Below are 72089 nucleotides of genomic sequence, written 5' to 3' on the forward strand. Positions count from 1 at the left end.
ATCCCCATTACGATGTGCAACGATCAACATACAGTAACAATTATACATCTCCTCCTTGGTTTCTAGCAATGCAGTAGTGAAGGCTAAGTGTCCCCCCACCCAATCCGGCGTCCCCAACTTGCCGGGTACATATTTCCCACCCATGAACAGTAACAACATTGCAAAAGAAAGGATAGCCATCGCCCAAAGGGGGGGTTCCAGGGGTTCGCCCGTAGGGGGAACAAGCCGCTAGAGGCTCCCGACCTGCCCATACACCTCCCTACTTGCACCCACAGGCACCTGTGCTAGAAGCCAGGTAGCCAACCGTGGGATGGAGGTGGGTGGCCGAGCAACATGTATTTCGCAGACCATAGACTGAACGTCCCCATATATACATCACCAGATGTGGAGTAGTCCTTCACCGCATAAGTGTCCATGGGAGTGTTCTATGCTGCGATCACCTAGTCTGTATGTCAGTCCTGCTGGGACATGGGTGATTGCGATCTGGAGCGGTGTCGGTCAGCCACCTCTCTGGATGTCGCCTTCCTGTGCTGTTTGAGATAGTCTTCGGCTTGCTGTGGGGTAGTAAAGAAGAGTTGTTTCCACTGATGGTTGATTTTTAGCTTGGCCAGATAGAGCATTGCGTAGGGGATTTCCTGGGTCTGAAGTTTCTTTTTAACTCCTGCAAATTTGCATCTTGCCTCCTGCACCGACGGTGTAAAATCCGGAAAGAATGATAGTGTTGTGTTTTCGTATCGGACCTGTCCCTTCTCTCGTGCCAGGCGTAGGACAGCATCACGGTCGCAGTAGTTCAGGAATCGGGCTATGATGGGCCTTGGAGTTGCTCCAGGAGGAGGGCAGGCTGCGAGGGATCTGTGCGCGCGTTCTACAGTGAGGTGAGTCGAGAAGGATTCTCTCCCAAAGAGCTCCGCCACAAGGTTTTCTACAAAGTCTTCCATTCTGCCAGTATTGGTGGATTCCGCCAGGCCCAAAATACGCATGTTATTTCTTCGAGACCTAGCTTCTAAGTCTTCGTTTTTGTCCGCAATGATCTTGAGTAGTTTGTCCATTTGCGTGATGTGTTGCCTACTAGGGGTGGTGCTATCTTCCAGGTCCGAGATTCTGCTCTCCGCTTCCTTAATGCGCGTATCATGCTGTCTGAGTTTTGCGACCATTGTGTCCTTCCTCATATTGAGAGTGTCTATTTTGTAGTCTATAGATGTGAGGCTCTGTTTCATACTTAGAAGAAGCGCTTTCCAGTCCTCCTCCGGGGGGGCGCCTGTCGCGAATCCCCCGTTCTCTGCTGATTGGGATCTGGGGGTCTTTCGAGCTTCAAAGGGGATCTTGGATTGTTTAGCCTCACTTCGGCCCATTGCGAGTTGAGGGAGAAGAGACGCAGTAGGGTATATATTCCGGGGCATGGGAAGAGCGGTCGGTTCTTGGTGGTGTGGCTTGTGTGGGCCTATGTCACTCAACAGCCGGTCTCTTAGCTCATCTCCTCTCGGGGTTGAAATTTGTGTATGGCTGCGTCCCAATGAGTACGGGCGGCCTCCACCCTGGAAGGCAGCGGAGGCGTAGAGGACTTCACAGTCTTCGGCCGGCCACTAGCTGGAAGAATGTCCGCGGATGTGAGGGGGGGCGTGCTGGAGGGCAACTGATGAATGTTCCCCTGGGCTCCTGGTGGCGGGCAGCGAGGGTGTACGAGGGATCTCCTTCAGCAGGCCCCCCCAGGGGATGCGTCTTAGGGGTGCAGTTGATTGCGGCCCTCGGGCTTCAGGTGGAGGACAAAATGGCGGCGCACCAGGGGCGGCGCGGCAACGGGCCGGCGTGTCCGTTTATACGCAGGGACTGTAGCGCTGCCAAAGTCCAGGTGCCCCCTATGTCTTTGTGAGTTCGAGCCCCGAAGAGTGCTTCCTGAGGCACTGTGGCACCACCGGCGTCCCACTAGTGTGTGCAGTCAGGGGCAAGATGGCGATGTTGTCTAGTCCAGTCCCGTGCAGCGGCGGGTCCCACAGCGCCTACAGTGATCATAGGCCACACTCGTCTCAGCGTCTGCCCCTCCTGGGGCAGGATTAAATGCACTCTGCTACCAGTCGCGCCTTGCGTGAAGTGCTGCAGTATGACGCAGTCTCAGTTACCCCCTGGGGGGCTAAACGCTTTGGCCCTTAATAAGCGCTCCGCTGGGGGAGGGGGTCTCTGGGGGGCGAAATGTCCGTCTCGGGTGGCTAGGAGAGGCGCCTACCCCCAGCTCTGTTGGTAAGCGGACTGCGCGCCAAATCTCGGGTGTCGCATGGGGGGGCTCCTCACCTCGGTGGAGTGATAACGTGATGGCGGGCGAGCCGTCAGGGGTAGGCGTGTGGCGCCGTGGTGTCCGGGGGGGCTCTTTGTAGTTCAAGGCCGCGCGCCCTCCATAGGCCGCAGATCCCTGGCCTTTCCCAGCGTGTCTCTACCGGCGGGCAGCCACCTCGGTTCACCGCCGGAGCCCGCGGGCAGGATTCGGCGCCAGTAAAGCGCACTCCTCAATCAGCAGGCAGGCAAGCTTACTATCGCCGAGCTCCTCACAGCATCGCCGTTGCAGTCAGGTTGGTTAAAGGGAGCTCAATCAGGTCAGGATATCATTTGAGGTTATTAAAAGGCTCGGCCAGGCGAGAGCCTCACTAACGTTCGGCCATCTTGGTCTGGCGCCACCTAGCGCCCCCAATGCATCAGAACATTTAAAAAAATCTCATAAATACATGCAATCAAGGGCAGTGTAAATTATCTTCCATAAAGTTCAATAACCGATTCTACGTGGTTGTAATTCCCCCGCGGTGCAGAAGAATTCCACAGCACCTGGCCGTCCTCCACACACGCCCACCGTGACGTCGGACGGCTGGGGGCCATCCGACGCATCGAAGAGAATAAAGGGCATAACGTTTCGGTTCATAAATAAAGAAATGGGACTCTCCACGGACCGATCTTGCTGTCCATAATAGATGCAATACAGCGTCAGAAAAGATCAAAAGCACATATTGGAATGCCATCCTCAGAATTACTTCAACCAATATACTGATGGTGGTACACAACCTCAAATATGTATCCTCTAGGTGTAATAGCCCTAGTATGTATGCTCATAGGTCTAGCCAGATCTAAGTAGACAATGTTAATACACTAGGGCTAGGCATAGACCGTGTGATTCTCAAAGTATATATACATTAAAACCCTGGAGAAACTAATTAATGTAAAAAAATATTTAAAAATGATAGAAAAAACGCCTGTAACCACCTCTTAACCCAAGTGAATAATTGCATGAGAAAAATAACGTACAATCCTGGTCATGTACCCTGGGCATTGTAGAATAACATTAGACACAACGTCCAATGGAGAAGGGGGGATCAAATGCAAATGGACGACAAAGTACAGGTACTACCTGTGCATAGCTGAAAAATTAAAGTCAATGTTGTGACTGACCATTACAAATTAACTCTTCAAGGGATGAAGAAATTTCCAGAGTAATTAAGTATGTCACATAATCAGTGGTGCAAGTAATGAACTTGGTTATGTTCCTATGTTTTGCTGTGGGTAGTATGAAAGCGATTTGGTTACTACCGTTCTTACAGGCTCTGCACAAACCATGCTCGTGGAAGCCAGATGGAGGAGCCAACCAAGACGATTTTTTAGTGGTTAGGCTATGAACCGCCATGTCACCTATCGAATTGGGCTTTCTGTAAGTGATAGCTTGATGATTCTCCAGTTTTTTGCCTATCACTGGATCAGCTTTTAGGATGTTCCAATGTTTCTTCATGAGGTCCTGGATTTTGTATGAATGTTCTTTGCATGTGGTAATAAACCTGGGGTAGATGATCCCTGTGTGCTCCTCATTTTTAATTTTAGTTTTATCTCTAAAATGGGCCTGTTCGTGCATGAAACCCTTGATTTTTATTTAGGCTTGTTTGAGAATTTTGGTAGGATAACCTCTTTGGGTGAACCTTTTAATGATGTTACTTTGTTCCCATTTGAAATCATCATGATCTCTGCAGTAACATCTTGCCCCATAGAGGATGCTCCATTTAAGTGAGTTGGGGTGGTAGCTTTTAGTGTGCAATACGCTATTTCCTGCTGTCTCCTCTCTGTGTAATAAAGTTGCCATTTTTTTTACCTTTCAGCTGAATGAAAGTGTCCAGATATTCACAGCATATCTTACTCATTTTCTAGGTTAATGGCAGATTCGAATGATTCTGTTTGAGTGTCTGGACAAACTTAATGGCCAGCTCAGTATTCCCATCCCAAATTATAAACATATCATCAATGTATCTGATCCAGATATGTATGCGATGAATGTATCCCTCATTTGGTTCTGTCCAGAGCACCTGCCCCTCTCACCAGCCCAGCAATAAATTCGCAGAGGTGGGGGCGAAGCAGGTGCCCAAAGCGTTGATGAAATAGTGTGACCTCAAACAGAAAGATGTTATTTTTCAGGCAGTATGTCCTCATGCATTCTAGCATGAATGTATGTTCATAGTATTAGATGGTGTTCTACGAAAGTAATACATGCATGCTCTCTGTTGAATGCAGGTATACAGTGAACATACGTCCACCGTGATCATGGTGTAAGAATCTTTCCATGTCATGCATTCTCTTCAGGAAAATCAGTGCTGTCTTGGCAGTATGATCTAAGTCAATACACACAACTTAAGTCTGGACTCTATCAAAACAAGTAATTGTGTCAAAAACTATTGTTTAATGTTGTCTGTAAAGGAGAAACAGTCTTAGGATAAGAACCCTCATTCTTAGATGACATGCTTCATTATTGGGGTCCCTTCTCACACAAACACCACAAGGTAGCTTGTGTGGGCTACAACTCTCCAAACCGAACAGGCGCCACAGGGGAAGTGTCTCTTGAAAGAAGGTAAAGACCACAGTGTGCCTTGACAATCTCTCTGGGGCTTGGGTTGAGGTCTAGTATGGACCACTATGTCCCCAATCTTTTTGCTGCGCCTCTCTGAGACCAAACATCTAAGGACCTTTGGTCTCAATTAGACTTAAAACCAGAACTTAAGTTTAACAAAAGTCTAACTTTACTACACATAAATGCCCTTTGTGAATACTGACAGTCGTAAAGTTAGACATTCGTCTCAGCTTACCTTCGTGAATTGTGCCCAATATGTTTGCCCCACAATATATTTTAAACAATATTATGGTGGAATACCGAAGCTTGGTAACTGAAGAAAAAAATATCTTGAATTAATAGCTCACTAGAGGGCACCAAAAAGAGGAGCTTTTTTGCTTCTGATATCTATTGTTTCCCTTGTTACTTAAAATGGCAATCATCAACCTCAATGAGCAAAATCTCTGATTATTTAGATAGATTATAATTTGGTGGTCTGAGAAAGTGGAAGCTAAATACCCACTTCTGACGTTTGGAAATAGGGAGTCATTAGTACTGAGAGAACTTCAGAAAGGCTGTGCTCCGAAGGCATCAGACATAGCAGATGATTGTTACACTGTAAAACCTAAATCTCTCAAGGGATGCTTGTAGAGTTGTGATCCCCAATAAAAAGGTAATTAGATGCTTGTCACTGAGTATTTTACCAGGACTTGCAGGTACTCCGACTCCATCTGTGGAATTTCTTCTTTGGTAGATCCTAGGTGGGACCACTATGGCACATGAATGCCACTATGGCACATGAATGCCAGTTGGCACATTTAGAATAACCTTTGAAGATAAAAAAATAAAGCTGTGACTCACTAGCTGGGGGTGAAAACTGGATCATGACAATGTTTTTTTAACAGAACCAAGGAATATTGAAAATACCAGTTGATGAATAATTTTATTGACATTTCTAACTATTACAATAGATATAACAGACAATAAATCAGTCAGGATTCTTCGTAGGCTATTTTATTATTTTGGAAATCTAATGACAATTGGAGGGACACAGGGTTTAGGGTTTGTTGAGACTGACCAGCATCGTTTTATTTTGACTAGATTTAGTCTAAATTGTATTCCTTTAATGCTGGGACACCCACACAATTTATATTCGATTAATCTTTTACCACCTTGCCCTTGTAATAACAGAGCGACACAATCAACTGCACATGTCTTTTGCCATCTGTACAGCCAAGAAAGGAAGATTTTTATTATTCCCCTTTTAAAGAAATTTTCACATTCGTAACCCAGCTTCAGCTCTCTTTCTATGTTATCAACTAGAAACCCCATTTGTCTGTTATGTACTTGCTTCCTTCTTATTGGCCGCTTAGAGATCTCGTAAGGCATTTAATGATTTATCCATAGTATCTTGTGGAGTAGTGTGGCTCACTGGTTAGAGGCGGCAGGCCTGAGAGCAGAGGTCAGCCCGGGACTAGGGTTCAATTCCCGACGCGGCAGGGTCGTGGACCTTGGTCAGCGGACTCGATAATTCTCGCTTCGGTGCTTACTATAATCAGGGGTTCCACTCGGCAACTCTGGGCATTAGCTTGCCTAATCTCCACAACGGCCCCACCAATTCCGGGGATGCCTGGCTCCACCTTGGGGACTTCCAGCAAGGGACCATCCCACAGGGAAAGCCAGGACGGGTTCCCCAGAGTTATACAGCGCCGGGACGCCCCGTTGCTGGGGCAGCTGTGCGCTTTACAAGTATACTACTACTACTACTACTACTACTATCTTAAGAGTCACTGTTTAATGGTCGGTGCTTATTTTAACTCATGAATGCTGCTACTTGTTAAAGGTTAAGTACCTGTATTGTTTTTACCTTGCGATTATTATTTGCACTGCAACGTTTTTATTGGTTTATTTTTATGATCGTGCCACTCCAGTTATTTGATTGCAATTTGCACTGTTTTTTAACTTATATTTGTCATCTGCTTTGAAATGTTTGATCTGTGTACTTTTATGCACCCGAGTGGTGCGAAATAAAGTTGATGATGATGATGCACGCACATATCATCACACAGTGAAAGCACAGAAGGGGAGGAGATCATGTGCAGTAAGAAAAGAGAATGATGTGTAATTCATATCTGCTGACATATGGTTCTATGAAAATTAAATATTTTTTTGACATTATTTTATTGATTTTCTATGAGGTTGATGCACCATACAAATATGTAATTGAGTGTGCAAAACAACAGCTTCTCAACTGACTGAGCTAGCAATATAACATTGCAAGTTATTGGCAATAAGTATAAGAACCACCTTGCCCCAGTTTCCACCAAAATTTGCCATTAAAAACCCAAAGCTTGGCTCCCTGCGTCCTGTGGCCCCAGTTCAGACCATGTCTTTGTAATACCAAAAGTGATCGTCCAGGGAATAGTGAGGAATTGCAACTCACTGGAGGACGATGCTCCAGTATTGGCACCATGCAACCCATATTTTGTAGTGTTCGAGTGGGCAGCCTCTGGCTTTGTGTATTGGAATTTATAAGCTAATACAATGATCCAGCCTAATTTTCCACTGTTCTATGGACAGACAGTCACTGTCTTTCCAGGACCTGGCGATGTCCCTTTTCGCTATCACCAGACCCAACCACCACAATAGTGTAAAGCGATATCTGTCAGTGTGTATCTCCTCTGTAGTGTACAGGAGGACAAACTCGGGATCTCAGGGAAATGCCCAGCCCAACATTTGTTGCAGGCATGACAATACCCCCCCCCCAGGCATGACATCACCCCCTCCCAGAAAGGGGTCAACCTCTTGCATTTCCAGATCGTATGGAGAAAGTTGCCTCATTCTGATGCGCAATGCAGGCAAACCAGTGTAGTCACACCCCTATTTTCCATAGTCTCTGCCGACTGTCGTAGACCCTGTGTAAGTATTTCCAATATATTACATATTTTCTGTTGGAAACATAGGGATACATCCCAGAAGGATATGTGTCTGTGTTCTCCCAAACTAGGTGTGTCTCCTACCATGGTGGAAAGCACACAGTTCTGTTTAAATACCCCTCACACACCAAAAGGACCCTTGGTGTCATGCTTCATCATGGGGGTCTTCCCGCCCCGCTGCGGAACGGGGCGTGCCTAAACCTACGACTACACGGGAGCATTATTAGTTAGACAAAGCTATGTGTTGTGTAGGTATGCGAGTGGAAGGGTCAGGAGTGAGTGAAAAGTGAGTTTTAAAAAAAAACCACCTGGCTCTATGGAAAAAAACGTTAATGTTCCGTTGAGCTGGTATTGTTAAAAGTGGGGAAGAGAGATGGAGGGACTGGGCTATAATGATGTGTCCCGCTAATGTTAACATGTTTCAAAGCCCTCCCCTGGCTTCTTCGTCAGTACCAGAGGCTCCCTTCTACACTCAAACTTGAAAAACAAGTGAATATTTAAAAAATATATATATTTACATGTAGATGTTACTACGTAGTGAGAGCATGTAATTAATAAACATGCACTGTATACAGTAACTCAATAGGTATGATACATGTTAAAGTATTTTTTCAAAAAAGGAAAGTTGCCTCATGAGCCTGGGAACAGGGTGGAAAGGAGTGTCTGTAGTCAATTAAACTCGGGATCACTGCCTCTCTAGGATACTGCCTCTCCGCGGCTCCGAGGACACATATCCTTCTGGGGTGGATTCATATGTTTCCAAAAGATTGACCAGAGGAGGAAGTATGTTATGTGATTTGGTAAAGCGCACAGCTGCCCCAGCAAAGGGGCGTCCCGGCGCAAATCCTGAGCAGAAAACAGAACTGAGGTCAAAAAGGGGAGACAAATAAAGATATTTCAGGGGAATAAATGAGTTTTGATGGCTTTCCTAAATTGGAACAACTCCTCCATTTCCCGAATATGGACTATCCACCTCTTTTGCCTTCCAGGCATATCCTCTTCACTCCCTATTTTGATTATTTTACTATTAAATATGTTCATCATATGCACACTACCGAAAACTCAAACCTAGGGCAAACTAGAAGAAAGTGTCTGCGATAAGAGGGGGAGTTAAAGGCTAACCAATTTAAGATGGGGAACCCATTTTGTCAATCATATATTTTCAGGGGATGCCTGGATCCTTTACGCACAATATATTTTTCAAGGTTTGAGAGAATGGTATCTTAAAGGGAATACTACCTAGTAATATAACCTGTGAGATGGGAGTGATTAAATGCAAAAGAAGTAATATCCCTCTTTCAGATTACAAGCAATGTTTGTAAGTCAATATTTGAATTTGTTATCTTTCTGTCAGTCTGATATTTTTCGTGAGGTGTTTTTTTGGGAGGAGGGGGTGCTCATGATGGTAGCACGAGTGAGCCATGACACATGTGAGTACCCAGTCCTAAAATTAGCTGTTGCAAGAAAGAATGCACTAATAGCAGCTACAGTTTAGGAAGCAGTGCATGAGCAAAGGTTGCTCCGCATTAATATCAGTTAACAACTAATACAGTAATCAACATATGAAAGGTGACCTCCACTTGAGCTACAAAAGGCCTACCACCATGTGGCAGCATGTATGGTTGTTTGAGCTAGAAACAGTTGTTTATTAAAATCTGCAAATTATGCGGAAGATGATGATTTAGGTCTCATTCATGGGATATTGAGGGTGTGATTCCTGAATGGCGTTGAGAGAAGATTGTCTGAAATATTATTGTGTCCTAAATATTGCATACAAAAATATTGCTTCCTTTGAGTTAACAGAGAATCCAAATGCAGTGGGACCATATTTTCTAAATAATTTTTAGGACCCAATATTCGTGACAAACGATATTTCCGTATAGTATATTCTGATATTAAACTCTTTCAAGGAAGTCATGTCTGTATACCCTAGCCACCAGCTCTCCGGGTGCTCTGAAATCACTTTTGGACTCAAGGGTTTGCAGGAGCTCTGCTGAAGGACAGTCATCTTCTCTGCAGCATCTGGTGTGTTCTCTTCTTTTATGTGTTACTAATACCAACGTTTTTTTGAAACACTAAAAACAGAAAAATATTAAGGAGCAGATTTACAATTACTGGCGCATCCCTACAAATTAGCAGGGATGCACCAGTAATTGTGCGCCCCAGCTCCGCCACCCATGATGCGCCACATTTACAATGCGCTGACCATGGGGCAAAAACGGCACAGATGCGTCACGTATCTGTGCCGTAAAGCTGGCGCATTGCTGGAGTTGAGTCGCAAGGAACGCACCCCCCCCCCCCCTGTGCCGGAACGCCTCCTTATGGCGCAGGGCTTTACAACGTTTCGCATCTCCCAGATGGGTCACGTTGTAAATACCCGACACCATGGCGCATCTTTTGCACCGCCGCTGCGTCACAAAAGTGACGCATCGGCGGTGTATAAGAGGCGCAAGGGGCTTGTAAATCTGCCCCATAATATATACCCTAGCAATAAATTTAATGGAAAAATTAGATACTTGCATTATTACTGTTAGTTGATCAAATATTATGAAATATTTAAAAGACACACAAGCAGTCAGGCCCTGAGATTAGGAACTCGGAAAAGATTTGATGCAATATTAACAAAAACACTGGGACGCTATTATCATTAGCTGACGTATTGCACAAAAGTGACCTGTTGCACGTGGATTTGGCCTAACATCACAGATCAATCATTTATCTCAAACTGTGCTGGTTCAGTTCGGGTTATTGTCAAGGCTGCATTCACCTCTGAATAATGTGGTTGTATAAAAACATGTCAACCTGAGCCGCATTTATTCCCTTTAAGGGCTAGTCCTCAGGGTAGCTAGTTTAGCAGCTCAGTGTGGACAGAACCCTCCTTCAGACTTTGAAGAACATGAAGCACTTTGTCCCTTTTCTATCTCTCACACTGCTCTTGTTAAGCGGTGCCCTCAGCTCTGTGCCCCCCATCCCCCCCATGCCTTTGATACCCGAAGACTGCAACGCTACAGTATTTCAAGCAGGTCTGGCCCTGGAAGAGATCAATAAAGACAGAGATGAAGGCTATGTGTTCACTCTTTACCGGGTAGCTGATGCCCACCGTCAACCTGTGGTAAGAAAATTATTTAATTTGTATTACTTGTTTTCGCCTTCTGGAAGATGAAAAGCCGAGACAATACAGTCTCTGACAGTGCTTAATTTGTAAAATGGTAAGTGCTGGTGTTCAAAGTGCTGCTCAGACGCCCATGGGGGTGCATTAAATAACATGGGGCATAGGGGCACATGCATCAATGGAAATTGCATTCGCAAATGGTGCGAATGCAAAATTCGGCCGTTTACGAATGCAATTCCCATTTTTGGGATGCATTATCATTTTTGTAACTTTCGCAATTTAAGAAATCGTAAAATTGAGATTTCTTAAATTACATTGCATTTAAGGAATCTCAAATTGAGATTCCTTAAATGCAATGCATCAAACTTTAAAAATTTGTGAATTCGCAAATAAGGGGAGCAAATTACCATGAAGTTGCCCTTCATGGTAATTTGCGAAAACTTTGAAAAATGCACTAAAGTGCATTTTTCAAAGTTCCATTTTACACACACACTTGCCCTTGGGGCATGTGTGTGTGCAAAATGTACTTATGGGCAGATTTCAGGGGTGCAACAGGGTGTCCTTTGGACACCCCTGCACCCTTGAAATTGCATTCTCAATTTGCGAATTTCTAATGGTGAATCGCAAATTGAGAATGTCATTCCCATTCATTCCTATGGGCCTCTAGGCCCATAGGAATGAATGGGGTGGTATTCCTTAATTGCGATTCTCAATTAGAGAATCGCAATTAAGGAATTTTAGGGCATCGCTATTTTTTTAGCGATTTTTTGATACATTGCATTTTGCAATTCCTTAATTGCGATTCCTTATTTTTCGCAATTAAGGAATCGCAAAATGCAATATTGATGCATGTGCCCCATAGTCCTGAATTTACCTCAGGCCTCATTAATCCACTACAAGAGACCCCTTCCCCTTTATCTCACTCTTGCAGGCTACTTCTTTCTAAAACCTTTTGTGACGGTTTTTCCATCTTTCTCATCCCCTTTCTGTGTTGTTTCCCTCGCTTGCTCTGGGAAATGCCTGACGAGGAGAAGTAATTGTCTGTCCCCAAGAATGAGTGCCGGTATCCACCGACTCAAATTAAGCAGCTTCTCTACAGCAGGCATGTTCACCAACTAAAAAAACAAAATAAATAATAACTTTTATTACATAGCGTGAATACTGCACATTCTAAGAATACTCGTTTTAGCAACCACAGAAAGAGGATTCGGCCTTGCCAGGATTCAGACTAGCTTTCTACAGAAACAAGCGCTTAACTCACTGAGCCATTTTATTAGCAGTGCAAAGCAAGTTCATAAAGCCACCTTATCAGATAAAGACGTGCATTTCTGTTATCCCTCTTAGGAGGTAGAGATTAAAAATTGGTGTTATTGTGTGCCTAGCTTTAGGCATAGGTTTTTTTTTATAAATTCAGTTTAGAAGATCTTTTTTCGCAATCCCTTTGATTGAGAGCTGGAAACCGAACTGTTTCCAATGCAAAATTCCCTTCAATTCATCTGATTGTTGGGTCAACTAAATGTTTCATTGTTTTCCATCTTCACCAATCTCCATGTTCATTAATACAGGTGATCATTTCAAGAGCAATAAAAGAGGCAGAAAACAGCACCCAACAAGGTACAACTATCCCGGCACAAAAGGCTAGCAATAAAATACCACCAGAACGATAAAAAACGTAGGGGCATATTTACAATTTATTTTTATTTTATTTTAAGAGTTTTATATAGCGCTGGCTAGATCCAGGAGTTATCGGAGCGCTTTACGTGAGAAGCTAATATGAGGCAAACATGGCATACACAAAGATAAAAGATAGTGAAACCACATGTAAAGTATACAAATCAAGAATAAATACATGTGGAAAAGCTATACACAACCAGTAATTTGGAAGATGAAGTTGGAAGAAGGACGAATAGTTACCAAACAAAAATAACATGATGATTTGGAGAGACAGGTGCAGGTCACAGGTTATGACCCTCAATATTAACCCCTTGCATGCGGCCGCGATTCTGCGCCTGTGCGGCAAAATCGCAAGTGGGCGGGTTCATGACAGCCCCCAGCCGTCATCAGCACACGAGCACCGCGGTGCATGACGGACGGGGGCCGTCATCAGCATGCAAGGGGTTAAATTGGCCAAACATGCCATACAAGTAGATAAAAGAATGGTGAAAACAATCTGTGAGATATACAAATAAAATAGATTAATAGGGGCAAGAGCTGTACAAATTAGGTAGTTTGTAGGAGGATGTACAGGAAAAGGATAAATATTAATGACAATAAGTAAAAAGGTGAGATTGGAGATTAAGTGCAGGTCCCAAATTATGATCCCCAGTAATAATTGAGGAGGTGAATTTTTAGGTCGTTTTTGAAGCTGAAATAGGAGGGGTTACAGTGCAGGCTTTTTGGGAGGGCATTCCAGATGATAGGGGCATTACCAGAGAAGGAGCGTGATTGTGGACATTTCTTTTCATGCAGTGGTGGGATTAGAAGGAGGGTGTTGGTGCTTCTCAGAGGTCATGATGTGCCTGCGATGAGGAGTTTCTTGGAGAGGTACTCTGGAGTGTTTTGGTGGAGGGCTTTATGAGTGATGCAAGCAGTTTTGTAGGCTGATATACCTTCTATAGGGAGCTCCACCACTTCTGAAACGCAGAGCTGCACCATATATACAAGAATATGGTGCAGCCCTGCTTTTCCCGCTGGCTGGCGCAAAATTTAGCTGACTAGTGCCAACGCTGGCAACCTTGCACCACAGTGCAAGCGTGCCTATGTTGCAGGGGAAGATTGTTTATGTGCAGGAAAGTGTACATAGTGGCCCTATCGGTAGGGCAAATAATGGCGGCAAGAAGGAGCACCCCATCTTGTCCCCTTCTGCAACATCACTATGTCAAATTAGTCCTAGTTAACTAGTATTCTTGACATAAAGGTTTTAACATTTACCATTATTGAGCTGTTAAACTTAGTGCCAAACCCCAGTCTGTTGAGAACCTGTCCTAGAAAACTCCAGCTAAGGCTATCAAAGCCATTTCAGTGTCTACTGTGAGCAACATCACCAGACTTTTTTTCGTGGTGGCCTTTGATATCAAACGATCAACTCTCCTAATATTGTTGTTTATTGCCGACGCATGCCTAATTCTGACAGATCCAGGACAACAAAACCAGGGAGATATGTGCCCAGCTATTATTTGTGTAGGCTGTTTGTGAAACCCTTTGTGAACATTTTTACATCTAGATTTAATAGTGTATAAGCTCTAATCTCTGATATCTTTGCCAGGTTTTGGAATTAGTCACACCCGCTTCTCCCATAGATAAGGTAACACCGCCTAACCCTCCAAATGAATTGTAGTCCTGTGTCAGTTGCTGGGGGCAATATACCTGTTGCGGGGTGAACAGACTCACGGACACAGGGGGAAGGTAATGCAGGTTTTATTGGTTTTAACAACCGTCACCGTCGTATCACACTCCGGTAATACGGGAGGGGAGGCTCAGCGTCTTTTCCAGAGGGAGAGAGTCTCTCTTTCCTGTGTTCCAGTCCAACTCTTCTCCACACCCGAGGGCTTCTGTGTGATGTAGTTCCTGGCTCGGCCGTCGTTACTGTCACCGTAGTACCAAAAAAGAAAGAAAAGGACAGACTTGTCTCAGTCGTGTGTGTTTTATATACAGTGCTTCGGGAAAAGGGGGTGAGGTTCACACGCGTGCACACGGTTCTCAGAAGACAGTGCTCTACGAAGTGCCGGTGGGGTGAGGACCAGGGTAGTGCACGGGACGTTCGTGTGAAGTTTCAGGGAGGTTTAAATCCCTTGATACCCGCCCAGCCCGCGATTCGGGAATGTACCTGGGAGAGCCACACTTCTCTTGAAGTGTGGCTGGGCAAAGCGATGTGTCGTTGGCCTCCTGGCTTGTCCGCGTCTCAATCCGCCTCCGGTCTCCTGTCTCCTCCACTCTTCTCCAATTCCACGCTGTCTTTGAACCTTCCTACTTCGCTCTCGTCCTCGCCTCTTCTCTCGCCTTCTCTTCCTCCGGGTGATGAACACACCGGTATGTGGTTGCTTCCAGTATTTACTTCCTTGTCTACGTCACTTCTGGGGGCGTGTTCCGGCTCGAGCTCCGCCCAATTAAAGAAACAGTGTTCCTTTTCTGTTCGAGCTCGGGTAAGATTGCATCCGTATCTGTCAGTTTCCAGTTCTCCATTTGCTGCATAGAAAGAGGGAAAAATGTCTTGTTCATATGTCCGTGGGGTGTATCATGACATAAGGGGTCGTCCCGTTCCCCCCGTCACAATACCTCTTATTTTTTTATTAAAAGTAGATGTATAGCCATCCAGCCCAGGTGATTGCCCTCCCTTTTGAGTCTTTATCGCCGTTAGATTTTCTTCATTTTCAATGGATCTGTCAAGGTATTTTCTATGTGCATGTGTGATATGGGGAGACCACATTCCTGAAAAAATTTTCTCTCTTCATTTTTATCTTCCCTGCCTTTAGTGTATAGCTCTTGGTAAAGCATTTGAAAGGCTTCGGTCTTCCCCTTTTCATCCATTAAGTCTTTGATTTCTTTAATATATGCCTTATTATTTTTTGCCATTATGCCTGAGAGCCAACAACCGCTGTGTTTTATTACCTGTAGAGCAGTTTTTGTGCTAGGATCTTAGCAGGAGTTTTTCTGCTTTATTAGTGGAGATAATGGATTATTGTCCCACCTCTCTGTTAATCCTCTAAATCTTCCAGCAGTGGTTTGCTGTTTAAGAAGTCCTTCTTCCTTAATTGTCCTAATATTTTTTCTGTTTCTACTATCCCTTCTCTTGTGTTACATGCATCTAGAGCTATGAGAATGTCTCTCAGAAATGCTTTTAACGCATCCCATTGGGTCAATAGGGTGGTTTGTCATGTGCATAGACTCATATAATTTTGTATGCTATCTCATACTTTCTTTGTGTGTTTGCCTCATAATACCGATCTTCCAACTCCATCAATCAAGTATCTTTATTCGGTTACTTTAGAAAGATAACCATAAAAGCACAATACAATTCATAATAAAAAGATAATTTCTGTCTCTGCCACTTAAATATATAATTGCAGTTCACATAATAATCGATTTCCAAAAGTACTTTTTTTTTTAAAAGCAGTAACGGATGCAGTAACAAATTAATTTTCTAAAAATTACAAAGCTATAAATGCAGTTCGACATTGTTTAAATCCAAAGTTCTTTAAAACTAGGATAATTCATCTCCTTCTTGGTATAACATAGTATTTACAAAAAAACATAATATGGATGGTTGATTGTACATAGATGTCGTCACATGGACATTTACACAGAACTCTTGACCAATCATTTACTTCAGGGAAGCTTAGGGATCTATATAAAATGTTCATTCTAAAACATACTAGCAGGAAACGGTCATAATCATTATCTACTAAAGATATATTTGGCTGTATGGTTGGAGTCAATAAGGTTAGATGGTGAGTTTGAAGTTTGAGGCATAGACTCACATAATTTTGTATGCGATCTCATACTTTCTTTGTGTATTTACCTCATAATACCTATCTTCCAACTCAATACGACCCGGGTGTGATCAGATAGTGTTGGGTCACTTTATTGATCCCCATCATTTTTTATGTACTAACAGATAATCATTTCTAGTATAGGTCATATTTGTGGCTGAAAAGAAAGAGTACTCTCTCTCCTTTCAGTGTGTCAACCTCCATGCATCAACCAACCCTATTTCCTCAATCAATGTTTTAAAATGTTTTGCTGCCTGCCTTGTACATTTGACCTTAGGGGGTTGAGTGTTGATCTAGATTGACAGCCCAAATTAGGTTAAAATGGCCTCCTACTACCATTTCCCCCTTCAAGAGGTGACTCCACTCCTGCATCAGAGACTAAAGATAACAATCTGTATTTGAATGTGGTTTGTACATATTCGGTATAGAGATTATTGTACTACTGCTTTCAGCTGGAGCAGTGCTTATCTACCCACTGTGTCTCTTTTAGTTTCTACCATTCGAGAGCCAACTGTGTGCCTAACTAATATTACTACCCAGGCCAACTTATTGGATAGTGATGGGTGGAGCTGAGTGGGACAGTGTTTAAGGTGCATCCATTTTTTATCTAGCCCCCAAGACATCTGTCGCCAGAAGCATAAATATATTTGGTTTAGACTCGTTAAGGTGTAGCTGCAGTCTCTGCCTTTTAGTAAGGGACTTCAAGCCACTAACCTATTGATATAAGCTGCAATATCCAAATATTTCTTCAAGTGTCTTCTATACTAAAGGCTTCTCTAGCTTTGCTAATTTTTCCACCCATATGTGCATTTCCATTTCCCTTCCCTATTCCCCAAAGTCCCCAAAATTTGATCTACAACATTCAAAACAAGCAACAATTTACCTCTCCTCCCCTCCCCACTAATGCATATTTTCCCTCAAGGTTCCAGTGTTGTAAGGTGTGCTGTTCAAGGTCCTCCTAGCAGCCATTCACTGGCTCTTGGCACCCCCTTCCATTGGGAGCGTTGTTTCATACCTGTCAATTGTATATCTTCCTGCATTGACACCTTCTTACTTTGCTTTGCCCTTGGAGCCCAATCGGTGGCTTGGAATCTACTCCCCATGTTTCAACGCTTCTATGTTTACAATTGATCCAATTTAAATTAGCAATTTGGTCACATAGGGTACTTCCCCTCAATTATTAGTTCCACTAATGCATTTCAACATTTAACATTTAGCTAGATCTAAGATTATGATTTTTAGTCCTTGGTTTGGTAGATTCATACTTTTTGTGATCTCTAAGAGGCTGTCTGTAATCTGATTCCGGTGATGCTTCTCCCTCCTTAGACATAGTTAAGGTCATCAGCACTTCTTTTATTGACTGTTATTGATTTTGCCACTAGCTTCTTGTTGTTCTATTTGAACATTATGCCTTCAGGAAACGTCCATCTATATGTTATGCATTTGACATTAAGCAACTTCAACACTGATTTGTAGGCCCTTCCTTTCACTAGGGTTGTTGGTGCCAGGTCCTGAAATAGCATAACTTTGCTGTCCCCACAGAAAATGCGTTTCTGGCTGTATCCAGCCACTAAAATGAGTTCCTTCATTTTGATATGAGTAAATCTTCACCATAATGTCATGGGGTCTTGCTTTTTCATCCACATTTTTCTTCCCCGCTCTATGCACTTTTTATACTCCCCGAGAAAGTCATCACCTTTACGTGGAATCTTCCTAAAGAGATCCCGGAGGTACCCTTTGATGCCCCCCACTCCGAATTCTCAAATTTTCCCTTTTTTATTTGCTCGGAAGATCCTCACATTGTCCCATAAGATGCTTAACTTGATGTTCTAGGTAGACAACTAAGGTTGTTCCACTTTGATTGCTGTCTGATAGGAGTTGCAAAGACTGCTCCATTGAGACAATTCTGGAGTTTTCATTCTGTAAATCTTTTTTGGTGTCTGATATTTCTACCCGCTTCCGTCAGAACCTAGTTTATTACAGCCTTCAGGTAGTGTTTTATCATAGTCGTTTTTGAGATCTGCAAGGGAGGCTTGTAGATCATCATTTAAAGCGGGTGTGCCATTTTTTATCACCTTCTAGACACGATCTCAGCCTTCAACATCTTGGTTATGACAAATATCTGTGTTTCCTGATCGTATGATAAAGGGGTGAAACTTTGTCTGTTGAGGTGTCTTCCCATGATTTGACATGGAGAGAATACAATCTCATGCTCAACTATTCACAGGGAGTTCATCCTGTTTAACTTATGACTTATCCATCTCAGTCTCCAAAAGAATGTTTTATGATTTGGACAGTTACTCAGAACTTCACCCATGAATGGTTATAGCATCTCTTTGCAGGTTGCACTGCACTATCATGATTCATGTCTTCCTCTTTTACAACTTTGCATTCATGGAGCTGGTTCTTTCCTCTGTGCATCGCCAGTAGATGCAGCTTTTAATTTAAACTTGGCGGGTCTTTGCGTAGCCCGAGCACGTCCTAGCAGGACCCATCCCTCAGGCAGCTGTCCTTTAAGGGGGGCACCTGGTGGCCATGCCATCTACCCTTCTTGCCCAAGTTCTTTTCTCCTTTCCTTTCCCAGCCTCTTTTCAGCAGATAGCAATATAACAGCCTGACCAGACACCCCAGAGAGCTGGCTTGGCAGTGATTTGTTTGTCCTCTTTTTAAAAATTGTTTTTATTGGACCACAAATTCAAGAAAAAGGAAATAAACCAATATAATACATATTCGTTTACCCCTCCCTCCCCCCACCCATGGGGGATCCCCACATCAGAAAAACAAAATTGAAACCAAAAACAAACACTTCATAACAAACTTGGGAGTACTTGCAGTCATATAAGCTGTTAGTCCTTATTCAGCCATTTAGTTAGAGAAGCCAAGATCTTTTCACCATTGGCCCTTGCCCTACTCCCTCTTCTTCTAAACACTGATAACTCTCAATTATATGTAGATAGTAATTTACTGAACCAAACATGAAACGAGGGAGGATTTGGATCGAGCCACACCGTAGCCAAACAGAGCCGAAATACTGCCATTGCTATATACACCATTTTGCGGTCTGCTTCCTCCATTTCTTGATTAGAAATCCTTAATATGATAACCTGGGGGAGTAAATGATACTACATGTCCTAATATAGATTCTAAGCGCTGCTCTATTTTGCCCAATAGTTGAGACAGGCCAGTACAGGTGGCAAATATATGTATACTATCTGCAGCCAACAGCCCACATCGAGGACAACGTATCCCTGAAGTCCCCCCCATCGGTGAATGCGTGCCGGAGTCATATATAAGTTACACCAAGTCTTGAAACATTGTACTTGTAAATTGGTGGAAATACATGTTGTTTGGTTGACCAGCTAGTAATCTCAATTGCCATCTCTCAAAATGCTTAGTCAGGTCATCACCCATCTGCGCATTAATAAGTTTATATAATGAAGATGTTGTGGGTTGGCCACCGTTATTTAGATCTAATAGAGGTATTCGGTCCCGATTAATAAGTCTTTTGGCAACAAAATCCCTTATCCGTAAATATTAAAGAGAGATTTGGGATTGAGAATAAGGATTTTTTTTAAAATGTTTGCCCTCTTTTTAACGAAGTTTTGGTGAAGATCTTTTAAGTCTCAAAAAAGCAAATACAAAAAACATTTCTAATTAATTATTCCATGGTAAATATGCAATGATTAGATTCCGGAAGTCATGGAAAACTTGTGGAATGTATCAGACGTAGCTATGTTAAGCCTTAATTAATCCCCATATTACCCCCTTGGACCTATATCCTGCATAATACCTCGTGGAAAAGTAACTGCCACTGGTGGCAATTAGCACAAGTTTTATTGTACGGAGATGCAGGGGGCTGATATAGGTGGAAAAGCAATTTCAATGTTATCAAGGATAGGAACTGGGAGGTTTATTTGATTAAACTTTTTATGCCCAGTTTATAAATAACCTGTATGTTCCATTATTTAGGGTGCTGGAAATATCAATTATTTCACGATTGATGTGCTTACAACAGAGTGCCATCTTGTAAGTCGGAAGAGCTGGAAAGATTGTAACATCAGACCCTTCCATGAAACGGTAAGTATTGTGATAGCAAGATCTACAGCACAAAGCATGGTTTACCTAGGGTGGATTTGAAATACAAATAGGGTCCACAGTTTGGGATTCCTTAGACATGTCTAAATAATAAACTTCTTTTGCTGAAGACAGATATGAAGTTGCACATACTGTCAGAAATTAAAAAGTTGCATGACGGAAAAGTGACCCAAAGTACATTGTTAAATTCTTTAAAATGCATCAGTTACCTAACATATTACCAAACCTTTTTGTGCATGCCAACACTCAAACTTAAACCTTTATCTAGTGCAAACACCATCTATCACATTTTATATCTTTCTGAGCATGTTCCCACAATGCAAACCCTATAGACATTAACCATAATTCCACCTTGTCTAGTATCTTAAAACACTCTAAATGCCTCCATCCTGCTATATACCTGCCTTCAGTTAATAAATACCATTTGTAACCTAATACAGGCAATACCAATAGGCCTGTGAAATCATTAACCAAATTACACTGTGCAAAATCAGTACCCAGTTAACATGTCATCATACAATCACAGAACATAACTTACACAGATATCAATGCAAACGCCAATATTAACCTAGCGTTACAAGAAAACACTAAACTAATACATTATATGTTATCAGTGATACCTAGTTTAAGAAAGTTCATGCTGGCGTTCATGCAAAATAGTTACTAAGTACAGAACCCAAGTAAAGGAATACATGACACAAGCAAACTTAAATAAGAAACACAATACTTCAAATATCACAGTACTTGCCATAATTCATCTAGGAGACTAGTAGACACTAGTCAACAAAAGAAATGCATGCCATCAGCCAACCTACATTATAAATACAACACTCTAGGTAATATGACAACCAGTCAACACTGTACAAACCACTGTAGAACAAAAACAACCCATGGCCCTATCCTTTTACAACTGTGTATGATTAACGTCAGTAATTTAAGATATTTCTTTGGAAAGTTTAAAAAAATCCATACATTCAAAACACCCTTTAATCAATTCAAAAACACACAGCATGGTTACCATAAAAATGCATACTGCCACATGTATCAAAGCTGTGTTCACCTGAAGTGTGAAGGGGCCTTTGACCTTTTGCTCAGTTCTGCTCCAGTCTAAAGCCGATCTTCCAATGGTTGTTTATAGCAGCATTAAAGTGTAACTCAATAAATGGTTACTCAAGAAGTCAAATTGGCAACCAATTAAAGGTTAGCCACATTTTTTACGAATTCAGAAATAGTTGGACATATACAAATCTCAACATAAGAGTTTAAAAATAAATGGGAAACAGAAGAAATCCAAACCTTCTGAAGATATTCACTCGGTGCAACATGAAACAAACAATAAGTTCTATGAAGATTATGCAAGAAATGAGAAAGCAAAAGTCCAAGTTCACTTATTCAGTATGAATCATTTAGTTCTGTTTATCCCTACTCTAATTCAAAAGGTGGCATCTCTATATTAGCATATAGACAAGAGATTTGTAAGAGAAAAAGTGTTAGTGGGCAGAGCCTTCCTAAGAAGTCAGTCAACCATAAGATGAATCTGCAGCATGAAGCCTCAAACAAGAAGGGAGCAAGTAAGCACTCAGGTGCTCTCTGTCGAAAAGGCAAATAGGAATGGGCAGTCTGTGCCTCTCTACAATGCATCATATACTCAAATTTGTACTCAGCAAATGTCCCATAATGCTTTTTTCACACATGCTCTACAGTAGGCTCAACCACAAAGCTTTTCCATGATGTTGACTCCTTTCACGACCTTTTTCATGTACGCTCCGCTGCAACCGCTCATCCTTGGTCTTCTCTCCTTCTCCCTTGTGAAAGCACTCCCTCCACCTTATCTTCTCCAGGCCAAGCTAACTGTAACTCATTCATTCCACAACTTATCTAATAGAACAATACCCTTACTCTTCACTAGCAAACGTTGTGAACCTGAAATGCAAGCCTGAGAACAAAAAAAATTCCACGTAACCCAAATGAGAATTTAAGCATTCGTTCACAAACAAGATGATGCCAATATGTACTGCAAATTCAGAGCAACTACTTTAGGCTATCATAATGAATTCACTATGCTATGCGTGTTGATATGTTCATAAAACGTTAGCACCCACTAATGAAATGCTTTCTAACTTCATAAATACGTATATTCCAACTACATCATCAGACCACGAAGCATTCAAAGTACAGTAAACGTGTCACTGGGTCACATCGCTAAAGAGGCCTATAGAAGCAGTTTACATTGGGTATATGTCTCAGTGCAACCTCTATGCATCATTTAATAAGCTACACATTGAATCACATTGGTTTCATAAGAAGATGTTGCTTGATTTGGGTTTCCTCTAAAATAATATTTCTCTAATGCCATCTGGATAATATGTGAGTGCGTACTACAAACGATTACATTGCACTCCTAACAGGTTCAAAGGTACCCTTATGGGATGCGAATTTGCGCTCTATCAAGTGCAAGTAATGCTTCCAGGTCTGCTGAGCAATCATATTAATTACAAACTGAATGAAGCTTCTTCTTCCTGATTGGGTATTGAACCAAAACATGGCCTAATAGGTAACATATAGACAGGTCTCTCAGCATAAAATGGTAGAACTAGGCGATATGACAGGTTTTAGATATCTACTTGGCAGCATGCCCTATAGCAGTGATTCTTTACCTTTTGACATCTGTGACCTCCAATTAATCATTCATGGATACTAGGGACCCCCAAAGAATCATTGTTGGAATCTGGGGACCCCCACTGAGTCATTACTGGAAACCTGGGACTCCGGCTTGAGCATTTTCAATTATATAAACCACAAAAAATATACAGAACAAATACAGAAACAAGCATTCCTAAAACAAATATTCAAATGATTAAATATGATCTTTCATTTCCAAGCAATTATAAAAAAAGCAAAATGTTCATTGTAATAGAAAGGTTGGTCCTTTTCTAAATTCAATTGAGGCCTTCATTGTCCTAACTATAATCTGTTTGATGCACTTGCACTGGTCCTGTAAATCAATCTGAGGATACTAACTTAAGCTTTAGGCTCCAATGTCAAATTCCTGCACATTTATAGAATATTTTAAGTTTTTCAACAATTTATTAATCTGTTAATATTATTTAGTTTTTAACGTAGTCAAGGTGCCACTGAGTAGGCTTTGCAGACCCCTTGGGGTCCCCGTAACACAGACTAAGAACCATTTTCCTATAGTATACATGAGTACATTGAGCACTTGTAGCTTTCTTGAGTTATCCATTCACATAAGCTTATGCATGTATCAGGTGGCACCTTTCCAATTAGCTCTTCTAGAGAGTAAAAACAGGATGCAAGCAAACTTGAATCGAGTCAGAAAGTTGCTTATATTAAAAATGTCCATTCACTCAATCACTAAGTGCAGTATTACGTCACAATCTTCAATATTCTATTGCAAATTAAAACTTTAAAAAAAACCTTCACAGCCTTTAAACATAAAATAAACCCATAGTAAATACGGCCCAAAAAGGTAGATCTCTACAGACTGATTTTCCAAAATAATACCACAATACTTTGCTTTGTCTTGTAGTACATACTGATTTTTTTTTTAAAAGAGCTGCTGGAAACTAAAAAAAAAGTTGTGCTCTATGTCTAAATTGTTTTACCTTTATTTCAGGTTTTTGGTCAGTGTAAAGTTATCTTCTACTTGAGTTTGCCTTGGAGGAGAGTCAAACTGTACAGTTACAACTGTATCCTCAGCCCAGGTACAGTGTTCTCCAATTCAAGAATTCACCTGTATGTATGCGTTTGACCATCAACGCCACTTTGAGGAGGAAGCGGCTAAAAAATAGATGACATATAAATATGATAAATAAATAATAATAAATATGATGTTTAGTAATGTGAACTGACATCTGACTCAAGTGACTGCAATATATTTACATTTATATCAATGTTCATGATCCATACGTGAGAAAGGCATAACGCGTAAAGCCAACAATACAAGTCAGAAGAGTGTAGCATGTGAACTGCAGCTCATAAACATAATTTCTTGTTTTCACCTTTACAGTTCCTAAAGATTTAATTCACTCCATGTGTCCAGATTGCCCTACTCCGGGCGATGATCCTCCTTTCTATGAACCAATAGCTGATATGATGATTGCAAAATACAACCGAGAAAGTAATAACACCCACTACTATAAGGTTTATATGGTAGAACACTCAACAATGCAGGTAACTACAAAAAGTTTTCTCACTAGACCTCAAAAGCTGATAAATGCTTCAGAACCATTATACTGTTTTAAGTTACATGATACATTATTTATTTTTCCCTTATTTTCTGTTTTTATGTGGTACTATTCATAATCCTTGGTGCAAAGTGGAGGGATTTAAACCACAGTAGGCCAAGGAAGTTGAACCTGAGCCTGTGTGATGTGATAGTGTACATCAAAGCCTATTGTCTTATTAAATGAATGTGCAGCCTGATACAGCTTTTTCATCAAGATATTAAAATCATGTAAGACTATCAAGAGGTTAAATCAGTGATGTGGTGTTCAAGCACTTTTATAAGGTGGGTCCATATACAGCAGGAAGGGCAATGTGGGAGAGGTACAACAGGATAACATACATCATATTTAAATGTAAAAATTGATTTGCATCAACCCAACAAAATTTGCCTTATGTAGTAAACTTAAAGGGGGTAACAAGGCAACCAATTTTAGGATTACATAGAGGCATGGGCCAAGATTTTCAGATACCTAGCAATTCATGATGGTGTACTTGAAGTAGATTATACATGTGGAATTATCTAGTGTTTCCATAGATGTGTGGGCATTGAGAAGAAAGGCTTAAAACCACCCAGTTACTGTTATGTGATTGAGTTAAATATCAAATACACTTTTTAAGCATGTGTAAAAGTTATACTTTCTGGGGTCAACAGTATGGTAACCATTAAGGACCTCATTACGAATGACCTCTTAATTCCTATGGATCGGGTGACAGCAGTTACCAGCCCCATCGGAACTGTAGGAACAATCCGAATCTGTGAAACTTTTGTTTAGAGATTTTGGCTGCTGAATGTAGCCAAAATGTGGGTCAAAATCAAGCGCAAAATGAGAAGTTAGTGGGGGAAACAAACCTAGAATTACCAAATTGTCTGATAATTCCTGATTCCTTAGTGGAACCCTAGGGAACAACTTTTAAAGGGTTGGATTTTGCCCACTCCCTGAGTCACTGGTACCCCTGGTATCAGTAACTTGAGTAAGGGGAAACATCTCTCATATGTCACAAGCCACTTATAATGAGGGCCTAAGAGTGTATTAATTGCATGGTATATTGAAGCTGAAAGTTACATTGGCATACTTTTTAGATACCTTAAAGATAACTAATTGATACAGAGCTATCATGATTAGTCTGCCAAGAACAACAAACACTTGACATATTAATATTAAGTGATCTGCACTTACCTCACTGAAGTATCCTGCTGGCAAGATATATTTTGACACCCAATTGTGGATTTGTGATTCAGTTACAGGAAACTTAAATGAGGGGCTTTTACTTTTGAGGAAAATTTGCCTTTCATTATAGCAGCTCTACTGGTCATTCTCATAATAGATGTTTAATTCCACATTTGTGAAGCGCAAATCTATCACCCCTAAGAGTATCAAGGCGCTGGAGGCCGTCGGGCAGATTAAGTGAGCTACTGCCCAGAATCACATGGTGCTGAGCTGAGCTGCTACCCGCCCCGGGGACAGAACCATGAGTCCAGCAGTCCGGAGTGAGCTGCTCTAGCCGCTGGGCCATTCCTCATCTGTTGGGTAGGTACCAAAACTTCACAGTGAAATAAGGGATTTTTTTTCTCACTAATCCAGAAAGTATAATGTGGTTAAACGAACTTTCATAAATTGTATGTAATATGCATTAATAGAATTGTACATTTTGGGTACTGCATTAGATTTGTATCATCATTTGGATATCACTGACAAACGATTTGTTCTTTTTCAGTGGGTGGTTGGTCCATCATATTTTGTGGAAATCGTTATTAAGGAAACAAACTGCTCTGGATCAGAAACTCATGTTACTGACTGTCACTTCCTGGAGGATGAACAAGCTGTAAGTGCAGAATTAAAAATGTAGTTCGTGTAAGTGATAACTAATTTATACGAGAGGTACCATTTATCTCATTCTATTACAATATATGTTACCCTTTTAGGATAGCTGGCAACATTTGTAAGAAGTTTCCCTAAAAAAACGTGCTAAAATTGTATTTCTTCTGCTGCTATATTTTCGTGAAGAATTGCTATTTTTTTGAGGTGCCAAATATATAATATGATCACCCAACAGTACCTAATAAAATAATTTTGAGCACTAATTTGGACCTGAGGGGCTTAAAATGTTGATTACGCATAGTTTGTTGTTTAGTCCGTGTGAGAAATCGGGTTCTTGGTTAGAGGGAGTTTGAAGCACTTCTCAAGCAACAGCCACAATACCCAACAAGCTGAACTACTAATGTCATTAAATTAACCTGCCCTTAATCCTCTGGTATCTTGGCACAAAAGCATTCAGGCTTAACTCAGGACCAATGTGTATAGTATTTATGCAGCACCCAAACAGCAATAAAGTGACAACTCAACAGAAAAAAACCACACACCCATTTGGAAAAATAGAATACATTTTAATAAATGATTTGAAACTAAAACACAAAACTCCAATCAGTAGAATCTGAGCTATGAAATTCTAAAGAAGATAGGGCGAAAACTTGCACCTAAAAGATCATAGCGCCATCTGCGGACATGTCATCATGCTAGACCGGGGCAAAGTTGAAAGTTATTGCCGACTGCAATGGAGTACATTTAGGATATACAAAGTGGGTTGGGCACAGTCTCGACTTACCTTTCAACTTGGAACAAAGTCTGGAGAAAAATGTCTGAGAAGATAAATTTCAGCTCAGCTACGCAGCTGGCGGTGTCCAAGGAGGAGGAGGAGGTGTTGTTGGGTAGCTCTTGGCCAAAGTCACCTTTTAGAAGTCGAAGAACTCCAGTGGGACGAAGCTGCAGGCTATATGTAGCTGACGAGGTTCCCATGTGCATACCCCTTCTGCAAAAATCAGCTAAACAGGATTTGCTGCAGCGGGGAGGAAGGTAGAGGGAGCTGTATCAAAATCCTGCTGACCCGCGATGCACCTTGGGCTGATGGAAGAGCAGGTTGGTCCCACTCTCCTCTTAGTTCTCAGAGCACTTTTTTGCCAAACATTTTCTGAGTCACAAAGTGTGGATTTTGACTTTCTGGGCAATTTAGCAGCACCTCCAATGGTCCAGGATTGGGGTGCACCACTTGAAAGGTCCGGACTCACTCGGGTAGGATCCAAGTTCGGGTTCCAGATGGTAGTAGCCTTTTCTGTCACTGAATCGGACTTTACCATTAAAGAGGATTTTAAATTACAATTCCTCAGACACTAAAATGCATTTTCTACCTCTCAATCACAAGATAGCACTTCTTGAATGTAATAACTTAACCCAATGTTATCCAATGGTAGAGATAGGCCTCACAGTAGTGAAAAACGAATTTGGGATTTTCACTACAACAAGTAAAACTTAAAAGTACATGCCCAAAGTTTTCATTACAGTGCACCCTGTCCTATGGCGGGTTAGTAGTCTACAAAAAGTGATGAATAGAACACTTACATTAATCTCAGCCACTGGTAATTACTTGGGGGGCTGCACCTGAGTCCATCTTTATTTATCATACCATGGCTCCTCAGTTTGGACCCAGCTACATGCAAATCAGTCTTGAACTTGCTCCAGTTATAACAATCCATCCCAAACAGCCAAATCAGGTCCTCCCGAAATAGGAACGCAAGCAACTTAGGACCAGCTTTTCCCTTGTTATGGGCTCATCGGCTGGGTATAGCTTGGTTCCAATGACACAGTGTGCACGGTACCCATGTTTGGGCATACCTGATCCACATAGGGTAACATTGTAAAGTAACCAGAAAATTATGAATGGAATTCCTGTTCTAATTTCAGCCACTGATAATTACTTGGGCTGCATCCCAATCCATCGTTGTTTTGCACACCATGCCACCTCAGTTTGGACCCATCTATATGCAAGTTAGGCTCGACCCTGCCCTCATTGGAACAACCCAGGCCAAACTTCCAAGCTAGGTCCTCCCTGTACCAGAACACAAACAACCCAGGACCAGTTTAACCCTTTTTATTGGCTCATCAGCCAGGCAAAGCTTGGTTCCAGCGACAGTGTGCATTGGACCCATGTCTGGGTACACCAGACCCACTTAGGGTGACATGCTAAAGTTTTTAAAAAGTGATGCATGGAATGCTTGAATTATTCTCAGCCACTGGTAATTAGTCGGACCGCATTCCAGTTCATCATTATTTTGCACACCATGCCACCTTAGTTTAGACCCAGTTCTTTGCTCCAATGGGAACAGTCCAGTTTGAAGTGCCAAGCCAGCTCTTCCCTGAACCGAACACAAGCAACCCAGGACCAATTTTGCCCATGTTATGGGCTCATCAGCCAGGTATAGCTTGGTGCAAGTTTTTTATTCTTTAGTATGTCGCCCTAAGTGGAACTCCTTATGTAACAATATACCAAAGGGGTTTTAAAGAGCTTAAACAATAAATATAAATTGGATCAGAGTATGACATATAGATTCTGCAAAATACTATGAAATTCTAAATTAGTACTTTTGTTAATTTCACAAGCAACCAATTTAGAATGCCGGGGTGTAGTTTAACACAGGCAGGAACATTGCTAAAATTGTTACTGTTCTTTAAAGCCTAACTGATCTGGGACTCAACCATTTGAAGTCCAGGCTTCAAATAGTTGATGTTGACGATGAGTGCAAATGCAGCCTATCACTGGCAAGAGTTATCAGGAAACGTTAACACCATAATTTTGGATGGAAGGTACTAGCTGGCCTGAACTATACACTTTGCATTTATTGACTTCAGGTTTCATTCAGTGGTTAGTGACTAATCATACAATTCTCAGTAGTTTAGCTTGAGTTGCATAACTTACAAAGGAAAACTGCATCACACTGTTTATTGGTCAATAAAGGAACCTTAGTCTGATATTTCTTTGAGCTTGAAGTTATAATTTTAGCAATTTCAGCTCGGATTTCCACTATCTCCCCTCAATGGTATACTTCTCACTTGGGAAAATCCTTTTTAAACATGGATTTTCTGTCAGGTTCACCTCCTGAGAAAGAGAAGGGACCTGTCCGGATGCTTCCTCTGAGGCCTACAGAGTCTCCCTCTTCCTCTTCCAACCTGTTTCTTAGGATTCCCACTTGTCTAGAAAAGAGACGGACACTTTTAAAATACTTCCTCTCAGAATCACAGATTCTTGTGTACTGACAGAAAGTTCCTGTTTATGTACCATCGAAATTCAAACTGATTCACACTTTCTCCTCCCCTCTCTCAATGTTTGGTATCCCCTTCTAGGACCCCTCCCCTCATTCTTTATTGAGTTATTTGTGTTATTAGCTCTTAAAGGAACAACTCTCTGGAAAAAGAGTTTCCACCCAATAGTGTTTGGGGAAAAAGGAGATTTGCATACCCCTTGGGTGGAATAGTTTTTGCTTTCCATGCTTCTTTTGGGCTAAGACCCTCTCAGATAATTTTATTTTTATGTCCTAAGAGTGATATGATTGGAAGCCCTTCCATATCTTTTGACAGCTCCACCCATGGGATTTAGATTGATAGGATCCACTGAATCATTTTGATATTTACCCAGCATGTGTTGTACAGGAGAACTAATCTCTAAATTTGAGAAGCATTCCCCTGCATACTATCCTCCAAATCTACCAAAGCCAGCCACATGGAGATCGATTCAACTAGGAAGGTATACACAAGAGTCATGACTGCTTCCACACATTGAATCACTGGCTGTAGTGTATCACATCACATATGGATTTGTGCTCTATGTCTGAAGTGTTTTGATACCAGCTAACATGCATGATGTTACATGTTCTTAGCCAGTGATGACTAAAGATGCCAAGTCGCTTTTTCCAAAATTCAAATCCTTGAGCAAATGCCTATTTCACAGGGATCAGAATTCTGAGGTGTATGTTTGTTACCAAACTACTACAACTTTCACAGGGGATTTTTGGCCTATCAAACTTGCTAAAATTTCCCTAGAGGAAATATCCTAAATAAGAGTACATGCAGATTTGATGTGGAAAGAATCAAATTCCTCATATGATATCACAATTTCCTGGTGAAACTCAGAAAACAAGGACTGCACCACATCTGATGTTGAAATGTACTAGGTGCAATAAATACCTCATCGCCATCCAGCCCACTTGGAGTCATGGCCAAAGTATGAAAAGGGAAAGTGTGGACGAATGTAGCACTCCATATTTCAAGATAATAACTGTAGAAGTGTACATTGCCTTCCTGCTGAATCAGTGATATGCTGCTAATACCACCTTCCTGCATATTTTGGAAGGTTAAACCTCCAGAAATGTACCGAGAGAAAATTCCCAGAAAATAAAATACCATTGCATATAGAATTCAGTCAGTAAGAACAAAATATTTTTGTATGTGATATTTATGGCTTCCAAATTCTGGTATACAAGCTACCGGCACATATTGAACAAGTGCAGGCCAAGATGTGCATTCTTAGATACAGATCACAGTGTAGTCTTTTATATGCCTGTGGCCCAGAGCCTTGGTTAGCCTGGATATGATCATAAGTAAATCCATATGCTCAGAGCAGCTTCACATACTTAGTGCAGTCTCATATTTATTGTTCTAACTTTATGTACTCAGTACAACTGCTTGTGGGAGATGCAGCTAGATATATGAAATTCTATTAAACAGGTATTGTTCACATGCACTCCCCTTCTCTTCTGTACTTCTTATAAGAGGGAATAGGGAGTCCTCTAGGGATGCTATTCAATCAGGGTATATAGTTGTAAATTTCCACACCCAGCATCATCCCCAACACCAGCGTTGTGCCACCCCTTGTTCAGAGGTAAAGAAGACCACAGATTCAGGGTTCTTATTAATCCTGGTATTGTTGAAGCATGGTGGAGGGGCCCACTGTTTAGGACACAATGCTAGAATGCACTCCTTTCTTTTTTCCTTTTTAAATCAGACGTACAGTCCAATCTAGATTCAGCGTGCTAGCCAGGAATGTGCTCTCCCCCAGTGGCACAAATAGTATGACAGTCACACTTGTGGTGAGTTGTCATGCTCCAACTCCAGGCTGAACAGCCATTCTATGTAAGTAACACAAGTCAAGAAATGTAACTCCAATATTCAACCAAGCAATCCAGATTTATTTCATCTTTTTCAACACTTTGCAAACAGAGGCATTGTGATTCCAATCTTAAAATGCCAAAGACACACCCATCCAGGCTTTTGTTCTTTGTAGCACAACAGAATTTACAATATATTCTGGGTAGCAATGGTGGTGAAATACCCAATGCATTTTTACTTAAAAAGCACTTACTCAGGAGTAGCTAAAACTGAAGTATGCCTCAATCTCTCGTGTTCTTGTGTAGCAGAGATTAGAAAAGGTAATTTATGTTGCCCAGTAGCAAATATGAGTCTACTGGGGGGGCTAAGGTAAGACATCGGGTGGTAGTTCCTCCCTCCTGTCTCACCCATAGCTGTTTAATATTATCCAATAGGCCTGAATATGCTGAAATATTGCAAGAAAAGATCATTAGCTGTAACTATGTGAGAGTTTCATTTACTTTTTTGATGTTGGTGCTATCCCACAACCTCTAGACAGGAAATGCCATGTCTGGGTCACAGTTTCAAGATATAGTAACTTGTAAATGATGTGTCTTGTATCTAACTAAGAACACCAGTAAAATGATATGGGGCATATGTAACACTTTCAGGAAAAGAGGAGTTTCAATGAAAGCATAAGCTCCTAAATGGAGTAATGAGCACTAACTTCTCTTCAGTATTTAAGCATCAAAACTATTATTAACATTCCTGGTTCAAACATTCCTCCCACAAACCTAAGCTAATAGGTTCCTGTAGAGCTTCTTACACATATATGTTTAGCTAGAGGGCCAAGAAAGCAGATAGAAATGCAGATGCAATGTAGGGGAACTAGACATGGTTGCCCTTTTTCTCCCTAATTGTCTTCATCTTGGAACTATTTTTAGAAAGGCTTAGAAGAGCTGTTGATTATATGGCTTCTTCAGTGATCAAAGTATTAAATTAATAGTGTATGCAGATGACCTTTTGCTTTTTATCTCTAAACCTAAAAAATTATAGCCGGTATTTTTAATGAAATGTCCTCCTCTTCTCATACTTTGGGATATAACTAAATGTCAAGATATCTGAAGTATTAACTCTGAATAGGTTTTTCATAAAGGAGCCTTTTCAGAACTGTGATTTATCCTGGATATCCCCCAAAATTAGATACCTGGGAATTTGGTATTGCAATTCAGTGATGGATTAAAGTGTCAACATTAATGAGCTATATCTGAAAGTTAGAACTCATCCACAAATGACCCCTTGATACATCTCTTGATGGAAATATTTAGACATAATCAAAAGATGATCTTACTCGTCATGAACTTTCTTTTTATGATCATACCAGTTAAAATACAAAAAGCTATTTATGCTTAAATTGATAGCATGTTTTCTAGATTTTAAAGAAATAAGAAGGAAGCCAGAATATAGCCTAAGAAACTTAAAAAACCTGAATCAAATGTGAGTGTTCATTTTCCAGATTTTGATAAGTTTAACACTGCTTTCAATTTAAAACAAATAATCTCTATAATGTTGAATAAGACATACTTAATAGTAAATTGTGTTTTTGCCTAGAGCACTGTTTTACAGCCCACTTTCGCACACATACACATCATCATCATCTTCATGTCCCAGGCTCCCAACAGTTGGATTGTAAGATGAAGGGGACCCCCTCAACAATATCTTGTAGGTCAGGGAGAAAGAAGAGGGGAAAGAAAAGAAAACCACACTTTAGAAGCTCCCTCTTGACCTATATTTCTTTTACAAAGATTATATAGAATTCTAAAAGTGGGCCATGTAAATTACATCATACAATTCTTTCTAACTTTATTTGTTCATTCTTAAAAACATTTTTTTTATTAAATATCAAATTCATTTCCAATAAACAATATCTGATTAATCATCATACAAAAAATATAATCATCATACACAGTTATAACTTTTCACAATTTTTTACAACAAGTAGACCCCAGGTAAACGGATTCACACACAAGAAAAACCACACTACCATACATTCATACTAGTTTCATCAACATTCATACTACATTAAAAACTCTGGCAAGTCAGAGACTTAGATGTACAAGGTAATCTCCTCTGACCAAAGAGATAACTGCAATAATCAGGATCTAAATGTCAATGGTCAATTGAATCTTTGTAAAAGAAATATAGGTCAAGAGGGAGCTTCTAAAGTGTGGTTCCCAACAGTTGGATACCACCAATATTTATGTACTAACATTCCCTACTTAAACCTTTTTGTTGTTGTTAATATTTCCTCCCTAAAGCAATACAAAGATAGTTTTATTTGGTATAAAAAATGGATTAGACTAAATAGTCAAGTGATTTTCTAGAAAACAAAGGGAATTCTTTTAGTCTCTCATCTTATGGAAGAGGATAAGATAATCTCTTTTGTAGATCCCATATACAAATATAAGCGCTCTTAAATAATTTTATTCAACATAAGAAACCCATTTTCCGCTCAAAAAAAAATCTGTCCAAACACAATTCAAATTTTAAAATATGAAGTCCACTTAGAATGTTTCAATCCACAAATGTAATCCTTTTCAACCATCTAACTTGAACAGATATAAAACTGCGACTGAGATACTTTGGGAAACTGGCATCAACATCTCTTTATCCACATCAACCTAGGATTAAATATGGTTTGAATGTCATTCTACTTCAAGATCTTCTAGTATGACAAAGTCCCTTTTCTTCTTTAACAATTCATACTATACTCCAATGTTTATGGAATAGATTAAACATATTACATTGTAAGTCATAAGGTGGTATCTATATACATATGTCTTCACATGCTCTGGAGTTCATCTGTATTTGATAGATGCATGGACTAAGAATACATTAATATGTGCTGCATCAATTCCTTTCTATATCATTTATGTTTTTCTTCATTGGGCAATAAGTTATTATGGCTATAACTCCTTGTTGAGTAAGCTTATTGCTACTGTATACTATTGCCTTGCAGGTCATAACTTCCAACTTGACTGTATCACAGACATGATTGATCTCTCTCTATCTATCTATCTATATATATATATATCTATCTATCTATATATATATATATATATATATATATATATATATATATAATATGCATCCAACTCACTTTGCTCCCTCGAAGTCTGTGGCACACACACACGAGTTAGTTCAAATCATTTGTGATTTATTTCAAATATTTCACCGTGGCTGACAAACGCGTTTTGGCCATGGCGGCCTTTGTTAATGTCAGCGTGCTGCCCATTTTTACACCAATATATACGTCACATTCCATATTACAACAAAAGACAGACTCAGATGAGTTTATCAGTTTCAATTCCGTTGTGGCCGTCTTAGAATGGTCAGAAAAATGGCCATAGCTGATGTTATGATCTCAAAATTATGTTTTTCCTTTCATTCAAAATAATAAATGAACATAATATCAACAATGGGAAACTGGCAACAACATCTAAAAAATATATATATATACATATTATATATATATATGAGGAATCCTCGTTCTCCCGCTCCTATTGTCGAACAAACGTGGACCCAAGTAAGTGCTAATTTTTCTTTATTGCATTTGTAAGCACTCCGCCATGACGCGTTTCGACAGCTCCTTCTGCCTTGATCACATGACCTATATATGTATGTATATATATATATATATGTTTAACCTTTGATATGTATGTGTATATATATATATATATTTATATATATGTTTCCAAAAGTTTGCCCAGAGACGAGGTCGCACTCCGCTTCAGGTATGTGCACAACACTTTGGGGCACATTAAGATGGCGGGCGGATTTTGTCCGCCCGCCATCCTGTCATAACAAGGGTCCGCCCACCATAAGGGAGGGGGGCCTGTATGTGCCATTAGGATGCGCCCGCCACAGTGGCGGGGGCATCCTGCATCCCTAACATTGTGGCAGGCGGTGCACTCAGCACCGCCCGCCACAATGCCAGGGAGGCATGTTGTGCTCTTCCATGCACAACATGGCAGGCACTGCGCCGTGCCTGCCATGTTGTGCATGGAACTGTAGGGGGATACCATAGGTACCCCCACCATGTGCACACCCCACCGCCCCGGAGTCCCTGGGGGCCCGCAACGGGCCACCAAAGCAGACTTCGCATTCTTCTGCTGAGACACATTCTAATATGGCTGGCGGTGTCTATTAGACACCGCTACCATATAGAACTCTTTTCCGCCCAGTCGAAAAGCAGCGGACAGTCTTTCCGTCCTCTGCGGACCCCCCAGCCATTATAATATGGCAGGGGGTCATTTCTGCACGGATGGCGGGCGGATCGGCCCCACCGGGCTGGCGGTGGATACCGCCAGCCCGGCAGGGTGATCCGCCCGCCATCCTAATGGGACCCTTTATTTCTGAATCCATGCGGCTTCCCATCCCAACTCTATCCGTCCCATTGGCCTGACGCGTTTCGAAGTATTCATTCTTCTTCCTCAGAGGCCCTGTTAGAAAGCAGTCAATACATCACCGCCACATCTTCCCCTGCATGTTTCTCAATTAAGGTGGCTTCCGGTGCACCACATTAATACTCTCAATCACCAATGCATGCCGGGACATGTAGTCTTTTCTTTGAACCTTTTCCCTCCAGTGGGTTGTGTCCTAACGCATGATCTTGTGACTAAACTTTTTACCCTCCAGTGGGCTTATGATCTGAAAGTGCATGGTTATTTAAATTACCTGCCGCACCCATGCAGAGAGAAACCTTTCCTCTCTCGCGGACCTTCACAGTTTAGCTGGCGGTGCGTACCTTCACGGCCTGGAACCGCCGCGAATACTCGTATCCAAACGTTTGCCCAGAGACACAAACATTAGAAATTCTTAAGTTCTAATTAAACCTTAAATGTATAATTTATGTGCCACATTTACACTCTTATAACTTTATTTATTATTTCTACACATCAAATTTATACTACTCAAACATCGGAAATTCTAACATTATTGTTATACCTTACATTTGTAATTTATGCACCACCTTCGTATTATTATAACTTGCGCACCTCCAAGTTCAGAAACTTTAGTACATTTTCAGTCATATGGTGAGAAAACCAAGACCAATTGCGAACCTAAGTTCAACTTATGTGCAAATATAGCATCCTTTAAATTCATGTTTGCAATGTGCATAATGCAAACTTACACCTGTAAATCGATTTATTGCTGTTGAATGTTATACTACCACTGTATAAAATTACATGGGAAAAAGGTGCTCGCAAGAGCAGAGAGCTGAGGAGCCAGTGTGGGAACACACACAAACCTATTAATTTATGAACATTCAGAAATATATTCGTGGAGGTAAATTTTAACCAGAATACAAATGGAGATTTGTTCCTGTCAAGAACAAGAATAAATCAAAAGTAGGGAATGAATGGAGGACAGATATAAAAAAGTAGCATGCACCAATGAACTTTTACAAAGTATAAATATGTGTACTGTACACCATGTACATTTAAGCATATAAGTACTTCTGGGACCCCTTGACTGAGTAATCTTCCAAGGGGTAGTATTAGAAATTTTTTTATTTTGCAAAAACATATAATTCTATTCAATATACAGATCCCTACGCATGATTTTGAACTCTGTACGCAATAATTGGTACTAAACATGATGGCATAAACTTGAATCCTACTGGCATAACTTGCTCTTTCAGTTATCATCAAATTTCAAAGTGACTCTAGAAAGAAAATATAGATTTTTTTAAATGACATCAAAAGGCTGCTGTAACAACTAAGAACAATACTGTGCTTTCTTTCCTCAACAGCATCTTGGATTCTGCAAGGGGAGCCAAATAAGCAGACCTGGAAAGGATGGTGTAACTGTTTCTTGTGAAATCTATGAACCCATGGTACAGTCTGCTCTGCTTGCATGTAATAAGTTTTCTCAGATGTAGTAATTTCAGGTGATGGTAATGCACAACTGATATAAAAGACATTATAGTAGCCATTCATATCACACATGTCTGCTCATATAGATGTATCACATTCAGTGTTGGAGTGATGTGGGTCTATGCTGAAATTTGGAAGCCTAAAGGTGCGTGAAGTAATTTTACTTGATAGGGTAAGATACTGAGGGATTCTATGGAGTGTAAAGGCTCTTTATAGAGTTTTAAGAAAGCTGAAGAACAGTACGCATTCTTCTTCCTCTCAAATATGTAAGCAGGATAGGGGGGCGCTAGGTGGCGCCAGACCAAGATGGCCGCACTATAGTGAGGCTCTCGCCAGATCGAGCCTTTGACCGATCCTGCTGACCATCCTGACCGGGGTAACTAGCTCTTTCTCCCCACCGTGGTGACCGCGGTGCTTTCCTGCACTCGGCGGTGCCAGCAGCGTCGCCATCGCCCGACTGGGAGCGAAGCTGTGAGAAGATTTGCTCTGAGGCGGCTCAGGCTGGCTGCAGGGGACTCGCCACTCCGGGATTGACTGGCCGGGAGAGTCCGGGGATTTGCGGCCTAACCGGAGCTGCGGGCACAACAACTGCGGTGCACACAAACATCCGCCGCTTCCTCCGCACCTGTTTTATGCTGACTGCGGGCCTCCATACATTGACAGCGAGCCCTCCCTCTTGCAGCCGAGTCCTGGCGGTGACTGCGGGCGGCAGCTAACGGCCGAAAAAAGGCGCGAAAACGGCCATTGGCGGCGGAGCAGATTTCGGCGAGCAGCGCCAGGGTGCACAATCTGGAGCCGCTTCCCTCATAACTTCAGGTACTGTGGTGGCGCCGACACGGCTGAGACAATACTTAACTATTGCAGGGAGCTGCCATACATTCTGCGCTGTGGCGCATTGACATCACGCTGGTCCCAACTGCTATCTCTGACCCTCCCATGCTGCTGGAGTGACCCTGCAAGCGTCTCAGACGGCGCTCTCTACACCCGCTTGCTCCCCTGAAACGTCCTCCTCGCCTCACACCACACGAGGTGCACTAACGGGGGGTTGTCGACCCACCGGCCCGGAGAGCACAGCGTTCCCAGCCCGCACTGACGAGACTCGGAGGCCGCCTCACTGCTCCTTCTCGTGCATGCGTGACCTTGCCCATCGGACACGCTGACCATTGGCACAGGGCCGGCGATATCTGCCCAAGACCACTTGCTCGGCTACAAGGCGCAAACTGTGACGGGATTTGGACCCCCCCCTTACAGGTACTGCTTTCCTGGTTGCTCTGCTGGTTGCTCTACTGTTGTGATCCGCACTGGAAGGCCCTGGTTAATGCGTCACTGTTAATAGATTCTTCTGCGTCACCGGTGGTATTGTTCACTAGCCCTGCCTCATTATTCTGGACTTGTGGGCCGAGGTATTCCGAAAGACGTCACCTCTGAAATACACTGCGCCCCTGGTGCCACCTCCTCAAGGGTTCTATCTCGCCCTGCCACTCCGCCTTGTCACATAAACGCTACTTCGCGTCGCCAAGCACTGTCTGCTCCTAACACGCCTACTGCGAGTGCACCTAGTCACGACATGGGCCGCAACGACGCTAAGCAGACCAAAATACCATTTGAATCTAAACGGGCCTCCAGAATCATGCAAGAACCCGCGGGTAGCCCTCCTACCCGTGGACCGCCGGGGGACGACTGGAAAGCCTTGCTGCTGACCATGCAACAGAGTTTGACAAGCATTGACGCCAAAGTTGACACGATCAATACTCGCATGGACAGTGTGGTTACCAAACTGGAACAACACGACACCAGACTCAAGGAAGCAGAAGATCGGATATCGGATCTGGAAGATGGTACCACCGCGAGCGCCAGGCAGGTGACCCAAATGGACAGGCTCCTAAAAATCATCGCGGAGAAAAACGAGGACTTAGAAGCCAGGTCCAGGCGCAACAACATCCGCGTCCTGGGCCTTGCGGAGTCCACCAACACTGGGAAACTGGAGGTGTTTATTGAAAATCTGGTCGTCGAACTCTTTGGTAAGGAATCGTTCTCCTCGCACTTAATAGTGGAGCGAGCCCACAGATCCTTAGCCGCACGACCGCCGCCAGGTGCCCAGCCTCGCCCCATCATAGCGAGATTTCTCAATTATAGGGACCGGGACGCAGTGCTCCGACGAGCGAGAGAGGTCGGCACGGTGAGATATGGCAATACTACACTCTCATTTTTCCCGGACTTCACCCAGGCAGTGCAGGAAGCCAGGAGGAAATTCATAGGGGTTAAGAAAAAGCTCCAGGATCGTGAGATGACATACGCCATGTTGTACCCGGCCAAACTGAAGATTTCCTACGGGGGCAAGCAGCACTTCTTTCAAAATCCTCAACAGGTGGAGGACTTTCTTAAGCACCACAGGGCAGATGAAACCAGAGAAGACGCTGAATCCCATCGCTCCAGATCCTCTTCGCCTATGAACCAGCAGGAATAGTCCATATTCACAGTGACCGCCCCGATGACAAGAAGTGGTGACGGACTAGAAGCGTACACCACGGTGAGGTACAAATCGATAATGTTGTTTGACTTGGTATACATATTTGGCAGGCTCGATCGCCCACCTCCGTCCCACGCCGAGAGACCGGGGCTTTGCCTGGGTCCTAGTGGGTGCGAGTAGGGAGGTGGATGGCAGGTTTGGTGCCCCTAGTGCGGTACCCCAATGGGCGAGCCCCAAAACCCCCCATCTTGTGATAGAATGGAGGGATACGTGACATTTCTAGGGTTTTTAAGTTGGGGAGTGGGAGGGATAATGGGGATTGGGTGGGTTCAGAATGCCCGGCGGGTTGGGGTTGCCGGAGTGGGTGGGGGAATGTTCCAACATATTGCCTGCAGAACAGAAGTGTTTGTTGTCCACGTTAGCAGTTGGGCATACCGAGAGGGTAGTTGGGTTTTGATTCCTATATTTGCTGCCATATGTTATTTATGCATGGATGTTGTGGATGATTGGCGATCTTTTTTTCCGATGGGAGTATGGGGGACGTAGCTGACCCGCTGCCCGCTTCGCAGTTCCGAGTAGCCTCCTGGAATATACGGGGACTGAACAACCCAAAGAAAAAAAGACAAATACTGGGGTATCTAGACAGGCACGGGATATCTGTAGCTATGCTGCAAGAAACCCATCTGATGCCAAGCGGCTCCCCTCCATTCGCTTCTAAATGGGCTGTGAGCAGGGTGTTCTCCTCCTATTCCAATTACGCTAGAGGGGTGGTGATACTGGTGAAAAGAGGAACACCTTTCATTCCAGCTGGGACTGAAATAGATGCTGGGGGGCGCTACTGCATGCTATGGGGGAAATTACACTCACACACAATACTGTTTGCATGTTACTATGGTCCCAACACGGATGACCCTGATGCTCTTCTCACCCTATGGGGGAAAATACAGGCTTTGGGGATAGACCATGTGATGCTAGGGGGAGATTTCAACACGGCCCTCATACCCGCGCAGGACAGGTCGCACCCACATGCCTCTCATTATACTAATACTCAGAGATCACTAATGGGAATACTGAAGGAGCACCGCCTGGTGGACTCGTGGCGACATATGCATCCCAACACCAAACAGGGTACTCACTGCTCTGCGTTCCACTCCACATGGGCCCGCCTTGACTATATATTTGTCTCAGCGGGTCTATCCCCATGGTTATCCAAAGCAAGTCACCTGGCGCGTACATACTCGGACCACTCCCCGGTTCTTCTCTCCCTAAACATTCCCCTCACTACTCCCCCTTTCCTAAACTGGCGCCTGAATCCTGCACACCTGACTGACACTGCATTCACTGCTGAATTGGAACTGGAAATCACAGAGTTCTTTGAACGGAATATTGATTCAGTGTCTAGTCTCACTACAGTTTGGGAGGCTTTTAAAGTGACTATGAGGGGGAGCTGTATCGCCAAAGGGGGTGGAGTGCTCAGGGCGCTGCGAACAGACATACACAAGCTTGAACTAGAGCTACGTCAGCTAGAGCGAGAAATGGCGAACGGAGATTGGGACGGCGCAATACATGCTCAGATCAGGGACAAACTGAACGACTACTCAGAAGCGGCGGATAGGGAAGGCAAATTTCTGGGTAAGCCCTTTAATGCTCGGATATATGGTGAGGGAGACAGGCCTGGCAAGGCACTGGCCAATGCAGTCAGGACCCCTCGATATCAAAGTTATGTCCCGACTTTATTGGACAAACATGGCACACCGCACCACGATACCGTGACACAGCTACAAGTGTTAACTGAACACTACACCTCGCTTTACACCTCACTTAGGAATGACACGCTTAATTTGCAGGAATATCTAGAGGACACTGCTATTGCCTGGCTGGGGCCGTCCCAGCAAAAATTCCTCCATCATGAGCTTGAGCTTGATGAGATCAAGGATGCCATCATGTCCATGAAGTCAGGGAAAGCACCGGGGTCGGACGGTCTTCCGATAGATTTTTATAAATCCTTTCTACATGTACTAGCACCCATACTGAAACAGGTCTTTTATGCGGCATTGGAGGAGGGCTCGCTCCCCCTCACGATGCGGGAAGCATTAATAACATCGCTACTGAAACCAGGTAAACCGCCCGAACATTGCGATTCCTTCAGGCCCCTCTCGCTATTGAATACAGACAGCAAGATCCTAGCTAAAGTTCTCGCTACACGTCTCAATCTCCTTATGGAAAGACTCGTCCTTCCAGATCAGGCGGGGTTCGTTCCAAACCGTGCCACGTCCCATAATTTGCGTACCTTACAAGCAGTGCTTCAAGATATTAACCCTGGGTGCGAGGCTGCTGCCATTTTCCTGGACGCTACAAAAGCGTTCGATACCCTGGAATGGGACTACCTGCTTCCACTGCTCGAGAGGATGGGAGTCCCCTTCAATTTTCTGGACTGGATTCGACTGTTATACTATAAACCCCAAGCTACGGTGCTGCTCAACGGTGCGCGCTCCGCTCCGTTTGAAATCCATCGGGGTACCCGACAGGGTTGCCCCCTGTCCCCGATACTCTTCGCTATTGCCATCGAACCCCTGGCCGCGAAGCTTAGACAACACCACAACCATCGTGCTCTAGTCTACCCGGAACGGCAACTCCTGATTGCACTGTACGCTGACGACATGACCCTCTACGTGAACAATCCACGGGATAATCTGAATCCCTTATTGCGCGAGATTACTAAATTTGGGGCTATAGCGGGGATACAGATAAACTGGGCGAAATCTGCTATGTTCCCCTTGACTGACAAGACCTCGGAATTTCCTCTTGACTACCCCCTGGTGTGGGAACCCGATGAAATCAAATATCTAGGTATCAACATCACTAGGAATAGAGAGAACCTTATCCGGGCTAACTATGGGACGGTCCTGGACAAACTGACGGATAGCGTTACTCGGTGGCTACATCTTCCTCTATCCATGGCGGGCCGCATATCCCTTATTAAGATGGTGATCCTCCCCAAACTATTGTATCTCTTTACGAATATTCCCTATAGCCCGGGGTCTTGCTTCTTTAGGGCCCTCGACTCCCAGCTCTCGCGACTGATCTGGGGAGGCAAACAAGCTAGACTTAGTTTAAAAACCCTGATGCTGCCTTACCACCAGGGAGGGTTTGAAGTCCCGGACTTCCGAAAATATTACGATTGTGCTCAGGGCCATTTTGCAGCGTACTGGCTCCATCCCCCTCCATTTATGGCCCACCTGGCGGTTGAGGATGGTTATATGAGACCGGAAAAACCCTCTGGGTATCTCTACGCTACAGTCAGCATGACCGATAGGGACCCGACTACGGTGGACTGCACTGTCAGGGCCTGGAAGCGCATTGCAGGGCACATGGGGGTACTATTCGCCTACTCGCCTCTAATGGCGGTGGCTAACGACCCCAGGGTGAGTGTCGCCCGAGAAGAATTGGGACGTAAATTCCTTGTCAAATACGCTATACACACGTGGGGAGATCTTTACTTGCAGGGCACCTTCCGCACAGCTGTACAGATATTTGGGGACAATGCCCCCACGATGATGGATACTTTCCTCTATGTCCGCCTCCGACAAAACATTAAATCCGTCACACCCAACTTTCCGGACGAACCAGAAATCATGGCACCTCTGCATTCCCTGCTACAGGCCGCGGTCCCGAAACATGTAGTCTCCATGTTGTACAAACATGTCCAGGTGGCCCCTTCGCCCCCCCCCTTTAGAGCCCGGCAGGACTGGGACGCTGACCTACCCGAACCCTTATCGGACGAGCAGTGGGAGACGAGCTGCTCTCACACACATGCTGTAACTGGAAACACCCGTCTCCGCCTGATCCATTATAAATTTCTGCACCGGCTCTATTTCACACCGGTAAAACTGCACCGGCTGGGCCTCAAGGGCGATGATAGATGTCTCCGGTGTGGCATCCCGGGGGCAGATTTTATACACCTAGCATGGGGATGCCAAGCAGTCGCCACATACTGGGCGGAAGTGTTTGATGCTCTCTCGGAAATGCTCGGACTATCTATAGACCCTTGCCCTAGGTTAGCGCTGCTCGGGCTAGCTCACCCTGCTGTTAAGACGAACCGCAAATTTTTTGCACTGAGCCTCCTTCTGGCTAAACGTCAGGTGGCATGCAGATGGGGCAGAGGGCGGGCACCCAAATTTAAAGATTGGTTGAGTTGCATGGCTACCTGGCAAGAACAATTACATAACTATGCTGACCTCTTACCACCTAAATCACGACCCAAAGATCTATGGGGCCCTCTTACTTCGTACCTACTTCACTTACACAGTGATGAACGTTCTGTGGAAGAGAATGATTGAGGGGTAGACTGCAGGGATCACTGCTCCGATCCCACACGGGGATTATATTCATCCACACACTTTCGAAAGCATTGCCACGACACGCGCCTCTAACATATGCTACCCCCTGCTGGACATGGCTTACTTTGGAACCTGCATAAGCGAACACACGCAGCACATACTGTTACGCCCCCCCTGATCCGTAACGCACGGAACGAGGTGTGGCGGGATTGCGGGGTGACGGGCGTCCCCCCCTCCCCCCTCTCACCTCTAAAAAAAAAAAAAAGAAAAAAAAAAAAAATATGTAAGCAGGATAGAAGGTGGTATGTATATGTTTATAAACCTTGACTGGGTGTAGAAAAGGTTAACATAAATGCTCAAGAAAAATGGCTGCAACTGAGATCAGGGATGGGGGCAGGGGAAGAAGCAGCAAACAGACCCCACCAGGCAAGAGGAAAGGGCAGGGGCAGCACAAAGTGGGGGGTGCGGAAGGGGCAGTGGCAGAACAACAAACCATGGGGGATGGGCAGGCAGAGGAAGCAAACCAACCATGCAGAATAACCAACTATGGAGAGCTCTAGGGATGGACAGTGGCGGCACAACAGACCGTGAGGGCAGGAGGGCTGGAGTAGGGGCACAGTCTTGGACAATGGAGAGCATAAGGTAGGTGGCATGGGTAGCAAGCTGACCACACAGTTCAGGTGGCAGGGTAGTGGCCGCAGAATAGATCACACATGCCAGGATGGAGGGCAGAGGTAGCACAATGGACCATGGAGGTCTCAGGGCTATGCACATGGACAACGGAAGGTAGGTGGAGGGGGGCTTTGTCAGCAAGCTGACCACACAGGGCAGGTGGAATGAGAAGTGACTGCATAATGGACCTTGTAGAGCAGGAGAGATGGGGCAGGGGTATGCACACAGACAACAGAGGAAGGAAACTGCAGCAATCTGATCACACTGAGCAGCTAGAAGAGGCATTGGCAGCACAATAGACCAAGGAGGACAGAAAGGAGCGGATAGGGGCTTTCCAACAGACCAAGGAGGGATAGTGGAAGGATATAGACAATGGAGGGCAGGGTGAAAGGAGGCAGGGGCAACATTCTGACCATGCAGGGCAAGTGAAAAGGGCAGTGGCCACAGTATGGACCATGCAGAGCAAGCGGAAGGGTCAGGGTCAGTACAGCAGACCATGGAAGGCACAATGGAGATGCAGTGGCAACACAATGGGCCATAAAGACAGACGGGAGGGGGTAGGGCCGCAGACATGGACAGTGGAGGTAACAAGGAAGTGAAGAGACAGGGGATACAAGCTGACCACAAAGGGCAGGCTGGAGGAGCACTGGCAGCCCAACAAACAATGGATAGCAGAAGGGAGGGGGCAGAGACATGGACACAGACAATGGAGGGCGGGGGAGGCAAGGGAATCAAGCTGGTCAATATGGAGGGACAGCAGCAGCACAACAGATCATTGAGAGCACAAAGGAGGGGGAAGAGAAAGCAGTACGCTGATCTTGCAGGGCAGGCAGGAGGGGCAGTGGAAGCACAATGCACTATGGCAGCCAGGAGGGAGGAGATAGGAGAGGGCATACGGACAATGAAGGGAAGGTGGGAGGGTGTCAGAGAAAGGGGTAGCAAACTGATCATATAGGGCAGGTGAAAGGGGTGTTGACAACCCAGCACACTATGCATTTCTGGCAGCAAGATCAGTGGCAGCAGAATGCACTATAGTGGGCAAATGGGAGGGGACAGGCCCATGCTCAAAGGACCAGAGAGGTCAAAAGGGAGGGGATAGGGGCTGGTGTCAGACACACTATGCATTTCTGGCAGGAAGATCAGTGGCAGCAGAATGCACTATAGTGAGCAAATGGGAGGGGACAGGCCCATGCTCAAAGGACCAGGGACACCAGAGGGAAGGGGACAGGAACATGGGCAGCAAGGAGACCACTAAAGGGTGACAGAAAAAGCAGTGGCAAGAGAGCAAACAATGCAGCCAAGGCATAAGGGGCAATGGACCCCTAGTGGACCATGGAGGGCAGCAGGGATGGGCAGCACAGTGTACCATGGAGTGCATTAGGGAGGGGGTGGGGTATGGACTCAGACAATGGAAGGTAGTAGGGGAGGGAGCAATGGTTAAAGTGCAGCTACATTTAGGTATAGTATAGCTTAAATTAACCCTAGAAATCCGCTGAGAGAAAAGGTTAATGTAACACTATACTTAGTTGTTGAAATTAGTTAAAAAATGAAGCTTAAAAAAACAACAACAAAAATGAAATTAATCAGTTATAGTCTAGCTAAATATAACTTATGCTCCTGCCATACACTTCTTATGACCTCACATATTACAACACACATGACATGTTCAATGGCATCATGGATATCATCTCACATGATATATATATATTGCCATCAATGAAGATATCACTGATGACATCACACAACCTACAGAGGTTCAATTTACTTTACAAAGGAATACAGCCTTTCAAATATGTACATAACTGCTACATGGTGCAGAATCATGAAAAGCATAAATTGCATGAAGAAATGTACTTGTATAAAATAGGTATACTATAGCAAGCTCTGCCTACATGCAAGCATCATTATGGTGAAAGCGCCTACCATGCACATCCATCACTGCTCTTTATGAAGTGTCTTCTTTCTCGGCACACCCAAAGGTCATTGGATGACCAAACCCCTCTACACATAGCTGTTACCCTATTAGTTGCCTATGCTTTAACTATGCACAGACTTCACCGTGTGCACGACTCTTTGTAGAGATGTCATTACCTCCACACATGCCCCATTAGGTGCCTAAGCCCATATTACATGCAGCCTTTACCCTGTGCACAGCTCTTTATGAAGAGCACACTCCCACCAGACAGAGAAATCCCATTTAGTGACTAAGGGCCAGATGCATCAACAAACTATTTTGCGATTTCCTAATTGCGAATCCTTGCGATTCGCAATTAGAAAATCGCAAAACAGAATGCATGAAAGTGTGTTTAACCCTTTCTGCGATTCCTAGTGGATCGCAAATAACCTACCTCATAAATATTAATGAGGTAGATCGCAATTTGCCACCCCCTAGGAATCGCAAAAATCACTGGGATGGTGGCTGGGGTCAGCAGACCACCATGTCCATGATTGCTTTTTGTTGTTGTAAAGCATCCCGTTTTCTTTAAAGGAAAACTGGATGCTTTACAATAGAGAAAATGAAAACTTTCCCTTTCATTTTCTAAGAGAAGGCAGTGGTCCATGGGACCACTGCCTGCTCTTAGGAAATGCATTTACAGACATTCACAAAGGGGAAGGGGTCACTTGGGGACTCCTTCCCATTTGCGAATTGGTTACCACCTACTTGAAGTAGGTGGTAAAATTCGAATGTTATGCTACCTCAATTCAGTCTCAAAACATTCATGCATCCCGATGCGATTCAGTATTAGAAAAGAACACCCTAAACACCCCCCTTCCTAATAGTGAATTACAAACCCATTTTGCGATTCAGTAACAGGTTACCGAAATGCAAAATAGGGTTTGCTGCATCAGAAGAGTATTTTTTTGCGTTTGCAAAGGGCTGATTCTGTGAATTGGCCATTTGCGAAGGCAAACAATGCTTGATGCATCTGGCCTTAAAACCCTACTACGTACAGCCTTCACCCTATAAACAGCACTTGAAAGAGAAGCCACTCATTCCAGACACTCAATGACTATTAGATGGCCAAGCCCATACTATGCAAAGTGTTCATCCTGTGTGCAGGCCTTCTCAGCGAGCGCACTGTCTTCCCACAATCAACCTCATTAAGTGGCTAAACTTCAAGTACGCAAAGCCTTTGTTCTGTGCAGAGCTCTTAACAGAAACTCCATACTCTTCAACCATCCAAGCCTCTTTAGGAGGCCAAGCATTTTACAAAACATTACACTTGTTAGCAGTATAAAAGGTATAGAAATATTCCAGTAAGTGAAGCTTATTAAGTACCTTTCAGTGTTATAAGTGCATAGAAAACTCTCAAACTCATTGGATGATGTAATCAGTGATGTCAACAGTGATGACATTGATGTCATTTGAGATGTCATCCATCAGTGATGTCATCAATGATGTCATTGGACATGTCATGAGTGATGAATTATTTGAGGGCATAAGCAGTGCATGGCGGTTGGCACAATCAAAATATTTAAATATTGAGAAAAGAGTCTATGTATAGTTCTCTGTCTCAATTATTGTAGAGTAGAAGTAATTAGTTTTTAGCTTATCTATAAGTCTTCCTACAAATAAAGATATGGGTTTTATAAGCACTTTTTCCCTCATCTGACCCTCAGGTCCTTCAAATCTAAAATATTATTAGAGTGCTAAGTACATGCCCTCTCAGCCAATGATTGATCAGAATAGAAAAGGTTCTAGTAAATGTTTTGAAGGTCATAATGCTGGTAGCATCTGTTGGGTGGAATCCACAATTTATTATGTTGACACAAATTGAGTTTTTACAGCACATGCTTTATTGCACTTAAGGTAACTTTACAAAACATTTATCACTTAGGGGTCAATTTCAATCTCGTTCAGAAAGCATTCTGAACGAATCGGTTCTGAAATGTTTTCCGATCGACTCGACCGCAAGCTTACCGAATGACGGATTATGATGCATTGCATGTTAAACACCAACCGAGTCGTATGGAACGCAATCCGTCTGACTGAACTGTCCGGAAACAGGCCTAATGCGACCAACTCGTTCAGAAATGCTCAAGAATAGCATTCCGATTACGAATTAGACGCGGTTTAACCCACAACCATATGACGATGCATCTGATGTGGTTTCGGAACCATGTTGGAAGTGTTACAAAAGGCAAGTGGTAAAAGTAAAAAACAACCATTGGCAATGCCAAATAAAAAAAACCGACATTTGCCACACCCACCAATCCACCTATATAAAGGGCCAAAAATATGTCCATGATCCTTTGCTGCAACACATCTGCTGCTAGCTCACTGGATTTGCCATACATTCCCTGCTCTCTACCTTATACGCTCACACTTCACCCACCGCACAATTTGCACAGATTTTTGTTTGGTTAAAAGTATTCTCACAAACACACACTCTTTTTCTCATTCACAGTCACCCTCCCCTTCACACTCACCCTCATCTTCACCATCACACCCACCCTCACCATGTCCCCAAAGAAGCATCCACATTTTACAGAGAAGGAGTTGGAAGTGCTTGTAGATGAGATTGTCAGAGTAGAGCCACAGTTATTTGGGAACCTAGTCCAACAGACCCCCGTGTCCCAGAGAAATAGGATGTGGGACAGGATAGTCAACAAGGTGAACGCTGAAGCACCTTGCCTGCGTAAGATGCATGATATCAGGAACAGGTACTATGTTGTGCAAAGGAGGGCGCAAGAAACTGCTGGCGAAAGAGCCAGCAGACTGGTGGTGGCCCTCTTGCACAACCTGTGCACTTCACTTCCTGGGAGCAGAAGGTGTGTGCCATCATTCCGCCGTACAGCGTCCATAGACTCACTGACTGGTAAGTACCCAATCCACATTCTAATAAAGTTACCAATTACACCCCTAGAGACATCACTGTAAAGGATACAGTTAAACAAATGACTGTTTGAACATAGAGAAAAAACTAGAGTCAAAGAGCATGTGATGTGTATGTCATATTGATAACAAATGTACCTGCAATTGAAAATGAAATGCACCAAACTACTACCATGTACATACTTCTCACAAACTCACACAAACGCTTTGTGCTCCAAGCACTAGTCACCTGTGTCCGTCATCTTGCCAGTACTTTTCCACTCACTCACAGGAAAGCTGAGTCACAGGTAGGCTGTTTGGGATGGCTGGGAAGGTGGGTGTGGGCATAGGCCTGATGGGAGTTGTAGTCACAGCAAACACTCCTCCTCACGCCCAGCCCAAACAGACCCACTGGAACGATGCGCCCATCACAGTGAGTGGAAATGTACTAGCAAGATAGCTAACACTGCTGCATGATGTCTGGAGCACAAGGCATTGATGGGAGTTGTAGTCCATCCAAGCAACATGCACCAGTTTCAGACATTTTGATAGTAGACTTCCATTCACTGTCGGGTAGCCATAGGCCCAGATGAGTTGTTTGGACAGTGTGGGAGGAGGAGTGTTTGCACTGACTACATCTCCTATCAGGCTCTGTCCTACACACACCTTCCCACCCAGCCCACCAGGAAGGGTGGTGTCCTGACAAAGAGGGGAAGTGTACTGGCAAGATGTCTGACACTTGTGCATGGTGAAATAGTCAACAACAACTCCCATCATGGCATTGTGCTCCTCACACCAGTCCCCAGTGTCAGCCATCTTGCTAGTACATTTCGACTCACCATCAGGAATAGCATAGTCTCAGTTCTGCTGTCTGTGTTGGCTGTGATGGTGTGTGAAGGACAGGGCATGATAGGAGTTGCAGTCAATGCAAACACTTCCCCTCACACCCAGGCCAACCAGCCCACATAGAACTGAGTTTCCCTGACAGTCAATAAGAATGTACTGGCAAGATGACTGGCACTGCGGTCTGCTGTTTGGAGCCCAAGGCACTGTTGGGGAGTTGTGGACAAATCAATTACCAGTCACCAGTGTCAGACATCTTGGGAGCACATTGACACTCACTGCCAGGAAAGCAGAGTCACAGGTAAGATATTTAGGATGGGTAGGAAGGTGTGTGGAGGATAGAGCCTGATGATAGATGTTCATTGTCACCTGCCTTTGCCAGATTGCCACCAACATGTCACACCTCCCTGTGTGACCACAATATCCCCTGTGCAACAACATCTGCACCAGCCACAGGGAGGGATGTGGACTCTGGTGGAGAGCCCCCTGTACCACCGCTGCCTGCACCTGATGGTCCCCCCGTGAAACATGGGAAGGGTTGTCTGAAGAAGAATCTTTGAGAGACATATGGCTGAGCATCACCCCCAGGTAGTGACAACCTGCTCCGGATATCCTCCATTGTGGGCCAAGCATTCTCTTTGTTGACTGTCATTGAACTGTCCCATACTAGCTGGAGGGTCTAAGTTGGACTATGAACTCAAATAACTGTGGATCTGCTTTGGAATAATACCAGTTTGTATATGGCCTTCATAGATCTCAAGACTGCTTTCGACCTGGTCCCTCGTGCAAAACTCTGGCAAATACTTGGCGAAATGGGGTTTCCCAGTAGCCTTCTGCATATAATAACGAAGCTGCATGAGGGGAATTATGCGCGGGTTAGATGGGGATCGCAGGGACAATTAACAGATAAGATCCCTGTGCGGAGAGGAGTACGCCAGGGTTGTGTTATGGCTCCGACCCTCTTCTCCCTATTTGTAAACGGAGTTGTGGACCATCTGAAGGGGGAAGAGACGGATGCCCCATCCCTGGCGGGGGAGAAAATCCCCACACTTCTCTTCGCGGACGATACCCTATTAATCTCTAAATCCCCGGTGGGCTTACAAAAACTCTTGAACCTGTTTAGCTCCTTTTGTACTACTCGAGGCTTAACCATTAACACTTCAAAAACCAAATTGATGGCTTTTGCCCCCTCCAAAAGATTTAAAAATCACCTCGTGCTCAATAGTGCCCCCCTTGAGCTGGTCACATCTTTTGATTATCTTGGAGTCCGGATAAATAGCCGTATGACCTGGAAAGATCATCTTTCCAAAATGCTCCTTAGTCATCATAGAGTTTCCGGGGTGACGCTGAAGGAACTCCGGGAATCTTCTAGTAAACCGGTTTCTCCAGTTATGGCCATCTATGAGGGTCAGATTCTTCCTTCAGCATTATATGGCTCCGAACTTTGGGGGTTTGAAGGGGTTACAGATTTGATGGTGGCAGAAAATAATTTCTTTAGGAAAGTGGCTGCTCTCCCTGCTTCAACACCAATGATCCCCCTAAGACTAGATTTGGGCAGAAGATCTTTAAAAGACCTGGTGAGGCTTCGCCCGCTGCTCTTCTGGTCTCGACTAAGAAGAACTGAGGAGCTGGCTAAGTATGCAGAAGGGATGGATGATTTACTCTTGCTGGACACAGGTAATAAAATAGGATGGCTAAAAAAACTGAAGGATTTGGCCATCAACCTGGGTCTAAGAGAGGCATGGGAGTCTCAATCCCCGCCACCCAAAGCCGTTATTAAAAAACTTTATTGGGATTGGGTCCAGAGTGAGGCCACGAGGGCTACGAATGTGGGTTCACTTACGGACAAATTTTTATCAATTAAGAGTGTAAGGAAATTGGAACCCTTTTTAGACCTAATAACTAAACCGTTGGATCGATCGCTGTACCTGAAACTGCGCTATGGGACGCTTCCAGTACTTGATTTCACGGCAAGTTGGTCGGCCTCTGATGCCCTCTCACGTACATGCCCCGGCTGTGCGGCCCCCAAGGAATCGGTGGCCCACCTGTTGTTTGCTTGCCCAGCCTATAAAGGGGCGAGGAAGCTTTGGCTGAAACCGGTCTGTAGGGAATTAGGGCTGAGGTGCCATAAACAGGCACTCCGTGTCCTCTCTACAGACTCTTCGTCTGCCCTCATGATCTGTGGGGTGGCCAAATTTTTGGGAAATGCATGGCGGATACGCTCCCGTTTATTAAAACCCCGGGGGGCCCTACTGGTCGATACTAATCTGGTTGTGTTGTAAATCTATCAAAATGAGATCTCCCTGTTCTTATGTATTTTACAAATTTTTTATTGGTAAATGTGAATTGTATATGTATATGTGCTCTTTTATGGTGATAAAATTGCCGAATAAAGATATTTCAAACATAATACCTCATCACCAGGTTATCAGACAACCCTTAGGACATGGTACAGATGCAATGTAAGTCTATTCCCTAAAATATTAGCACCTTTGCTAGCACAATCAACAATCATTGTCAGCAAACCAGATCATCATGGAACATGTTTTGTTTCAGAATAATCTTTTGAGCTGTGAAAACAGACAAGGCACTCCTCAATGTGGAGCACAGGTTTATTCGCCTGATACAACCTGGCGCCTTTACCTAATGTCAAATCACATCACACATTAAAAAATGCTCACAAGTAAAGATAAATGACCATCAGTTCAAAAGGAAGTGCGTGCCTGGGATTTCCACAGCAGCTCAATGTTGGAGTATGTCATAGCATCAGGGGTCTGGTGAGGTCAAAACTCTGCAGTTGACATGGCAAAGTACCCTGGTAAGGAGAAAATAGAACAGTCAGGCACACAGGACTAAGCCAGTTCAATTTTGCAAACAAGGTCATATGAAGCACAAGATTTACAGTGTGGACACTAGCCAGGAATCACGGTACCTCTGTAAACGTTAACTTGTCCATTTCAAAACTTATCATACAGCAAACCTCATGAAAATGTTCAAACACTCACAAGCATGCATACACATTGTCCACCAGCAACACAACAATAAACAATTGGGGGTAGTCTCCTCCTCTCATTGCATACTTACACTCATTTGAAAATGTTGTGGATGAGCTGTTGTCTCAAATCCATCCCATCATCATCATCACCACTGTCATCATGTCCCAGCCCTGGATTCTCCCTTGCTGGAGGCTGCTGGTCTCCATCGTCCTGTATGAGTGGTATTTCCTTCCGTATAGCCAGGTTGTGGAGCATGCAGCAAGCTGTGATGATCTTGCACACTTCAATGGGTTATATTGGAGGGCTCCTCCTGTCTGATCCAGACAGCGGAATCTTGTCTTCAGGAGGCCAAAAGTCAGCTCAATGACTCACCGGGTCTTACCATGGGCCTCATTAAACTAATTTTCTGTAAGGGTGACTGGGTTACAGAGAGTTGTCAGTAACCAAGGCTGGTTTGGGTAACAAGAGTCTCCTCTAGTGAACAAAGAAAAAAGATTCAGTAACAGATAACAGATAAGCTGGGAAGTCCTATGCAGCAAAAACCTTGCACGTGAGGAGCGGTAGTCTTTGGATTCTCATCGACGAAGAAGACAGACTGACGTTGTTCTCCACGCAGCAGCAACTTACCCTTAATAATTCGGACATTAAATACCACGTATTAGCTGGTACTTCACAGTATTCACTACTGCTCCTCACATGCAACGTTTTTGCTGCATAGGACTTCCCAGCTCATCCTTGTACCACACAGACGTGTAATTTGGTTTCACGCCACCTACATTGCCAGACTCCCCTATATTTCCACGGCGCCGTCTGGGCCCTATGTAAGTACCACTTCCCTCATTTACACTTCCTTTTGGTGCAAGCACTCCTTCTGACAATACATACACATCAATCAAGGTGTCCCACTAATCATAGGTCCTGACGAGACCTCATAATCCTTAAGAGGTCAAAACATTGTCGACCCTACTGCAAAGAGAGCTATTGTACTGAATGTTTACTGCAAATTGATTAGTTGGTCACATTTTGCTTTTCTGTATTTTCTTGAAACTTTAATTTATGTCACTATTTGTCACTTCAGTTTATAGGTTTCACCTTTTACTTAGGACACTGAACATGGTTCTTTAAACCCCCTTGTTAGGACTTTTTTAACTTAATATAAATCACAATGCATTTTACCTACTGGGCTGCAATTGTGCTTTTTTGAAAATCCGTATACCTTCTCATAGATTATTGCCATTGTGCTTAATTTCTATCATTATTATAAATACAACGTTTATTTGCATACCAATTCCACAGGTAACATTGTTTTTTGTGTAATGCTCTGAGTACAGTGGCATATGCAAAACATATTGTCCTCAAAGGACAATTTTCCTCCACCTAGCCTTGCCTTTTCTGAGTTGTGTGTGGGCAGCTGTATGGAGTTTCCCTTTGTAGGTAGTTGTAGTCAATGATTGTTCATTCTTGCCTTTGCTTACTACCTTTTGATGGAAGTTGTTATTGCTTGTATTGCAAAGTCATGATGCTGGAACATTGGATGACAGTACATTACACAGAGGGCTATAGCCCCCTCAAGTGGGAAGTCAATGATGTGTGTTGTTGTGCCATCTTGTGTCAGACTACTCCAGCAATGCATCCCCACCTTTCTCAGTAGACTACACACACACATGGTTATTATTGGCATACTGACTTTGAATGTTCAAGGTATGGTGACACCACGGGAGTTGGACTCATTGTGATTATATATCTGGTTGTGCTGAGGAAAACACATTGCACTCTATGCAAAAACACATGTGACACTGGAAAATTACACCCAGTTCGAATGAGTGTTTGCATTGTCAATGTTTTGCAACCTCTAATCTGGTTTGGCAAGGTAGCCCTTGTGTGTGTCCAAACGGCCACCCACAGGGAAGGGCAGGATGGCTCACATGGTGAGTCCAGAGTCCTGGGGAGCCATGTCCAACAACCTGGGCTGCCTGTGAAGAAGCATTGACCCCACTCACCGCAGTATTGTTTGTGGGCATTCTGCAGGGAGGCACTCATTGGTGCTACACATGTGGCAGCAGGCCTCAAAAGTGGGGCCCGCATCGTCGAACCCCGGCGTTCTCCAGTCGGATTTCACAGAATGCTGACATCGACGGGAACCTCCTCATTGCCACGGCAATGCATTGGTCGTGGAAGGCAGCCACTGACTTGGCGCGCACTGCCCGTGCATAGTGATCTAAAGGGGGGAACAAAGCAGCTGGGCACAAGAGGATCTTTCTATAAGACACAAAGCGCTCTACACATGCTACCTGTTGGAATGGAGCAGCGCTCACCACATGCTGGTTTGTAGATTATAAAGTGAGGAGCAGTGGGTCCCAGCTCCTCAATTAGCCCGCTGCTGCCAGACTCCCAAAAGACAGAGTCCCATGGCAAAGGGGCTAAAATGAATCTTTTTTGGCCCTGAGAATGCAAGAACAGGGGGAAAGCCAAAAAGACCTTGGAGATACTTGAAGCAACAAAGGGAACAGCAGGCAGGCCAGCACATAAAGTCAGGTTTGCAGAGTGGCAGTCCCTACTGCAGCCCAGCGGTCAGCAGACAACAGGCCACACCTAGCCTTATCTGTCTGCGTGCTTTGTAGAAGGCATGCTCAAAATGTAGCTGTGTATTGGAGTCAGAATGCAAAGCAGAAAGAGTCATAAGCACAGAGAAATGCCCACTCTGTAAAAGTGGCATTTCTAAGATAGTAATGTAAAATCCAACCACCCCAGTAGGTAGGATTTATCACTACTATTCTAAACATACCACATATGGCAACACCACTCCTTTCAGATCAGGAATTACCACTTAAAAGTATATACAGAAATGCCCAAGGTAGCCTATGAGAGAAGAAGGCCTAACAACAGTGAAATGTGTAATAGGCTGTTTGTTATGTACCAAGACATTCCATACATAAAGACAAATGTCCTACCTTTTACTGCACAGCACCCTGCCCATAGGGTACCTAGGGCCTACCTTAGGGATGACCTATGTGTAATAAAAAGGGAGTTTCAGGCTTTGCAACCAGTTTTAAAGGGCAAGTTGAATTAGCAGTAAACTGTGCATACAGGACCTGCAGTGGCATGCCTAAGGCAGGTTTAAAAAACTACCTCTGTAGGTGACACAAGCAGTGCTGCAAGCTCTCTAGTAGCATTTCATTTGCAGGCCCTGGGTGTATGGTATACCACTTTACAAGGGGTTTAGAAGTAAATCAAATATGCCAACCAGGTGCAAACCAATCATACCATGTTTAGAGGAGAGAGCACATTCACAGTAGCACTGATTAGAGGTGTTAAAGTGCCCAGCATCCTAAAGCCAACAAAAAGAAGGTCCGAAGAATAGGCGGAGAAAGGCAAAAGGTTTGGGGATAACCCTGTAGAAAGGGCCAGGTCCAACAATCTTTTACAATAATAAGCAGGCATGGACATCATTAGGGTAAGTGCTTGTATTTTTCATTTAGTTTGTGCAGTGTCTAGCAGCCTGAAGTTTTAGTCTTATGCAAGTGTGTAATGAAGAAAAAAGCAATACTAGGAATCAAATAATCATATTTAAATGAGTGAGAATATCATTGCTATGTAAAAAAAAAAAAATCTCGTTTGTGGTTTTTGTGCTTCCTTTTGTTACAGAAACTCAGTATTCCACGTTGTAGAGACCATGAGCATTACGGTAAAGATCATGGGAATGTTGACATATTTCAAAGACATCAATATGACTCTAGTGGAAAAATGGCCCGCCTACCAAAAGACACCAAGATCCACCTTAAGGAAAAGCATGAGGAGAACCATGGACAAGGTTCTCCATCTGGTGAACCCCAAAACCACCCTACCCAAAAACCTGATGAAGGTTCATCGCCAGAACACAAGGGGCGAAACCTGATCCCGCCACCTCCCAGAGGACCTGTTGGAACAGTGGAGTACTATCATATGATCAATGAGACTGATGTTTTTCCTTCCCCACGTTATCCTGCCCACTCTCATCCCATAGTTCTCCCTGGATCTTTACCAGGTCAAAGGCCTGTTGACCCAGAACACCCTATTGTCCCTGGGGTTATTGGTCCATTTCAGGATCCAGAACCACAGCCATTTCCACTTCACCCTTCAGATTCAGCAGGATGCCCCTCAGATCCCAAGCACATGCTGCCCCACATTGCATCCTTATTACCAAACCTTAAATGAATGTTGAAGCAACAAATGAAATGAGCATATAGTGTGTGCATCAATAAACACTCTTTCTCTGATTAATAATGTGACCACAACCCCTTGCTAGTTTTTTTAGTACTGGTAGGTCGAAAGCAATGAAACATAGCATCTTTCTCTAATTTAATTTTTTGTTGGAATAATATCCCTCTTTATTCCCTATCACTTGTGTATTTAGTTATTGATTGCTCATGGTGGCACATCTCACATGTATATGTGGTACACATGCAAAATATAATCTCATGTTATAAAATGACTTAAAGTCAAGCTATTGCATTTTGAATATGTATTTAGGAATCAACAGCAGTGTTTTCATTTTCGTGGTTATTTAAATGTATAAAGCACTTCACCTTATTGTCCCAGAGCTCCATCTTAGAGGGTGTTGGTTCTTTGTCTACTCTGGCACTGCTTTCTTCCTCCTGCTTTAAGAGTATGTCTTGTCCCCTTCACTTTAGATTGTTAAATCGTTTTTTACATCACTGACTATTTTCTTCTTTCTAAAACACGGTTAACGTGGTCTGCCACTGCCTGCCAAAATTGCCCACACACGTTTTCACTAGTTTAGAGCATTTCCTTGCTCAGCAGCTGTGGTTCTTCTTTCATAGCAACATCTGTAAGGGCCTGAAGTTCTTTCTCAGTCAATTTCTTCTTCATGTGTCTTTCTAGAGCCATCTTTTGGCTTTAATTTACAGCAACTGTAAGAAATATGACTGCAATACTAATAAGGCCTCTAACTGAAATCTTATTTTGAAATAATGTTATAGTTTTGTATTCTATAATAAACTGGAATCAGAAAATAAATACTCAGAATTCTCACTTCCTGTGATTTGTTTTCTATACATTTTCTTTACAATCGATTTAGCCGGCTTGAAAAAAATGGCATGTATAAAAATCGCCCCGAGAAAAACTGTGTGAGATAAAATTGTACATGGAACAGCGCACAGGCAGGAGGTGCGAACCCTCAACGGGAGGAGGTCTCGCTACTGCGGGGCGGCGACGGTGCGGCGACGGCACTGCGGAGCTGCTGAGGTGAGAGTGGCCCAGACCGCTCTCCCCTGCAGCGGCCACCATTAAATAGGGGGGGGGGCGGGCCGAGATGCTGGGAGGCAAAAGCGGGGGCTGTCCAGTGGCAGGGGACGCAGTGGCGGGAAAATCAGACAAAATGTGGTCAAAAAATAAAATTTAGTTCCCCCTCTCTTGACAAGTTGCGGGCGGTCTGGGAAAGTGATCTGGGAGGCTTAGAGGAGGAGGACTGGAGGGAAGCCCTGGAGGCCCCTAGGGGAGCAGCGATAACGGTGCGCCTTCGCTTTATCCAATTTAAGTACCTTCACAGGGCATACTACACGAGGGAACGATTGTGGAAGGCGGGGCTGATAGCCTCCCCGGAGTGTTTGAGGTGTGGCAGTGCGGTAGGCTCCTTCCTGCATACAGTATGGGGATGTGTGCGGCTGCAGAGGTTTTGGACCGGAGTGTGGGACTGTTTGGAGGAAGTGCTGGCATGGGAACTCCCTCGCACGCCGCAGCTGGGCCTTCTTCACGTTATGGAACAAGTGGGGGGTAACCTGTATAAACGGCACTTGCTCCTGCTGGGTCTTGCGATAGCCAAACGAGATATAGCCCAAGCCTGGAAGGCCCCCAAGGCCCCACTGGTGGGGGTGTGGAAGCGGGGCATGGACTTTAGCATGGGATTGGAACGCCCGATCTTTGAGGCCAGGGGCTGCCCCAGGAAACACTATAGAATCTGGAAGAAATGGGCTGACTATAGGGGCCTGCCGCTGGACCCCCCGGCGCCACGAACCACTGATATAGACCATATCTGTACTACCCCTAAGTGAACTGACCACACGTTGCTACCATGCTGCTTAGGCTTCTGTTTCTGGACAATGTGAACACCGTGCGGGGTGGGGGGTGGGATCCGGGTGGGGATGTTGGGAGGGGGGAGGTGGACACTGTGGCTAGAACTGTTTGACCAATTTTGCTTTTATATGCTCACTGTCTTTCTGCCACTATGGAAGCAGTGTTTTTCTTGTGTTCTATCAACTGCTACAAAAGTAATAAAATTTGTTCTGAAAAAAAAAATTTTTTTTTTTAAATAAGTTAGGTGAAATTACAATTAAAATAGAGTGGGGTGAGAGCAAGAGTCACCAAGCGGGCATAGAGATGCAGTATCGCCAGGCACGCGAAGGCTGGAGCAGCGCAGAAGCAGGAATCTGGCAGCAGGTGCAAACCCTTAACGGGAGGAGGCCTCGCTACTGTGGCGCAGCGACGGCACTGCGAAGCTGCAGGGGAGAGCATGGCCCAGACCGGAGGTTCTCTATGCGGCGGCAACGGCGCTGCGTTGGTTTCTCCAGCCATGGTCACCCAAGCGTTGGTTCTTGCAGCCACATAGAAGATCGTGCATTGGAGTTGCTGCACTGATCTCGGATTTCAGAGATCAGTGCATGGAATTGGGCGTGCATCGATTTCTCCCACTGCGGGCAGGCGCTGTGTCGGTTTCTTCAGCGGTACAGCAGTGATGTGTCAGAAACGGGTGCAGATGCATCGCGCTTCCCTTAGTTGTGTCTCTTTTTCAGCTCCCTACAGCAGGAACAACCTCCAGAGACCCAATACAGCAACAGGCACCTCTTTGTAGGTCAGAACTCCTAGCAAGAAAGTTCAGGGGAGCTGGTGGTGAAGTCTTTGTGTCCCTGAGACTTCAGAGCAGGAGGCAAGTTCTACTTCAAGTCCTTGGAGATCTTCTTTAAACAGGAGACACAGCACACAACAAAGTCTTTATCCTTTCCTCGGCAGAAACAGCTACTGTATGCCAACCCCAGGCAGCACACAGCAAAGGGGCAGTACTTCTCCTTCAGCTTTCCCAGCTTTTCTCCTTGGCAGAGGTCACTCCTGTGTCCAGAAGTAGTCTAAAGTTCTGGGGTCTGGGTCCCCATATGTATACATTTCCCTTTGTTCTCTGCTAGCAAAGAGGCTCTGTGGAAACCAGTTCTGTCCTCTCTGGTCCAGATTTCCGGCAGGAGGTGGAGACAGCATTGTGTAAGGCATACCAGGCCCATTCAGGTGAAAGGAAATCTCTTCCCCCTACTCCAAGTGCAGCCCAGGTCCATTCAGTCCAGCCCTGACTCAACCAAGAAAAGCAGGTCAAACCTCAACCCCACCCACCAGTGGCTGTCTGAGAGAATGCACATCCCCAGCCCCTTTCACTCCAAAGCCAGACAGTCAATCCACAAACCAGCAAAGGCACACAGGGTGGCTTAGCAAGAAAATACCAACTTTCTAAAAGTGGTATTTTCAAACACACAATATAAAAATAACCGGGGAGGAGCTTGGCGGGCATCCGAGATGGCCGCTTGAGCACAGCGCTCTCCGGACCCTCGCCGCTCCCGGCATTTTATCCTGGCTGAATCCTGATTTCTTGCAAGAATTCGTGTAGGGGACGTTTGGCTGATTACCCTGGCACTTTTCAGAAATCGATTTGGATCTCGTATTCCTGAGATATGGTGCTCTGAACTTTTGGGCTCCGCCCTTGAGGTGCGCCCGGGACGGGGTGCGGTTCTGTAGCCGTCCTGCAATTGAACAACAACGGCAGGAGATCTGGCCTTGTGGGTCCCCCCTTCCTAAGTTTCGGTTTCGATTCTGTTCCGACTTGGGCCACGGATGTGGATGTCGTGTTGCGACTGAGACTTGGAGGCAGATCGACTGTTGGGCTTTCATGTGACCTATTTGCTGGCTTGGCGACCTCTACCCGAGTTGTGCCCCCTTTTTTATGTACTTTTGATCCTGTACTTTGGGTGTCGGGCCCGTCGAACCTGGTGGCTTGTCCTGTGACGCATCTTCAAAATGGCGGGCAGAGGGGACAGAGAGACGCGCAAGACGAAAACACCTCTGCGCGGAGCTCCAGTTCAATCAAATGTCATGGACCGTTATACCCATTCTAAGGGGTCCCCCGGAGCTGCCCTGCCTGGTTCTAGTATAGCGTCCGAACGAGTTTTGGAAGAGTCGGCGGAGCCCTCCCTACAGGATATCATGGGCGCCATCTCGGGTGTGAGGGAATCCATCGGCCTACAGTACGAGGCCTTGGCCCACAAACTTGACACCGTGGCTATTGAGGTGAATCTGATTCGTGCTGATCTCGGCAAGACGAATGAGAGGGTACAATCACTGGATATTAAATCCTCTAGCCTTACGAATGACGTCTCGGAGCTCCAAACAGAGATTGGAAATCTCCGTCGGGGGAACGACTTCATGACCCGTCGCCTGGAGGACTTTGAAAATAGGGCACGTCGCTGCAATGTTCGCCTGGTTGGTGTACCGGAAAACCCTGAACCCCACTCGGTGGATCTCCTGGTTGAGGATCTGGTCTTGAACCATCTGGCCCCTTCTGGTCTCACAAAATTTTTCACGGTGGAACGCGCACATCGTGTTCCAGGGGGCAAAGTCAAGCCGGGAGCCCCGCCGAGACCCATTGTAGCGAAGCTTTTTCATTATAGAGACCGGGACGCTATCCTGCAGGCCTCGCGGGTGAAGGGCCCGGTGGCCTTTGAGAATGCTACGGTGAACTTTTACCCGGACTTTTCCCAACAGGTTCAGAGACAACGTATGGAGTTTCGTGGTGCCAAGAAACGTCTCCGGGATCGGGGCCTACGTTACGCCATGCTCTTTCCCACCAGACTCCGGATCGAATACAATGAGCGTACCCTTTTCTTTGATCGGCCAGATGCTGTTAATGACTGGCTGGACTCATTGCCTGACCGTCCTCCTGAGACGGACTCCGCCGCTCACCCTGGTGGTGCCGAAGGTGGTGTGGAGATCTAACTGTTCGGCTCTTATGTCTTATTTTGAATACATTCTCAGGAGTGTTGGCCGGCGTCCCTCTACATTGTGATCATTCTGTCTTTCGTTTGTTATTTTTGTTCTTGCTGAGGTCGGGGGGAGGATGGAACGGAGACCTTTCCTCCTCCGGGGTCTTTGTGTAGAATAGGGGTTCTTGGGCGACAGGCACACTGCAGGTTGGGGTGGCTCTTTAGCTTTTTGCAGGGGTGCAGGGTGGGGGGTGTTTCTCTTCAGTTTGGGGGAGGGGGGTTGGGAAGTTTTTTCTTTTCTGTGTGTTGTTTTCAAGGCGAGTTGCTCCTGTGTTTGCTGCTGTTTCTGATGTCTAGCTCATGGACGAGGGGTCTTGGCTCGGGCGGCTGGGATGGGGGGTAGAGGGTTGAAATTTCTTTCCTGGAACGTTAATGGCCTGGGAGATCGTATTAAGCGCAGTGTGGTCTTAAAATGTATACGACGTTTGTCACCGGACATTGTTTTCATGCAAGAAACCCATTTGATTGGTAATGTTTGTTATGCAATGAATAGATGGGGCTACCGCCTTGTGGCGCACTCGGGGTTTACCTCCGGATCTAGGGGTGTGGGTATTCTTGTTCGAACCTCCCTCCCCCTGGCGATCGATGAGGTGATTCATGATGACCGTGGGAGATATACTGTCCTGGTGGGTAGGTATGAAGGCCGCACCCTATCTCTCTTCAATGTTTATGTTCCCCCGGGTTTGCAGGCCTCTACTTTTACTGACTTGGGCCGTGTTTTGTTAGATCTCCCTGATAGCACTCTCTTTCTGGCCGGTGATTTTAATTCGGTGCTTTCCGGCCCTCACGATCGCCATCCCCCTAGAGATACCCCGCAGGCTCAGCAGTGGTTGGGTGGGTTTTTAGATACCTTTGGCCTTGTGGACTGCTGGCGACTGTTGCATCCTACTCAGCTCCAATACACCTTCCATTCTGGGGCTCATGGCAGTCTGTCTCGGCTGGATTATTTCCTGATGCCCGCAGCCCAATCATCGGCGGTTCGTGAGATTTTACATTTGCCGAGGGGTATTTCTGATCACTCGCCGCTCTGGCTTCGTTTCGAGGTTGGGGTAGAGGCGGCGGGCCGAGTGGCTCCCATTAACCCTTGGTATCTTTCCTCCCCTGAGACTCGTACCCTCTTGCTCAAGTCCATGGATGCATATTTCCTGGAAAACGAGGGGTCGGTCTGTTCGGCTGTGTCCCTGTGGGAAGCCTTTAAAACTGTGATTCGTGGACAGGCCCTTTCCTTGATTGTTGAAGCTAAGAGGGCAGGGAGGAGGGAGGTGGTGGACCTTGAGGAGGAGATCTCTGCTTTGGAGGACGAGTTGGAATCTGGTGTCACGCCTGAGAAACTCCATGCCCTGGGTCTAAAACAGTTTGCATATAAATCTCTGGTCACTGACGCTGCAAAGGTGATGTTTCGTGAGCAGCAGGGCAGATTGTACGATGTGGGTGACAAGGCGGGCAAACTCCTAGCGTGGTTGGACAAGAAAGAAAGAGTTAATCGTGTGGTGCCCGTGATTCAGTCTGCGAGTGGTGAGAATGTGATTGATCCAACCGCCATTGTTGATCGTTTTGCGGAATATTTCCGTGTGGTATATGCTCCCGTGTCTGTGAGGGATGTTGCCGACTCCCGCCTTCTTCTGCGTGATATCACTTTGCCCTGTGTCACCGACTTGGACCGTATTGCTTTGGACTCCCCTTTTACGAATGATGAGATAGCCAATGCAGTTCGATCGCTCCGTTCGGGCAAAGCATTGGGCCCGAACGGTTTGCCTATTGAGTTGTACAAATTACGCCCCGATAAGGTGGCGCCGTATCTCCGCGCCATGTTTCTAGAATCTCGTGAGCGGAACATACTTCCTTATGATCAGCGTCTGGCGACAATCGTCGTCATTCCCAAAGAGGGTAAACCGCGTGACCTCTGTTCCTCGTATAGGCCCATATCCCTGTTAAATGTTGAACCTAAGGTGTTGGCTAAACTTTTGGCGACCCGTCTCCTTTCGGTTCTTGGGGAGTTGGTCCATCCGGATCAATCTGGCTTTATCCCGCATCGCAACACTGCTCTGAATTTACGTCGCCTCCACGGCGCGCTGGCGAGGGCGGGGCTTTTGACTGAACCGGCCATTTTGGCGTCCCTGGATGCCTCCATGGCCTTTGATACTGTGGAGTGGCCCTATTTATGGGCGACACTTGAGAAATTTGGATTCGGGTGCGAGTTTATTAGCTGGGTTAGGCTGTTGTACGCGGAACCTCTGGCGCAAGTTGTAGTGAACGGTAGAGTGTCGGCCCCCTTCTCCTTGGGCAGGGGTACCCGTCAGGGTTGCCCCTTGTCCCCTCTGTTGTTCGCGCTCGCTTTTGAACCGTTGGCGGCCTGGCTCCGTTGGGAACCGTCCCTTAAAGGTATTCGTTGGGCCCCGGATTTCGAAGACCGCGTCTCGCTTTATGCGGACGACATCCTCTTGTATCTTACTTCTCCTCGCAAGTCTTTATCTGTTTTATTTGACGTTCTTGCGTCCTTTGGCGCTAACTCAGGCCTCGTCATCAACTGGTCTAAATCCTGTGTATACGTTTTATCTGGTATCTTGCCTCCGTTGCCGAGTAGACTTCCTCTTCAGGTGGTCCGGGATGGTTTCAAATACTTGGGGGTTTTTGTTACCTTGGATCCGTCCCTTCGTTTTGATCGTAATCTCCTTCCCCCGTTGCTTAGGCTCCGTTTGGACGTTGCCCGCTGGCGCAAACTTCCCCTGTCTCCACTGGGTCGGGCGGCCCTGTTTAAGATGATGTCACTACCGCGGTTTCTCTACGCTCTCCAGAATTATTATGATCCTATCCCCAAGACCTATTTTCGGGAGATTGAGAGCCTTCAGAGACAACTTATTTGGGATGGGCGACCGCGCATTGCTCTCGCGAAACTTTCCATCCCGTGGTACGATGGGGGCATGGCGCTCCCCGATATTAAGAGATACTACTGGGCTTCCCATCTGTCCGCTATTAATCACGCTATGTTCTCGCCGGGTCGTAATCCGGCGTTTGAGATGGATAAACTTCAGCTTCCGGGAGGTGACTTTAACAGAGTGCTCTATTCTCGCTCCGCTGGGCGCCATCTTGTGGGACCTACTTTGACTGCTTTGACGGTGTGGCGTGCTGCGAATGTGAGCCTGGGCTGGGAGGATCGCTTGACGTTGGCGACGCCGCTTTATGCTTCAGAACGTCTGGGCGGTCTTTGGTCTTCCAAGGGTTTTGACCGTTGGGACTTGATTGGGATCTCTAAAGTGGGGGATGTATACTCTAAGGGTTCTGTGCGCCCGTTTCAGGCCCTCCAGGCTGACTACGGCCTGAGTAGTCGGGAATTCTTTCGTTATTTACAGATCAGGCACGCTTTGGTTTCGGTGTTTGCTCCTGGTGAGATTCCGCCTGACTCTTCCCCACTTGAAGACCGTATCCTTGACGAATATCTTCCTGATAGCACTATCTCCCTGATCTATAAAAAGTTGATTAACAATCGGACTGACTTATTGGCCCGACTTCGGGAACAGTGGATGGGAGATGGGTTGGAACTTGATGATGAGGATTGGCAATCGGCCCTCTCCTCTCCGAAGGAGGTGGCTATACCGGCTCGACTCCGTCTGGTCCAATTGAAGATCCTTCATCGGGTGTACGTGACGGGACCGCGACTGATGGTGATGGGTTTTTCCTCCGATGGACTGTGTAAGCGTGGATGTGGTTTGCGTGCTACTTTCCTGCATATTCTTTGGGAGTGCCCGATGGTGGCTGCTTATTGGGTGGCTGTGCTTGATCTGATGACTGTGGTGACAGGGATATCCTTGCGTCCGGAACCTCGTCGCTGTCTTTTGAATGTTTGGGAGCCCACGGACTATTCGGTGGCACAGACTAGATGGGCCACCCTGGGCTATATGATTGCGAAGCGAGATATTGCGCAACTCTGGGGGGCCTCCAGGCCCCCTGCCCTCTCGCAATGGGAGGATAACATGGATTGGTCCATGTTCCGTGAGAAAACTGTCTATGTGGCCAGGGGCAGACCCAGGGCATGGGTGAAGGTGTGGGGTCAATGGAACGAATACCGTGGCGACATTTGTACTCCTCCCCTTGTGGACACTACCGAGATTACCCTGTCTCCTTAGGCTAGCGTTCCCGGAATCTTCATATAGGGACTGAGCTGGTGTCTCCGGCTCTCCCCCCTTCTTCTTCCTGATCTCTGCCCCCCTCCCCCCCCCCCCCCCCACTCCGCACTCCTTAGTGCTTAGGATATTGCTACTGCACTTCCGCTGCTGTTCCCCCCTTGCGTCCCTTGGGCTGACCTTCAGTGATACACTCTCGCCTTTCTGTATGTTTGTTCTTTCATATATATAAAACCTGTTTTTGTCCTGTATATAATGTGGAGTATTGCATTGTTGATTGACGTTTACCTCTGCGGGCATATATGATATGTGTCTACTCCTTTTTAGCGGCTGGCCCGTGTGGTTGTAGGCCCATCCTTGTACCTTTTTGCTTGCTCAAATAAAGGTTTTAAAAAAAAATAAAAATAAATAAATAACCTTTCCAAAAAGATGCATTTTTATATTCTGAGTTTAGGCATACTAAGCTCCATCTTTCTAACTTTTCCCGATGGGAAGTTATACTTTCAATAGTGAAAAACAAAATACACTGTAGTTCACGATCAGGACCTGTCACACACATCAGTACATGTCCTACCTTTCACATACACTGCACCCTGCCCACAGGGGTACCTTGGGCTACCTTAGGGGTGACTCAAATGTAAGAAAGGGAAGGTTAGGCCCTGGCACTTGCCAGGTCGACATGGCAGTACTAGACTTCGCACAGGCACTGCAGTGGCATGTCTGAGAACATTTTGCAAGGCTGCCTTTGTAGGTGGCTCAATCAGTGCTGCAGGCTCACTAGCAGCATTTGACTTACAGGCCTGGGCACACACAGTGCACTGTACTAGGGACTTAGTAGTAAGTCAGATAAGCCACTCAGGGAAACACCAATGCGTAATAACAATTTACACAGTGAGCATATGTACTTTAGCACTGATCAGCAGTCGCAAAGTGTTCAGAGTCCTAAAACCAACAAAACCGGTCAAAAACAGGAGGCCAGGGGGGAGGAGCCTAGCTCGCGACCGAGATGGCCGCGTTTTAGCTCGGCTCCGTCCGGCCGCCTGTTTATCCTCATTTATCCTGTATTCCTCTTGCCCCGGGAAGCCCTCCTTGCTGTGTTTCGGTACTCCAGTCACTTAGCGGACACTTACCCGTTGCTCCGGTGATCCTGAGTGCTGTCGATCCTGTGCAGTGATCCCGCTCGGAGCCTCCGGGGCGGTCTGGCCGGGCCTCCTTGCTACGCTGGGCCGTGACGGAACATGTTGGTCGGCCCTTGTTGGCGCTGTGGAGCTGGACGCGGAGGCTGATGTGTGAATTGGCCGGCTGTGCCCCTTGACGGACCCGACTGGCCTGGGCCCAGAGGTACGAACGCTGCTCCTCGCGGGAGAGCCTACTCAATTGTCTGGTTGGGTCCCCCTTCTATTCCCCGGCCCGGCCATTTTGAATTTTTCCGCCCGGGCTCGGAGAACGGGGCCGGCGGTACGGGGGGACCGACGGACATCCTTCTTCTGGTGGCTCTCCTTTCTGCCTTGGGGCGCCCTGCCGCAGTCTGGCTGACCTCCTTTTGCTCTGGTGTTACCCCGGCCGGGGTTCCCGACGACCGGGGACATGCTGGGCTCTTAAGATGGCGGCCGGCCCTGGGAGTCTTTGCCGGGCCCGGGCGAGCACTGGGGGCCCGCCGCATGGCCCGGATGTCGGATCTTGTAAAGAGTTTCCTGCGCTTCGAGTTGTCCTGGATGCACTGAACTCCTGGCGGACTACCGTGGCTGCGTCTGTCTCCACTGTGGAGGCGGACCCTCATTTTGAACAATGCGGGCCCCCGTCATCGGATTTGGCCTCCTCGTCGATGATCGCGACTGATGTGCTCCTTGACTCTGTGCCCCCGGCGGGGACCGCATCCTTGGCTCGGAGAGTCTCCGACGCCCCCCGTTGTCCTGTCTGGTTGCCTCGGCCACTGGGCTGCGGTCCGCTTGTATCCTGGCCTGGCGTCGACGATCCTTCCAGTCTCTCTTCTCGTCGACTCCCCGACCGAGAAGTATGTTCCGGCCCGGCTGGGCCTGCCTCGTTCGAACTGTCCTTGGAACTCTGTCTGCAATACGATTGTTGTACTGTGTTTTTCCTGGATCTTCAATATTTTCTTTCCAGTTTCTTCTTTGGACTGCCGCGAAATTTTCTCCTGAGCCCTGTGTCCCTCATCGTTTGCTCTTTGTTTGTTCGGATGGTTACAACCTTGGACAAAAGTGGACAGGGCTGAAACGACTTTTATATGCGGTAGTCTGGTTTCTTTGTTATGTGATTGACAAGTGCTGTTGTGATGTTCCTGTAATTTTATGGGACTCCTGTAACTTTTTCTAATATCGTTAACTTCCCATGGGCTATACCCTTCCCTTGTAGCAGGTGGCGGGATGGAAGCAGATGATACTGGTTTTTCGCCCTCCCCCGTGTGCGTTGTTCCTTCCCTTCCCCTGCCCCTTCCCTTTTGTCTTTGTTTCTACCCTGCTCCTTTTCTTCTATATTTCGGGTTCTATTTAGGGCGACAGGCACGCTGCCGGGGGGTAAGCCATAGCCCTCTGCAGGGGTGTAGGGAGGGCTTGTGGGGTGGGTGGGAGGGTCTGTTGTTGTTTTTGGAGGGGTCTTTCTCTCCTCCTTTTTTCTCCCTACTTGGTTCTATGGCCCTTGTGTATCCCCTTTTTCGGGGCTCTGTATCGCCGTCTGTCCCCCGGGTGTCTTTCTGGTGTATTTTTCCGGTATTACAAAGATGGTGATTTGTTCTGTTTGTCTTCCTATTTTGTGGTCGATTTTGTACCGGAATTTTGTTTTTCCTGCTTTGTCACCTGGGGGCGGGTGGTTGGGTTGGGGTCCCTTCCTTTTCCTTTTTCCCCCCTTTCCCTTCCCTCTCCCCCCCCCTTTTTGTGGGGTTTTTTCTACTTGGGGGTGCATTTCGTATCGTTTTGGTATTTGGGTCCTTTATTGTGCTGATCGGTGGGACGGGTGGTGGCTGCGGTGGGCGGGCGGTGGATTGTGTGCACAATTGCTTTTCTTTCTACCCGTTGTTTTGCCCGGTACTTACTGGTATACCTCTGTCGTATTTATTTCTCCTGTGTCTTTAAGATCGCTGCGTTGCTGCCCGCCGCGACCCCGCCCCTCTGGCTTGTGTTATGGCCCGCCAGGCTCCTGACCTCCCAAACCCGTTCTTTAAAAAAGAAAATTACCTTTCTATTTGTTTGCTCCTGAGATTGCTCTAAGATGCTTGCTCTTTCCCCTGATTTGTTGCCTTAGTATATTGTGACACCTGATATATGTCTCCTGCTGTTTTTGTTATGTGGTGGCCAGCCCTGGTGGGTTGTAGGCCCGTATTTGTGAGCTTTCTTTGTTCAATAAAGGTTTTCAAAAAAAAACAAAAAAAAAAAAAAAAAAACAGGAGGCCAAAAAGCAAAAGGTCTAGGGATAAACCAGCTGGAAACCCCAGGTCTAACAACTACACAGGCACAAGAAAGCATCATGAAATGCCAGGGGGAAGTGCACCAAGTAACTGAGTTGTAGGATGTCACTTGCCACCCTAACACAAGAATGTGATGTGAAAGTTGTTCTGCTGGTGCTAGACTCCCGAGAGCTCAGGATAAGCAACAGGGTCTCTAGAGGAGGTGGCAGCTAGCACCGCTGCAATTGATGGGGGAATATTAGGGCCTTAATGGAAGATACAGTCATGTATCTTAGTAAAGAGAGAAACACCCAAGAAAAAAGTAATTTACTTTCTTAAATAGAAAATCCAAGGACCTGGAAGATTGCCTTTGATACATAGGCTTCAAATTGTTTGTCATACCTAAAGCTAGACATGGCTCAGATGCTGGCTGAATGACTAGATGAAGAGTTTCAACCCTTTGGTTTTGCTAAGGTGCTGGCCCAGCTAAATAGGGTCCAAGCTAACTCATTGTTGATATGAGTTAGTACTTGCTATAGGAACATTTGTTCTACATCTCTAATCACAACAAACAACATATTCATGAGAGAATAAACACTTTTTCAGACCTGCATTCAGTTGTGAGGCTACAATTTACCAAAGAGCTAGGGCAAAGCCTTCTCTAACATAGTTATCTTTACCAGGCCAGTTTGATTATAGTAGGAGGCCACAATGGCAAATGCCCTTCAGCAGTTACATTATCTGTAAGTGGTTATTTACATATTATACATTCAGTACATATGTACTCAGTGAATGCAGTACTATAAGTTACATTAGCCCCCAGACCACTGTCCCTGTCCATGCACAGTAATGCCATCTTATGACAGAATGCAGTGACTAAGCTGTCTCTGGCATGCACCATGCTGTGAATATTAATATTTTGTGCAGGGCTCAAAAATGGAAATCCATTAAATATAGTGTGCTGAGGACTAAAAAGTGGCTAATATTGCGAGTTGTTTCCACACACATTAAAACACCAAGGTGTTGCAAATCCTTGCAGAGTCAGGTCAAAATTGTTTCTGCACCCAAGTCTACCATGCATGCACTGCAGTCATAGGAACCAACTGGCAACCCCAAGAGGTGCTCACTTTACACTTAGGGAAAAAGAATTACAGATCGCTCAGAAACATTGGGGCAGATTTACAACTTCTGATGCATCTCTGCTAATCAGCAAGGATGCGCCAGATCAGTTGCGACACACCAAACCACCCTTGTGCCACCACTGATGCGCCGCATTTACAATGCGGCGCACTGTGGTGCACGGATGGGCAGATGCGTGTCTCATCCCCCGGCAGAAAGGTGGCGCATTGCTGGAGTCGCGCCACAAGTGCGATGCAGCTCCAGCAAGGCTTGGGGTGCCCCTATGCCTAACATGCTGCGTCAATCCTTACGCCAGCTTAAAGCAGGCACAGGGTTTTGAAGCAGCATGGCCATAAAAGTGACTGAGTGAAAACTTGTAGATTTCACTCAGCCACTTTTACGAGGCGTTCCTACAGATGCGTCACGTTGTAAATAGCCCGCAGCATGGCGCTGGCTTTGCGCCGCTGCGGCGTCACAAAAGTGATGCAACGGTGGCGCAAATGTGGCGTACGGGGCTTGTAAATCTGCCCCATTGCATGTACCCTCCGAGCTTTTAACTACTCAGCTTATCACTTGTTTCTCAAGGTACATGAAATGAATAAAACATACCATGTGAGGTAGATTAAAGATTAAAAACAATTCTCAAGATGAATAAAATG

General features: G+C 44.9%; 1 protein-coding gene across 1 annotated transcript; it reads left to right on the forward strand.

The window, feature by feature from the left end:
- Positions 1-24511: 24511 nt before the first annotated feature.
- On the forward strand, positions 24512-58031 carry LOC144792853 (fetuin-B-like). The gene is made up of 4 exons (XM_078668049.1): positions 24512-24672; positions 26443-26550; positions 37456-37539; positions 57362-58031. Exons 1-4 carry the CDS (start codon positions 24532-24534, stop codon positions 57908-57910), a joined length of 882 nt encoding a protein of 293 aa, XP_078524175.1. The 5' UTR covers positions 24512-24531; the 3' UTR covers positions 57911-58031.
- The last annotated feature ends 14058 nt before the right edge of the window (positions 58032-72089 follow it).

This window comes from Lissotriton helveticus, chromosome 11 (genome assembly GCF_964261635.1).
Source record: "Lissotriton helveticus chromosome 11, aLisHel1.1, whole genome shotgun sequence".
NCBI classification, from domain to species: Eukaryota; Metazoa; Chordata; class Amphibia; order Caudata; family Salamandridae; genus Lissotriton; species Lissotriton helveticus.

Coding starts and splice junctions, on each gene's coding strand:
- LOC144792853 (XM_078668049.1), top strand. CDS start 24,532: ATGTGTCCAGATTGCCCTACTCCGGGCGATGATCCTCCTTTCTATGAA. Junction 26,551..37,455: donor TCCTGGAGGATGAACAAGCT/GTAAGTGCAGAA, acceptor TTTCCTCAACAG/CATCTTGGATTCTGCAAGGG. Junction 37,540..57,361: donor GTGAAATCTATGAACCCATG/GTACAGTCTGCT, acceptor CTTTTGTTACAG/AAACTCAGTATTCCACGTTG.